Source organism: Pteronotus mesoamericanus, unplaced genomic scaffold (assembly GCF_021234165.1).
Source record: "Pteronotus mesoamericanus isolate MK-2021 breed Mesoamerican mustached bat unplaced genomic scaffold, CSHL_Meso_final contig_221, whole genome shotgun sequence".
Classification (NCBI taxonomy): Eukaryota; Metazoa; Chordata; class Mammalia; order Chiroptera; family Mormoopidae; genus Pteronotus; species Pteronotus mesoamericanus.
The window spans coordinates 13,299,717-13,360,664 of NW_026555092.1; the positions used below are offsets into that span (position 1 = coordinate 13,299,717).

Here is a 60,948-nt window from a genome sequence, read left to right on the forward strand (position 1 = left end):
AACATAAATCACAGAGCACAGAGGATTTTTAGGGCAGTGAAAAAATACTCTGTACGATACTGTAATGTGGATATACGAGATCTGTCCAGAAGGTATCCAGCCATGTACTATGAAAAATAGAGACATTTATTGAAAAAGATATAAGATAAAAAGAAACATTGTACACAGGACAATGATGCCTCAGTCCCCTTCAAAGTAGGTGCCTTGGGACCTCAGACAATTCTCCCAGTCACCATCAGCTGCCCCATCATATTTCCCTGAATCTCATTGACAGTTTGAAACGCCTTCCCTTTCAAAGATGATTTTAGTTTTGGGGAAAGCCAGAAGTCACAGGGCACCCAATCTGGGCTATAGCAGGGCTGAATCACCTGGGTGATTTGGTATTTCACCAAAAACCTCTTCAGGAAATGTGATGTCCGAGCAGGTGCATTGCCATGATGAAGCTGCCCATCACTACTTGCCCGCAGCTGCAGCTTCTGAATCATCTCAATAGTTTCCGCAGAGGAATGTTCAAGCTTAACGCAAAATTTGATGCAGATTCGTTGCTCTACTCACCCAGTCATTTTGAATGTGACAGCCACACAGTACTCATCCAATGGCACCTACTGCCCCACTGACTCGTGCAGTGACGTCGTCATTATTCGCACATGCCCATTCCAGTCCACTCTCCTTGGCTGCCCGGTTACATCAATGTCGCACAAACCAGTCTCGTTATGCTAACAATGGCGGGACTTTTTCCAGACACACCCCATACATCATAATACATTTGTCCAAACTCTTAGAATGCACAACACCAAGAGTGAACCCCAAGGTATAATCATGGACCCTGGGCGATAATGATGTGTCCATGTAAGTTCGTTAGTTGCCATGAATGTGCCACTCTGATGGGGACGTTGGTGATGGGGATGTGAACCTGAAACTGTCCTGAAAAATAAAGTCTTCCCATTGCCCCCTCAGAGCTAATAAAGAAATGCTTAAATTTAAAAAGAAAAGTCACGTCTGTCAATTCTCTGCTCAGAATCCTGCAGAGTAAAAGCCAAGGTCCTCATGACGGTCCCCAAGGCCACATTCCTCCCCTGCTACCCACCCCCTCATTCACTCTGACCTCAAACATATCCAACACAGCCCTGCCATAGGGCTGACCTATCTCTCTGGAACTCTCCATATACAGCTCACCTCCTTCAAGGCTTTCCTCAGTGTCTTCCCAGGGATAATACCCTCCCTCAGGATCCCGCTGCACACTCCCAAGCCCTTTCCCCATTTTACTTTTTCATTCTTCCATTGTGCTCAACACCTTTTAACATGCTTTATAGTCTACTTTTTTACTGTGGTCATTGTTTATTGTCTAGCCCCCAGAAAGGCTGAGATTATTGTCTGTTTTTTCCTGGTATTTTCGTAGAACCTAGCTCAATGCCTGGCACTTAGTACACACTCAGTAAAGATTTGTCTAATTAAATGAGAAACTGTAATCTTAGCCAAGACATATTGTTTCCTCTGGGAGATTGAGTGGCGCCCAAGGAGGGACCTGAACCAACAGAGGCATCAGCATAACAATGGACAAGCAATGTTCCTCAGACTGTACAGAGCTAGCCTTCAACAGCGACACCATGTGGCAGGGAGGAGCAGTAGCAGTCCTGGATTTCTTGTTTCTTCTAGGAGTGATCCTGGAAGCTGACTGACCTCGATTAGAAGCCATCAGCCACAGAGATTCCTGCCATTTGAAACACTAGGGAGAGAGTCTCAATCGGACTTTCTTTTAATAATTAGTGCCCTCAGCAATTATTTAAAAATTAAAAGTTTTCACTTAGCATCCATTAAGAAGACTATTACTTAAAACACTACCAACAACAAAATGAGTGTGGGTGAGGATGTGGAGAAATTGGAACCCTTGTGCACTGCTGGTGGGAATGTAAAATGGTGCAGATGCTGTGGACAATAGTGTAGCGGTTCCCAAAAAAATTAAACATAATTATTGTGCCATACGCTCCAACAAGTCCACTTCATATACCCAAAAGAATTAAACACAGGGGTTTAAATAGATATTTGTGCACCAATGTTTATAGCAGCATTATTCACAATAGCCAAAAGATGAAGGTAACCTAAGTTTCCCCGATAGATGAATGGATAAACAAAATGCAGCATATATGTACACTAAGGTATTATTCAGTCTTAGAACAAAATCCAAACACATAATACAAACTGAATAAATCTTGAGGACATTATATAGTAAGTGAAATAAGCCAGTCACAAAAGAAAAATACTGTAAGGTTCCACTTGTATGAGGTACCTAGAGTCACAGACACAGAAAGTAGATGGTAGTCGCCGGGAAGTGGGGGGGGGGAGGGGATAACGGGGAGTCGGTGATCGGTAAGTACAGAATCTCAGTTAGAGGATGAAGAAGTTTTAGAGATAGATGATGGAGATGGTTGCACACCTATGTGAATGTACTTAACACCACTGAACTGTGCACTTCAAAATTATTGAAATAGAAATTTTTATGTTATGTATATTTTCCACAATGAAAAAAATTAATTAAAGCAGAAAGAAAAACTTCCAGAAAATAAAAAGGTTGGTGTGCCTCTGAGTCCAAGGAGAGGTGTTTGAAAGCACGGTACAGGGGTGGGCACAGGGCTCTTTTCCCACCCGCAGGGAGCCCACCAAGCCACTGGCACAGACTGACCCTGCCCCGCTTCACCGTGTTGGGATTCAAGGTTGGCTCATATTTCTTTTTTGGGGTCCATCTATAATGACTCTGAGGCCGTAAAACTCAAACTAATCAAAGCACATCCCCCTGTGAGGCTCCTTTCCCCTCATCCTGTTCAAAACTGGGAAATCAGCAAAAAGATAACTGTGAGTCTTCTTCAGGTCCCATAAACCAGCCAACAAGCCCACCTGGAGTCAGCTGACTCTCTAGGACATGGGGTTTGTTTGACATTCTAATTGCTATTGATTAGAGCCCCTGCTCTGTAAAGTTAGAGGCTCACTTGTAGAAAACTGATAAGGTACAAGTGATTTCTATCCCGTAGAGAAAATAACCCCAAAGGTTATGGTTTCATTGCCCTATAGGATATTGGCCAATTTTGTATCTAATTTAGTAACCTTATTCCATCATTATTTTTCATATGAGCTTCTCATATCTCTCTTTGAAATACCTTTGTTTAAGGATCTTCTCATTGAGCTAAGTAATGTTTTGATTGTGTTCACTATGTATTGCATGACAATTATGTTTTTAACGTTTTGAGAATCATAGTTGAGGATCTGGGGAACTTAGAAAGGTGTTTATGTGTTCCACATACGGTCCTGGGGGGCTGCTTGTCACCCCATTGTCCTGCTGCTCCTTCTCCTGCTCGCTCACTCTCTCTCTCCCTCCCTCTCTCCTCCCCACCCCCACCACACACACACCCCTGAAAATCCCTAATCTCTTCTGTTCCTACTCCAGCCAGTAAAACCAGGTCACGTCTACAGCAAACTGCTTAAATGCTATCATCACAAAACACAATATTTACCGTCTCAGTTTGCCTCCTGCACTTAGATTTCTTCTTCCAGGCCACTCTTCAGAAACAGGTGGTGTTTGCCTTATTTGATCAAAGACCCATCCTGGTGATTTTCTTTAAAAGAGTGGGGAGGGGGTCTAATTCAAGGTCATGTGTGTCTCCACTTCTAGAAACCAACATGGTTTCCAGAAATCAACTCTCCCCAAGTGAGCATCCCCATTAAGTTTTTAAAAAAACATAACACTCTCCTCTCCAAATAACCTACAACAATATTTTAAAACTAATTATTGTTGTTATAGAAAAAGCCTTTTTTTCTTATTTTTATTATTCTGTTTCTAGCATCTTATTAAACTCTATTATTTGCCATAATTAATTATTTTGAGTTAATTTTATTGGGTTTTCTAATGATAAAATTATGTCTTTGGCAAATGATGATAATTTTCCCATAGCTAAATTTTGTAATTATGTTTTCTGTCTTATCACATCGGCTGTAATATGCATTCTTTGCTATGATTAAATGTGTTGGGCTTTTGAACAGCTATTGAGAAAAATGCATTGGTGAACAAAGAGGCTAGGGACTGAATAAGCAGCTAAAAAAAATCATAGTTTGAGTGTGGGGTGATGGGACGCGGCCTGGATCAATATCATACCTTCAAAAGAGAGAGTTTCGATGCTGAATCAGCAAACACGAATCCAGGTCTCACACCTGTAGACCAGTGGTACACCTGAGCCCCATTCTACCTCCTGTACCACAGTGATTGTTTCGGGGATGGGCACTTGGTCCAGATTTATGCCAAAAGGCCCTGATAGTTCCCCATCCATGGGACCCAACTGGTCCAATCAGAAGGGAAGTTCAGAGATTTTGTTGGATGGTTGACCCAAGGGAAACCCCTCTCCCTCCCAGGATTTGGAGGAAGAAGGAGGAAGCTCCTGGCACCAACGTGGGGAAGCTGGCCTGAGCACCCAGGAAATCAAACTCTGCATCAAACGTATGTTGAAGTTCATGCTACCTTTGGCCTTTCAGGCACATAAACTCCACATTCCTTTTGCTGTGCGTCTTTCATTACTTACTGTTAAAGAGTCCCAACTGATACACCAGGAAATTGACAATATTTTTAATAGCTACTCTAACTCTCTTACAGTGTATTCATCTGAAAAGAGGTGTGAGGGAAAAGAGTAATTAGAATTCTCAGTTTGTAAACATTTCCTAAAATGTGAATTCGAGAGAGAAATTTGCAGATATTTTAATTGTCTACTCCATCTCCATATTTTCACACTTGATCTACCTACTCTTCAAACATATTAACATTTCTATAAACACATTCCCAGTTTACAATGCAACTTCACACATCTTGACTCATTTGGTTCCCGCGACAAACAGAGAGGTGGATGATGAAGAGCAGTGTCCCACTTTGCGCCGCACTCTGCGGTGTGCAAGGCTCTCTCTCTTACCTTATTTCTTGTGATACTCACGTGCCTAGTTCCTGCAAGTTCTGGCTGCTGGGAACCGATGTACTTGTAGTTGGTTCTCTTGGCCCACAGAGAACTGTTTCACTTTTCCGTGTCTTCACTGGCATCACTCAGTCAATACTGTCCTTCCCACCTTGTTCACCAGGTGAACTCCTATTCATACTTAAAAACCCATTTCAGACAGGGCAAATTGTGTCTCTCTCTACAGGAAGATGGGTAGGTGGTGTTTTCTCAAGAAGTTGCCCTGGCTGATGTGGCTCAGTGGATTGAGTGCCAGACTGCAAAGCGAGGGGCTGCTGGTTCAATTCCCAGTCAGGGCACATGCCTGGGTTGCAGGCCAACAAGTGTGTTGCCTTTGCCAGATTTGCCAAGGTCAGCCAGCTGGTTGCTGAGGTAGAATGGATGTTCTGGGCAACTGCTTTGTGGTTTGGAGTAAACTGCATGCATCACCAAAGGAAAGACACCAGTCACTCTACCAGCCCCCGGCCATAAAAATCCACTTTCAGCTACATCAGATTTATTCTTTGTTGTATGGAGGGAGAAGGGTCAATGTCAGCCTTGGGCCATTTTTACTGCTTTTGTGCTACTGGTCCTCAGGCCAACCAGTGCTTAGGTCTTCAGACAGGTCTCAAAGAGGCTTACAGACAAACCTCAGACTCCGCAGGTTAGTTTCAATGAGACCCTCACCTAGATCCTCAGACAGATGTCAGCCGGGCCCTTTAAGGTCATGATCAGAGCACAGACCTGCATCAGGAAGCTCCTTCCCACCAGCGTCTGCGGCCATACCACCCTGCATGCGCCCGATCTCTTCTGACCCCAGAAAAAACCTCTTCCTCTGACCTCAATGCTTCTTCAAAGACATCTTCCCATCCACACCCCTGCAGGAGGTCTGTCTCGGGCCAGCAGAACTGTCTAGGCGTGCGTTTGTGGGTGCAAAGGCCTTACTGCGGAGGACTAAGGGTGCTGGAGTGACCATGGCAACCGGCTGGATTTCCTGACTCAGAGCAGGTGGGACACTCAGCCTTCCCCGGCTGATTGTTCCTCTGGGGATTCTGGTAACCGAAGTGGCCCTCTCCATGGAATCAGGAGTCAGAGGGCAGAAAGGAGGGGGAGAAAGCTGCTCCAGTGGAGGACAGAAAGAGTCTGTGAGGGGAGGAGGGAGGTGACAGGAGCAGAAAAGGTGGCCCAGGCCCTTTCTCTGAAACTGTTTTCCTGGGAGCCACCCGTGGGCTGTGGCACCATGGTCCAATGTTTACAGGATCCAGTTGTAACTGGGAAGTAGCATGAAATCTACTTCTGTGTCCTCGGCACAATCAGGCCCATACCTGGCCATCATCTGGTGTTGCCACACTCCGGAGTCCAGGATCCAGGATCCCAGGAAGCCAAAGTACATATTCCCTTGTTTGTACTTAACCCCGACCACCGCCTGCCACCTGCATGCACAGAGCAGACGTGCACACAGGCCCCTGGGCATGAGGTCCTGGGGGCAGCGGCAGGGGCGAGGTCTGCACAGACACGCGTGCAAGTGCTCAGCCTCCAGTGCACACGGGCACTGGGCAGCCACCACCCTCCACGGCTGCCTCTTGTGCTCACTTCCCCCAGCTCCCTGCTCCCCGTGCTCCTGTGGTTTAATTTTGCTGAACACCCAGTCCCAACCCCATGTTAATTGGTTTTACTCCAGCCTTTTGTACCTCCCATTAAATGAGGAAATGCCACCCATAAAAATTTAATTTTAAAAGCTGACTTGTTTGTTTTATATTGAAATTTCCCAGGCAGCTCCAGCAGAGAAAACAGACACATTTTCGTTTCATTAAAGCAACTTAGTGAAGTTTTTTTTTAAAAAGCTGAGAAATTAGATTTAAAAACAGAGCAAGAAGCATTTAAAGAAAATGGATGAAAATGAGCTACCGCAGAGGGCGGCAGAGATCGCCCGCTGCTCCACCGCTGCCCGCCTGCGCCTCCTGCAGTGGGACATCCGAGCAGAAGGGGGCATCAGTGGACCCTCTAGGCTGACGCCCGGAAAAGGCTGGACCACAGACTCTCTTTGAAAATTGGCCCACTGGGCATCCTAGAAGGAGGAGGCTAAAGGGACTTCACCCCAGGGCCAGCAGCATCCTCTTCCTCAAGGACAACCTGCACGATGGTTACACCCAATGGTTGATCCTGGATCAACCACTTACCAGCTGTGTGATGGAGGGCAAGTGGCCTCAGTTTTCTCATCTGTAAAATGGGAATAATGACGTTACTTCATTTAGAGGGCAGTTGGGAGGATTAAGTAGGATATACCTTGAAAACACTTCAAACAGAGCCTGGTATTCAGTAAACACTTAGTAAATGTTAGCTTTTGCTATCTGCTCCTGCTGCTACCCTTCCACTCTATGCTCCTCAGCCCTCAGCTGCTTGCAGCTGGCTCCCTCCCTCGCCTACACATTTCCTCACCACTGAAAGGCCTTTCTAATGATGTCCCTAAGCTAAAGACAGCTGAGAGAGGTCAGGAGAAGATCTGAGCAGAAGCTTGGAACCCCCGTTCTACAGCACAATTCTCATGGCCCAAACCAGTTCATTAAGATTATATAACCCTTCCAAGGAAAGCCAGATTCCCTGGGTTCAAATCCCAGCTCCACCATTTACCTGCTGTGTATTCTCAGGCAAGAGTCTTCTGGGCCTCAGTCTCTCCAATAATAAAATGGGAACAATAACTGATCAGCCACATGTTGTCATGAAGATCCAATCAAACAAGCTCTGTAGAGTGCCCAGCACAGCTGAATTCGCAGTGAATGGCCGCTGTGCTGCATCATGTCTGGGGAACTGAGACAGTGGAGGTGGAGAAGGGGTGGGACAGGTGGTTCCATAATAGAGTGACCTCACCTCCCACTTCCTGGTTGTTGCCGTGGGGAAATTATTAATGGTGCTTCCTTCCATTCTCCAAAGTGTTCTACTCTGGATGACTAACATTAGGGGCACCCTACTTCACATCCCCCGCCCCAGTGAGCGGCCTCAGAGCCTGCCCCAGGGTTTTGGGAAAGGGTCCTGACCCTGGGCCTGTTTTCTAACACTAATCAATGCTAACCTGGGAGTCTAAACTCACTGGTGGCTCAGGGTGATGAAGCTCATAGCCTCACGCATCAGGATAAAGGGACAAGGATGGGGGAGAGGCCTGGGGAAAAGTCAAGGGTGCTGGGGATGGCATCTGGGATTCCTGTCACCGGCTCTGTGGCTCAGAGAAATTTACACAACTCCTGATCCTTAACTTCCTCTTCTCTCCAGAAGGGAATTAGTAACAGTACTATGTTACCAAAGATTGCAAAGATCAAATTGAACCAGTGGATGGAAGTGAAAGTGGTTGTAAACTGTCAAGCGCTGCTCACAGTCTGATGAGTTTCCTTAGGAGGTCGATGACATCTGCTTCAGCCCCCAGAGCGGCATTTCCAGCTCCTGTTCCTGGAAGTGACCAGAGATGGGGGCATGAAGAGTCACAAAGAGGCACAAAGCAGGAAGGGGTAGGGCTGTCTGCTCAGTTCCTTCGCACTTTGAGGTCCTATAACTCATCGCCTGTGTCCTGCAGGCACTGACCCACTTCCCAACCCCTGCCCAGGGCCCTCCGGCCCCCCTCAGAGACCATTCCTCCACGCAGGAGCAGCTGCGGTCCAGGCTTCGCCCCTCTTCAGGATGGAAGGTGAGCAAGCTGCCTCGTGGGCTGCTTCTCAGAAAAACTCAGGGAAGACATTTAGGGGCTGAAAATCAGCACCTTTTCTCTTCTAGGCAAAATTCTTTCCCGGTGGTTCCAAAATTGTACTCCAGGACTAAAAGACAGTTCTGAGAGTGGACCCAAGTGGGTGGGGCTCCGGGTTGTGTCTCCCTACCTCTTCTCTCCCTCTCTCTCTCTTTCTCCTCTTCTCTCTCCTTCTCTATTTCCCTTTTTCCTTTCTCTCTACATCTGTCTCCTCTCCACTCTCCCACTCTCTTCCTCTCTTTCTCTCACTTCTCCTCTGTCTCCACCTCTCTCTCTCCAGCCAGAGCAGCTCTATTTTATAGATTCCTTCCAAGATTTTGCTTGCACACAATTTTTGCATCTTTAAAAAAAAATTTTCAAAAACACTGTTCTGCAGTTCCTCTTCTCTTTCCTCCTCCCCTCCTAAATCCCTTAGGTGCAGCGGAGGAAGGGAGGCAGCTGCGTGGGGCTGGGGGAACCCGGGAGGGCCTGAGCGAGGAGTCAGAGCCAGGGATGGGCCCAGTGGGGGGAATCGAGGCCTGGCTGGGCGAGGAGAGCGTCTGTCACAAGGGACAGCCTGGCCTGCAGTGTCAAAGTACAAATGGGACAAAGAGGTGTCCACACATGGGACAGCTGGTGTGGGTGTCAGAGCCCAATCAGGGCAAGCAGGGCAGCCACCTGGGGGGATGGGCCCAGCGCAGGAAATTAGAGGCCCAACTGCGTGAGGAGGGTTCAGCTGAGAGAGGGAGTCGGGGCCTAAGAGCGAGGAAGGTGTCTAAATGCAGGGAGAGGGTGACCCTGCCTGGGCTGTCACAACCCGAGAGGGGGCGGTGCAGAAAGAGGGGCCACTGCCCAGATTATCCGTGAATCGAGCCTCAGGCCCTGCCTCCTTCTCCACCTGCTGAAATCCTTCCAAAAGCCAAAGACCCGGAGCACCTTCCCAAGTCAACTGACATCAAATATTCACCGAGCACCGGAGGTGTGCTGGGCAGCATGCTTGGCGCTGGGGGCGGGGTGGGGGGCAGGAATGGAGCACAACAGGCAGCCCAGCTGCGAGGATGGACATGGAGCCACCGTTCTAGGATGTGAGTGATGAGAGCATGTCGGGGGGCAGGGGAGGAACAGCATGACCCGTGGTGGGAGGAAGGGGGTGCACAGAGAGGACACCAGCTGAGGAGTGAAGAAGGAAGGTGAGTTTGCCAAGTGGAGCAGGAGGAGGGTGGCAATGACTCTGGACCCTGCTTCTCCCCCACTCGTCCTCACCCACCCAGGTTCATCCCAGCCCCAAAGGCCAGAGCCACCAAGAACCTCACAAGAGGCCTTTCCATCCTGGGACCCCAGGGACTATGACCTCGTCCTGGCAGGGCGTTTCAGGGGGCTGTCTCGCTCCTTTGTCCAGACCCCACTTCAGGCGAGGACTCACCAGGATGGGAAGGTCTCCCTTCTACTTTCCTTTTTGAGGTCCCACATCCATCTTAATTGAGAAATACTGCCTCGTGTTTAACTCGAATTCCCCTTGCTTTCTCTATTCTTAGGAGAAATGACTAGCCCTAGCCGCGTTGCTCAGTTGGTTGGAGCATCGTCCCGAAAGGGTATGGGTTTGATTCCGGGTCAGGGCGCGTGCCTGGGTTGCGGGTTTGGTCCCTGCCCAGGGTGTGTTCGCGAGGCAAGTGATCCCTCTCTCTCTCTCTCTCGCTCTCTGCCCTTCTTCTCTCTCTAAAATCAATGAATATATCCTCGGGTGAGATTAATTTTTAAAAAAGAAAAATTATTTTTCAAAAGAGAAGAGAAATGGCTGAGACCCTTCGCCAGTCCCGCTGAGACACTGATCAAATATGTCCCGGGAGAACGCGGGGGTGGGGGTGGGGCGCGACAGTGACCAGGTCAGTGAGTTGGTGGCTGCACCAAAACCCAGCCTCGAGCAGAGGCTCTCTCCCCTCTCCCCTCTCCCTTGTCATTTTTTTCTCTGAAACCCTAATCTACCATCCTTCCTTCGAGGCCCCCGCTGCCCTTCGCGCGCTCACGTGGAAGCCCCGCTCAAGCGCCCCACCAGCGCGGCGGCCCTCAGTCTGTCTTACCCACCCCCCACCCCAGGGTGCCCTGTTAGCGTCGGAAACCTGCATGGGCCCCACTCTAGGTAGTCCCTTCCATTTGGGCTCAGGATGACCCAGCGCAGCCTGTAAAAAGGACTGCCTGGACTCCAAGTGACCTGATTTTTACACTTCAAACGGCCCCAGAAGTTGAGATCAGGACCACTCCCACCCCACCCCCACAGAGTACTTCCTTTTGTTCAGAAAAGTGCCAATAATGTACCCGGTGCCTGCCTCCCTGCGGTTACCAGGAGGGGGCGCCATAGGCCAGCCCACGGGTCGTGAGATCTGAGGCCCCGAGGAGCCAGGTAGGGTCTGGAGGGCCCTGGCAGCCGTGGGGTGCGGGGCAGCTGGGGGCGCTGCCGGTCGCAGGCCACACAACCCCCGCCAGCCCCGACACGGGAAAAGGAGTGGCATCGCGTTCTGCCTAGTCATCGCCTGCGAAGACTAGCGTCACCTCTGATGTCAGGGCTTCAAGGGGCTTCTTTCCAGCTCCGGCCTCCAGGAAGGGGCGTAGCGGGGCCAGAGGTTACACAACTTCCCCAAGATCAGGATGGAGGAGAGAAGCAGGCCTGAGGGGTTCAAATCCGGGTGCGTGGGCGCCTGACGCGGGGGCCCAGCGCCTGCCAGCACGGTCCGCAGGTGGCCGGGCCCCAGGTCCCGCCCTTCACAAACCACAGTGAGAGCACCACCGGCCCTAGCCTAGCTTCCCTTTTTCTCCCCTCTAACGTCGTAAGAGCTCCTTGGCAGCTTTACAATTTTTAAAAAAAGAGCCTCCTGAAACCACAAATGTTTTTTAATGAATTCGGGTCCCCAATTCTTAGAGTGGGGTCGGGAGGCGGAAGATGACGGTCACCCTTTCACTGCAAACGTTTACAGGTAAGGGCGCAGGCCCTTCACCGACCTCCAGAGCCCGCGCTGGCCTGGCGGCAACAGGAGGCTCACCGCGTCGTCGGGGAGTCGGGAACGACCTCCTTTTGAAAACTCACCACCGGTTCTTACCGTCTTAGTGTTTTGAGTTCCGTCCATTATAAGAAACCTCCTTTTGAGGATGGGCATATTCAAATCCACATGTTGTCCCCTCAGAACAGACAGCTCTATCCAAATTCTCTTTATGGAAAAGGAGCTTCTTATCTATTGAAGGAATAACATCTCTTGGTAAGTGGAATGTTTTATCCCCAAGCCAAGAACCTGCTGCTCTGAATTTATTAAAAATGGTTTAATAGCTTGTCTCTCTTCCATTTCAGATGCAGCAAGAATAGCAGTGACAAGATGGAATGTCACTTGCTGATGGATTCAATAGATTGAGTATGGCTTCACCAAGGAAAGAATGTTGGATTAAAAAAAAATAATTTAAGGGAAAGAGGTGGGGGGGAGGCAGAGACAAATGTATTTAAAAAGTAAATAAATTAAAAAAAAATTAAAAAACAATTTATTTAGATAGGTTTCTTTTAATTCAAGGCAGATATTCTAATGGCACAAGTGTAAGATGAAATACAGATTGTCAAAAAAAAACCACTTCCCAAATCACATACCTCATCTTGCTAATTCAAATAGGCTTGAATAACAACTTTTCAGAAAGAAGGATGCATTAAATGCACACAGTGATTGTAAGAAAGTCCCAATTTCAGTAATACTCATTTTTAAAGTATACTTTTTAAAAAATATTTTATTTATTTTTAGAGAGAGGAGAAAGGAGGGAGAAAGACAGGGAGACAAACATCAATGTATGGCTGCCTGTTGTGTGCCCCCAATTGGGGACCTGGCCCACAACCCAGGCATGTCCCCTGACTGGGAATCGAACCAGTGGCCTTTCAGTTTGCAGGCCGGCACTCAGTCCACTGAGCCACTCAAGCCAGGGTTAAAGTATACTTTTAAACAGAGGAAATATGGATACATATTTGTTGACTATAATATGTGTACACATACCCAACAAGGATTTTTATCAGTCTAACATTTGTTGCTGAAACTGAGAGCCTGAAGCAGGAAGACTTTTCCTTGTGGGCCGGTTCTGGCAGTCAGAGCTGGTGCTCAGCCTCTTGTGATCCCCACGGTCCCACTCTGGCCCTTGGAGCCAGGCAGGGTTTGTGCTGCTGCTCCCACCTCTGCCCCTCTGAGGATGCCGTCTCCAAGGTCAGGATCCACAAGTCCTCACTATCCTTTGTCCTCCACAAGTTGGGCTCTGGTCTCTCCCTGTCCCCTCAAAAGTATGGCAACCAGAATTGAACACAACCCTCTAGTTATCACCTCCCTCTTCCTCAAGCTTATATCTCTATAGATACAGCCCGAGGTCACATTAGTTTAGGGCTAAAAATATGGTACAATATTTTTATACCGTAAGATATTGAGGGCAAGTGAGTGACCCAAGGAGGCAGAGCCACAGGTAGTGAAGTCAGGATTTACACTCTTAACCCCCTCAAGTGAACCCGAAGTGTTCAAGGGGCTTTCCCAGGGGAATGCTTGTTTTTAAATGCAGTACTAGCCTCTCTTTCTACGTATATATTTTAACCAATTAATAAATACTAATTTATTTATTTTTTAAAAGGAACTGTTTGAGAAACTCTAAGTGCTCATCAAATGGGGGCTCACAATTAGTCCTTCCGTCGCTCCGCTGAACACTGCCAGCCCCTGGGGTAGCTTTGCCAACAAAACAGTTTTCTATTGTTTTATTATAATAACAAGTTTACACACACAATGGATCGCTGGCTAAACACACAAATTCTAAAAAAAAAATTGATGATGAAATACAAGTTAATAGGAAACAATTTTTAATGAAAATGTTTCTGCAGAGTCCCTGTATCTGCATATGGCTTACCCCTGGTTGCAGTCTCACACATATTTGATAAATGCTGTTGAAGCACCATGTAGCCACCAAAATGACTAAATTGGGTCCCTACTTTACACCTATGCCAAAATTTATTCCAATAGACACACAAAAAATTATACATAAAAATGAAACCACAAATGTGCCAGAAAACGATGGGAGAATTTGTGTCAGAATTTTAGAGTAGAGAAGGCTTTATAAGTAGCACCAAAAAAAAAAAAAAAAAAAAAAACCCAAGCCATAAAGAGAATGATCTGTTTGTCTACATAAAATTGAAATTTTTTTCCTGAGTAAAAAAGAAAAGAAATTCATATGCAAAGTCAAAAAACAATTGACTAACAGGAAAAGAAACATATCATCTTTAAAGACCTACAAATTTCAAATCAATAAGGCTAAAACACCAATAATTCAATAGGAAAAAAAATTGGCAAAAAATGTAAACAACTAGTCACAAAAAAACCAATATAAATAAATCAGTCTTAAATATATGAGAAAAGTGAAATACCAGAAAAATGAGATGGCATTTTTCATCCTCTAGAATGGCAAGGATCAAAATATCTGATGTGTTGGGAAGGATATGGCAACATAGGCTATTTTCAGCATTGCTGGCGGGAAGGTACTGGTATGATTTCTTTGAAGAACAACTTCGCAACATTTTTCTAAAATACTAAATGCTCATATACTCTTTGTTGTGAGTTGAACTGTGTCATCGCCCATTCTCAAAATTCATATGTTGAAGTCCTAACCCTCAATACCCTGGAATGTAACCTTATTTGGAAATAGAGTCATTGCAGATGTATTTGGTTAAGATAAGGTCATACTGGAGTACAGTGGGCCCTAATCCAATATGACTGGTGTCCTTATAAAAAGGGAAAATTAGGACACACACCCACACACAGAGGGAGAACACCATGTGAACATCAAGGCAGAGATGGGGTGATGCGCCAAGGTACACCAAACATTGCCAGCAAACCGCCAGACTCTATGGGAAAAGCCCGGAATAGATTCTCCCTCACATCTTGCAGAAGGAAACAACCCTGCCCACACCTTGATCCTGGACATCGAGCCTCCAGAATGTAAAATAATAAATTTCTGCTGCTTAACCACCCAGTTTGTGGTATTGTGTTATGGCAGCTCTAGCAAACTAAGACACCCTTTGATCCAGCTAGATGAGTTATCCTACTACTCATGTATTTGCACAATTGCACAGTGGTGAGGAGTCCAGGGTCTACGCAGCAGTATTGTTTGAAATAGCTAAAGATCAGAAACGGCCTAAATGTCTATCAGTCAAAAATGGCCTAAATAAACCTCACGATGGAACAATTTTCAGTGGAATATTTTTCAATAATGAGGCCATGTAACATGCATACTGATTGGAATTGTCTTAAAGGTTTACTATGAATCGAGAAAAGCAAGGTGCAGTTGGTTGTATGGGGCGGGGGGGTTGTATACAGGTTGGTTTGTATAAAAATAAAAAGAAACAAAGCAGCATATATATGTGCGAATATTGGTTGTAACAGTGTGGATTCTATCCAGAAGGATACATAAGAAACTGCTAACTTCAGTTTTTCCTGGAGAGCAGAGTCATTTTAAGGACCATGGAAAGAAGATTATGGTTCTACTATAAACACACCTGTAGTTTTTTAATATGTTACATCGTTTATGTATCACCTGTTCAAAAAAAAATCTTATGTAGAACACCAAGATGTCTCTAGTACTTCAAAACTCAATACTAGAAAGAGAAAATATAGCCATTTTAGCTTTTCATCTTTTGGAAATAACAGCTATTCATACTTGAAATGGGTTATTTGAAGAGATGATATCTTCTCTCTTATCTCCTCGTTTAGAAACAAAGTACAAAATTTGCTTTCAAAATAACTAGGTAAATCACAAAAATAAAGCAGAAGATGCAAAAATTCTAAACTCCCACGTACTGAAAGCAATTATATCTATTTTCTAATTCATAGCATGTAGTTAAATTTCAATCTATAAAGATAATTTCAGCATACATTCAGTCCCCAAACCAAGCCTGATGAAATATTTTAAATTTATTTGTCTATAAATCTTGATTTTTTCCTCACAAAAGTATTTAAATTCTATTAACAGTAGGCATCATTTATAAAATGAGTCAAAAGTAGCCTTTAAAAATAATAAATCTTTTTAAATATAAACTTTTAATACAATCTTTGGAATCAGACTGATCTAAAATAAATTTTCTCACTCTGGCTGGTGCGGCTCAGTGGATTGAGTGCCAGCCTGCAAACTGAAACGTTGCTGGTTCAATTCCTGGTCAGGGCACATGTCTGGGTTGCAGGCCAGGTCCCCAGTTGGGGGCATACGAGAGGCAACTGATCGATGATTTTCTCACATATTGATGTTTCTCTCCCTCTTTCTCCCTCCCTTCCCCTCTCTCTAAGAGTAAATAAATAAAATCTTTAAAATAAATTTTCTCAATCTTCTTTAGCTTGCAAAAATGATATTATTTATTCAAAAAAGGGCTTGTAAGGTCTTTGATTGCTGTGAAAACAACATGAGTGTCCAAACATGTTGAGAAATGCAACCTGGGCTCAGCGCGTATGGTTGGCTGTGCAAGCTGTGAACCGCACAACTCCAGGGGGCACCATTCAGATCATAACCCAAACTGCGCAGCGCACCACCTGTACAGTTGTCCATACCCACCCCGTGGCTACTGAAAACGTTGAGGAACCATGGAAGGCTTTGGGCAGTGGAGGGGAGGTGTCAGAACCAAGGTCACATGGATTCTGAAGCCAGAATCTCATGCATATAGCCTCTCCTGACTCTAGGCTGGCCTCCCTGTTGTAAGCTCTGGCAACAGAAAGATCCTCAGTGCCTTGGTTTTCCTAAGGTCAGGGAAAGGGCCCATCTGCCAGGGCCCACAGTCACTTTCTTGGCCCATACAACTCAAGTCCTCTCTAATCACTGGGCAGCTGCAAAGGAAGGCCAGGAGAAAGAACCTCACCACACTCTAAATCTTTACTCCTCACCTAATGGAGGCGGAAGGGGCTGGCACAAGGGGCGAGATAGGGAGGGCTGAACTTAAGTGGCATTCAGGACATTTGGCCTCCAGAACCAGCTCTACTACTGCCTTCTTGTGTGACTTTTGGCAAATCTTTAAGGCTCTCTGGGCTCTGCCTTCTTATTTTCAAAATGAAGAGGATTATTGTCATTCTTTCTCTGTCTCTTGGAAAAAAACACTTAAGAAAGAAAAGCATGTAGTGATTTCACAAGGAATGCATAGACATTCAAGCATGTCAATTAGTATTGTTAAACATCAAGAGTTAATGGACAGAGTAAGAAGGCCCTACTGAGCCGTTATAAAACCTGGAGGAAATCTCATGACCTTCCTGGGCCTTCGTTTTACCACCTGCCAAATGGTAAAACTTGAACTAGATCAGCGATCTGCTGACCTTTCATCACTAAGGTCACTAATAGTTTCATCACTATTTTATTATTTCCAAACCATCCCCACAAACCTCATATTTTGTAAGAATGTATCCCCATGCTGTATTTAGGTAATTATTATATATTTAATAACTATTAATTATTGTTACCCTTATAAAGGATATTTTTGGTTGTGAGTGACAGGATTTATGGGTTTACAATACACAGCCAAAAAATCTAAAATTGGGCATAGCTTCAGGCAAGGCTTGACCCAGTAGCTCTTTCCAAGGCCCTCTGTCTTTCAGTCTCTTGGCTCTGCCTCCTATGCTGTGCCACAAGGTAGCTTCCAGAAGCTCCTGGCACTACTTGCTTTTCTCATTTGTGATTGGCAAGAAACAGTGAGCTTGCCCAGTTAGCTCAAAGAAAAGGCCTAGAATTGAGACTCAGGTTGGCCTGCTTGGGGTCATGTGCCTTTTTCCAACCAACAATTACAGCTGAGAAGATAGGATAGTCTCCTTTGCTTAAGCCAGGCCCCACTCTTAGAATGAGGTCATGTCTGATCACAAGGCTGGGAAATTCCCAGGACTATTAGGAAAGGGGAATTGGGCAGACAGTGCTATAGAAACAACGGGCTTGTGTCCTGTGGCGTGCTTACCAGCCAGTGACATCTGCCACAGCCTGTTTGAACTTCTGACCAGCATGTGAGCTGCATGTTAGTGACCTCCAGGATCTTGTGAGCTGGTCACAATGACAACCCCGTCTGTGGGTGGCCGCATTGCCCACAAGAGCTGACATCAGCCAAGCAGGCAGCAAGCTCCTGACTCTGGTTAGACCTGGCCTAGTCCATCCGTGTCCAGCTTTTAGCTCTCCACTCCCGTCTGACTCCGCACAGATGGCTCATTTGGAAACTGCAGGTAAGTCTTGAGCTCCCAAGTTCTTAGGCCTATGACTACCCTTTTCAATTACGAGGACACATCCATGAACTGGACTTGGAAAAGGGGATGCAACAGAGGCATCCATAGCAAAATATACCTGGAACTACTCAGGCTCACTCATGCTGTGACTTACTAAGCATCTGTGCCAGACCCTGTCCTGGGGATGCATCTTCAAGGGGTCAGTCAGGTAAGGAGGCGGTGGTGCCCTGGACCGTTACAGTGCCGTTTGAGAACACAGTGAGGGGGCAGAAACGGAGGCCCTGGGACAGGGGCAGTCCCCTCCCCTTCCCAGACCAGAGGGCAAGAATGTCCACCCCAGCACGCTAAGCAGCAGGGACCACCTCAGACCTGCCCCATAGTCTCTTGGCTCTAGGGAAGGCCAGGGCCCTCTCTGACAGCTTCCTAAATCACCAAACCCGTGCCCCTAGTACAGATTAGGAAGTGTTCAACCTCCAGACTGGAACCCACCCCTCCGCACACTCCCAGGGCTTTGCAGAATTCCCTCTGACTCCTTCACCGCAGTGGCTCCAGAGTCGGAGCCGGGGAGGGGGCAGGCAGCCTCATCCCTTTGCCTTCCTTAAGATCCCATCTCTTCCTGAATGTTCCAAACCTGGCGGGATTCACTGGCTAAGGGAGTCACAGTGAGCCCAAGGGAAGACTTCCCTGCAACCGCGCTCTCCAACAGACACCTGAGAGCAGACCATTCCCTCTAGCTCTGGTCGCCTTCATCAGGTCCAAAAGTCAGTCACCAGCACTTCTGAGCACCTGTGTGCATCTGATCCCCATGTCTGCAGCAAGCAGGGCCAGGAATGCCTGGGATGGAGAAAGCGTGACTGGTCCTATTCTCAGCTTTGCCTAAATTAACTTGCCACACGACCAAGGCAAGTCCCTTTCCCTCTTTCAGTCTCTCTGGCAATAAAACACAGGTTTCAGGCTAATCAATCTCTTTGGGGCTTCCCCACCCTTATGGTGAAAAATGTGAGCATTCAAGGTCCAGAAAAAAGGGAGCAGGGAACTGAAGGAGAAGCGGACACAGGAGAGCCAGCTGGGCAGGGCTCCAAAGACAAAAAGTCCCCAAGTGTAGACTTTAGACACTACCTCCAAACAGTTATACTTAGTTATTTCCATATACCAATAGAAATGAACAGCTCTGACTGGTGTAGCTCAGTGGATTGAGCACTAGCCTGCAAACCAAAGGGTCCCAGGTACAATTCCTAGTCAGGGCACATGCCTGGGTTGCAGGCCTGGTCCCCAAGTAGGAGGCACACAACTGACAACCACACATTGATGTTTCTCTCCCTCTCTCCCTCCCTTCCCCTCTGTCTAAAAATAAAATAAAGAAAATCTTTTTAAAAAAAAAAAAAGAAATGAATAAAGACATCTGGCCTTATTACCAAAACATACAACCTGTAAGGCCCATGAAATTACATTTTTAAATAAACTTTTTAATTTTGGAATTAATTGTAGATTTACAAAGAGGCTGCAAAGATAGTACAGACAGTTCTCAATTTCAGTTTCCCCTAATGTTATCTCACACCACAGTGCTACGTTGCCAAAACTAAAAATAAAAACAACACTGGAACAGCCCTGCTAACTAAAGTCCAGACTTTAAGGTCCTTATCTGAACTGATCCAGCTTTTCTGTCCATGCTCTTTCTGGTCCAGGATCCAACGCAGGAATCCATATTGCATCCACTCTGCTTGTCCCCTAGTGTCCTCGGGCCTATGACTGTTTCTGTCTTTCCAAGCTTCTCATGCCCCTTTCAGTTTTGAGAGTCTTGGTCCAGTATTTTGTAGAATATCCTTCAACTGGGGTTTGTCTGATGTTTTTCTCCGGGGCTGTGGGTTTGGGAGACGAACACCACAGGAGTGAAGTATCCTTCCCCTCACACAGCACTGGGGATGCAGGATATCCACTTGACTTACCACTGGCGCTGTTAACCTTGATCATTTGGTCGAGGTGGCGCCTGTCAGATTTCCCCACCGTAAAGTGATTACTAGGCACTAGCTGAGGAGATAATTAAGCTGGGGGGGAGGGAGGAGAATCTACATATACTATTTGGGAGATCTGTCTCTTCTCCACAGCTTGTTCTTTAGTCAATCATTTATTTCTACCAGATATGGACTTTAGGCTTCGGGTTATGATCTAACACTGCAATTTATTGTATTGCTCTAAATGCTGCAGCTTTGGCCATTGGGAGCTTTTGGCTCCTGGGACCCTGTGACACACCCCCGTCTTTTTTGTCTTTTTGCGTTTTGAGCACTTCTACCTCTGGCACCACAGGATCCTTCAGGCTCACCTTTTCCCTGCCCCCGCTCTAGGATCTGCCATTTCTCCAAAGAAGTAATATATTTTTAAAACAAATCCTCCAACTACCTTGATAATAGTCCAAATAGAGTGCACTGTATTGGAATACGTGATGAAAAGTGTTCATGTGTTCAATGACTGTTTAAAACATACTTCGATTTTTGTATCTCTATCGTGAAAAGTCTTTTTTAAATACACCAGAAATCTCACTCAGGCTTTGTTGAATTTAACCTCTGCAGCTGCTCTGCTAAAGGCTGGGGGCAGCCTGCCTACCCTTCCTACAGAGGTGACCTAAGTCCTGCATCCCCCAGAGTCTCAGCTGCCCAGTGGAGGTACCAAAGGGCAAGGGAACTCATTCCTGGGACCTTTCCCTTTCTGGCCTGCCCTCCCCTCCCCCCTCCTTCCACCCACGGGGTGATCAGCCTTGGAGCTGTGCAGACCTCATTCAGGCTGTCCAGGTACAGGCAAGTGTCAGCAGAGCACGGAAGTTCCAGGAAGGAAGTTGACAAGCCCAGGTACCGCATCCTGCATGCAAGAGGTAGAGGGGTGTGTGGCTGGGCACCATGAGGTCCAGAGGGCTCCTGGATCCTGGGGTCAAGGTTTGCAAAATCCAGCTGTAAGTGGAGCAGGGGTTTCCCGGAGCAGCCCTGGGTTCGGCAGAAAAGAGTGGACTTCTCAGGAAACAGTAGCCGTTATGAGCCGGAAGAGAGCTAGACTTCGTTCACTCTGGGAGGGCATGGAGCTGTGTGACTCATCGCCCAGTCCTGTCAGCTCCCACTGGCCCCGCGCTGGGCTGCACCGAGCCTGGGAGCATGGGTGGAGTCCCAGCCCAGGCCTGGCCCCAGAGGAGAACCCGATCATGCAATCGCAATCCAGCAGGTAGGAACGAGGGGGAGCAAAGAGGAAGCAACGCAGCTTCTAAGGAGTCCCCGCAGGCCTCACAGAGGAGGTGACATCATCAACAAGATGAATGGAATTGGCCAGGCAGCAGTGGGGAGCGGGGAGGGGAGGACACTCCTGGGCTGGGGAAGAAGCAGATGCAAAGGCACGGAAGTGTCTGCAAGGTGCTGGCACCGTGCCGTTGCAGGTGAGTAAAAATGCGAGGCATTATGGCGGTGGCATGCTTGACCTGTCATGATGATTATTAACCTGAACTCATTACTTACTATTTTTCCTATCTTAAATGTAGTTACTGCAATGAATAAATGCCTGGCGTGGCTACGCTTTCCTCAACTCTAAAAGGGGCTGTTGGAAAGGTGCGGGGTGCAGCACAAGGGGCGCTCAGTGGGAGTGGCTGTGAGCACGTGACAAGGTTGCCCTGAGGGGTTCGGAGAAGGGAAGCAAAAAGCTTCAGGACCGAACTAGAGATGCATGCCCCCTCCTCCTTGGGGTGGTCTGTGGCCTCCGGGATCCAGCAGGTGTCAAGGTAGAGATAGGTGCCTTGAGGAGAGCTGTGCGATTTTCCAACTCCAGCAGCTCCGGGAGCCTGGGCAAGTGACTTCATCTTTCTAAATCTGAGTCAGTTTCCTCAACTCTGTGACTACATTAAGATAGGTACAAGAATATCCAAAGCACACTCTTTGTACTAGCAAAAGAAAGAAATCGTATAAACAACATCTGATAATGTAAGAATGGATAAATAACCAGTGGTATATTCTAAAATGGAATGTTATTCAAGAAAGAAATTGTATAAACAACATCTGATAATGTGAGAATGGATAAATAACCAGTGGTATATTCTAAAATGGAATGTTATTCAATAGCGAAATAAATAAACTATAGGTACATGGCCAATAAAAATGGATTTTAAAAAAACAATGCGGGGTGAAAAAGTCACATAATCATATAGAATGATTCCATTTGTGCACAGTAAAAAAAAAAAAAGCAAAACTAAACAATGTTATTTGGGGATGCATACAAAGGCGATAAAACTTTAAAAATCAAAGAAATGATTTGCATAATTAGAACAACATCCGGGAAAGTGGCTGTTCCGGATGAGGGGGGGTGGTCGCAACGGAGGCACACGGAGGGCCTCAGAGGCACTGGCACAGGTCTGTTTTTTTAGGTTAGGTGATAGCTACCTGGATATTTTATTATTATTATCCATTAAGTTGCACATGTATAGAGTATACAGTGTCTTTTTACAACAAACAATTTTTAGTTACAACACTAATAACGTGTAACCTTACAGGATACATGCCTATGATAAGGCAGAGAAAAATGTAATTAAAGTATTGGCACAGGCAGGAAGCACTCAGTATTGAGTACTTTGGCTTCCTGGAACTCAGTTTCCCCATCAGCAAAGTGAGCTGGTGGCGCTGCCAAGGATTGGTCTTCTACCTGGTGGGTTCCGTGTTCCCTTTGTTCACACGCGCACACACGCAAAGACAGGTTCCAGGCCTCACTCTTCCACCACAAGTCTCCCCTCTGCCCTAGGTCACTGGTGGTTTCAAAAGTGGCAAAAGTGGCACCTGATGCCCTGGAAATAAAGCTCCTCAATCCCGTTCCCAGTCTTTCCAGCTGGGACAATTAAGCCTTTTCCGAACTTAGGGTAAAATGGGCATAATAACCGCTGTCTTGCTCAGCTAGGTCCATAGGTAGATACTGTAAAAGGCTGTGCTCAACGTGGGATCATGACTGGCTGACCTGGGAACCTAAAAGCACACTGTTGGCGGACTGGGTGGCCCCAATGAGTTTCGTAGATGTGTAAGAGAATTCTGTGAACATTCACATAGTGACCAGTGTAAATGCACCTCCACTCCCTGGTTTTCCACCTCCATCATTGGGCATCTGCTCGTTGTACCTGCCTTCCTCTTCTGGTAAGTCCTTATTTCAGAAAAGGTGTGCCTGGCCCTGAGTGTGGCCCCACCCCTGCGGACCTGCTCCAGTCACGGAGTGCAGACTGAGTGTTTCTGTCTGGATCTGAAAAGTGTCTGTCTGGGTGAATCCGTCTTTATAACTAGGAACCTACCTCCAATGATGCGTGGCCCAAACTCTGTACCTGATTCACTAGGTGAGTGCCTGACTGTACCTTCATCAGGTGGAGGCCGTACTTGTCAAGCGTGCATGTGCATGGCTGTACCTGTCCTTGCATCTCTGCATGCACCTCGGTCAGTGGTGCCTGACTCGGTGCGCCTGCCTACTCCAGCCAGTCCTTACCTCCCGCAAGGGGACCGTGTCCTCCCACCCTCTGGATTTCCTCGCCGCCGGGGCCGGGAGGCCCACGAACTGGGCTGTGTTCCGGCGACCCCAGCTCGAGCTCCAGGACCCGCCTGCCGCAGCGGCGGAGCCGGGGGCGGGGGAGGGGCGGGACCGACGACGGGGCGGGGCGGGGCGGAGCAGGAAGGGGCGGTGGCCGAGTAGCTCTTCTCCTACGGGGCTTCCGCGTCTCAGTCCTCAACGCCACCTGCCCGCCCACCGCCCGGTATAAAAGCGCCGCCGGCCTTGCCCCCTGGGACTCGGCCCCATGGAGAGGGCGCCGGCCGCCTTTCGGCGCACGCCGGGGTGAGTTGCGCTCGATGCGGGGTAGGGCTGCGGGCAAGCGAGGGGTGGGGGTGGGCTCCGCTGAACTAACCGGAGGAGGAGGGAGGGAGGGTTGGTTCCCTCGGGCCTCGCCGGTTCCAGGGACCCCCTCCAACTTAGCCCAAGGTGGGGGAAACTAGGGGAAGGGAGATCAAGCTCCCGAAGGGGAGCCTAGAGAGCTCGGGGCCGGGACAACCTCTGCGTCACCGAGCCCTTGGCCAACCAGAGTTTCTCAGCAACTTTTCTCGCCCGTGGGTCTTCCTGGAAAGTTCTCCTCCCCCGGCGCAGGAGTTCGGTCACGGTCTCTGCGTCTCCTGGGCCTGACTCGGAGCAGGGGGCAGGCGGGGCGTGGGGGGGGGGGGGGCCGAAGGCCTCAGCGGGGAAGCCCCCGGCCTCCCTTCCAACCCAGGGTTTCCATCTGAGCGTGCCGCCCCGCAGCTGTCGGGGCGCGGCAGGTCTTCTAGGGCCTCCCAGGACATCTGGGTCCCCTGGTTTGGTGCGGGGCTGTGCTTGAGGTAGGAGGTGGAGTCAGACTGCCTAAGTTCAAATCCTTGCGACACCACCCAACAGCTGGATGACCTTAAGTAAGCTCTTAATCTTTGCGGCTCAGTTTCATCCTTGGGAATGATGATCCCTAACTGGGAGAGCTTTTGTGAGGACTAACAGAGGTAACCTCTGAAGATGGATTTGCATAGTGCCACCAGTGTTGCCTCATCCTTTTGGGTGCGGCAGGGCAGGAGAGGGATGGAAGGGAGCCATTCCCCATCCCTAACCCTTGTGGTTTTCCTACAAGGAGCTATGACAGGTGCCTTCCACCAGTCTGATCTGTGAGTGGCCAGTGGAGAGAGGCCCACCCAGCAAGCCGGCCCCCCGCCATGAGTCTGTGGAAACTTGAAGACAGCCACAGCTGCTCAGTTACCACCAGGCCAGCCCAGGTGCCCCCCACTGAGGAGGCATCAGCCGCGGAGCTGCAGATGAAGGTGGACTTTTTCCGAAAGCTGGGCTACTCATCCGATGAGATCCACAGCGTCCTGCAGAAGCTGGGGGTCCATGCAGACACCAACACGGTGCTGGGTGAGCTGGTGAAACATGGGTCAGCCACTGAGCGGGAGCACCAGGCCTCACCAGACCCCTGCCCTCAGCCTCCTCTGGTCCCCCGGGGTGGGGGCACTCCCAAGGCTCCTGCCCTGGAGCCCCCACCCCTAGAGGAGAACAAGGACAGCAGTGACCTGAGGCCCGTGGTCATCGATGGGAGCAACGTGGCCATGAGGTACGTGTTACTTTTTTGGCCAAGACGTGGCCGGGAATGGTGACTCTGTGTCTGCACCTCTTGTAGAGGGGCCTCAGGAAGAGTTTGGCCTCTTCTCACGTACTAGTGTAGAGGAAGCGAAAGCCCTTTACTGAGGCCCTACTGTGTGCCAGGAGGCTCCCATAATCCTTGTGGCTTCTTGGAAGTAGGTTTCCTAGGGATGCTTTAGGAGTGAGAACAGGGACTCTAAGGCTTGCCTGGGGTCACACTACTGGGAGGTAGTAGAGCAAAGATTCAAACTTGGGTCCTCTGTCCCCAGAGCTCACCTTGTGCTCTTTGTGTCTTCCCAAGAGCCAACACTGTCTGTCTCAGTTCCTCCCCTGTGACATGAGGCAGTGCAGTGGAAGGGATCACACAGAGCAGCAGCTCAAACATTAGAAGGGCCTGGAATCATTTACCCTCGGTGAGCCCTCTGTCCTTACCTGTAAGAGAGGTCTAGCCCAGCCCCCTAGGTGGCAGCTGTAAGAAGTCAGTGCAGTACCTGGAGAGAGTAACTACTCAGGGAACAGCAATAGTTGATGATACTACAATTATTCAGGGTCTGGGACTCATGAGGCCTTGTTGTCTCAAACCTGGGCTCCCATGGAAGCAGGCCCAGCTCCTGAGGCCTTTGACCAAGGGTGACTTTGAGGATCTGGCTCTACATGGGACGGTGGGGGCGGGGGAGAGGGGCGGGTATGGGCCTGTGACCTGATGCTTTAACTTCAGGTGAGCTGTGACTTGCGTCCATTCTGATTCAGCTGGAGCCACCTGGGCTGGACTGGGCTCCCTGGGGCGGAGTCAGGGCTCAACCTCAGGATCCCTTCCCCCCATGCAGGCTTTAACAAGGAGTAGGGGCGGACGGGGCCAGGGGCTTTCTTCCAATCCCTCCAATGAGGGCTGGTGAGTCAGCGCTGGCAGACAGATTGTTCACAAGGGAGAGAGTTCTGTGGGTGTGGACAGGGAGACCCCAGATGCAGGGTGGGGCACAGGGCAGGGCTCTCCCAGGTGAGCTGCCTGAGGCCTTGATGCCCTCGGCCCCTCAACCCCTCCCGCTTCCAGCCCAGCTTAGCCATCTTAGGTCAGTCTTCCCATCTCTGAAATGGGCTGAGCCTGAGTGGAAGGCTGGGTGAAACTGCCTCCCCTATACCAGCGGCAGCTGGTCACAGTATGTGCTTTGAAGGTTAGGGGTCCCTTCTCAGCCTCCAGCAGTTCGTGGCTGGGATTGATCTGTGACTCCTTTCTCTGGGGGCGTGGGCCAGAGTGCTGAGTCCTGGGTAGCCATGTGCTGTGTGTGTTTGTGTCCCAGCAGAAGAAGGAGGGGCCTGGGAGGGAGGAGGGGCAGATTGTGGAGGGGGTGGGCCAAAGGAGTTGGCAGGAGAGGCAGAGCCGCTGGGGGTTTCTGAGCTGAGGCTGTATCTGGAGGGGAATTCCAGCCTCAAACTTCCTGTCTCAGCTGTTTCTGGGTTCCTGCCCTGCCGCCCCCTCCCCCACGAAGGCAGGCGGGCCAACCCCCACCGTATGCAAATCGTGGGGAAATTCACCTCTGTTTCCTTCTAAGGGAATTTTTCTTTAGCTGGGCCCAGCCCTGGCAGATCTTTTCACCTGGGTAGTCTGGCCCTGCCCTCTGTCCTAGGGTGGGAGCCGCAGAGCTGGTGTCTCCTACACGTCTTACCAGTGTCTACTTAGCCAGGCGGAGGGGCCCTGACCTTCTAGGCAAACAGGACCGCGGTGGGGTGGGAGGATATTTGGTTTTCCTTTGCCAGCAGAGCTTCCTCCATTGCAGCGAGAGGGACTGAAGTTCGCTGAGGGGAGCACTCCCGGCCTGGGAGGGCAGTACTAATGCTCTGCTTCTGCCAAGAGAAGGCTCTGACTATCCGCACAGGGAATATTCTGAAGGCTGGGGCTGCCGAGAGCACACTTGTCCCCGGCCAAGGTGTGGGGTGCCCAAAGGCAGTACGCTGTCCTGGAAGCCCTGGCATTGCCTGTAGTCCCAGGGCTTGAAGATGCTGGCCTAGGATGGGGCATATGCATGTACACACGTGCACATAGGAGGTAGGTAGGTGGATGCATGTGCAGACCATGCAGCTGAGAGAGGAAGCCAAGACAAAGACAGTTACACCCTCACGGTCTTGGGCAGACAGCGGAAGACCCAGGGGAAGGAGGAATGGGATGGGGGAAGCAGAACACCAGGTACTGCCTTCCCGGGCCTGGAGTGGCGCCTCAGAGCTAACGCTAGTCCCTCTCACTGCAGTGGGCCTGATGAGGACAGACGAAGGACCTGACCCGTCCTGCAAGGTCGGGGTCAGGGAAGGCCTCTCAGAGGTGGTGACACATCACATGGGACCTGATAGAGGAGCTGAAGTTTGCCAGATGCGTCGTTTTTCCTGTCCCCAGCCTGCCTCTGTCTCTTAACACTTGGTCCAAACTCAAGTCTGGGAGCTTTTTTTCTCCTCAATAAGTTCAGGTCTTCTGGTTGGGGACGGGAAGGCAACCCAGTGGCCCCAGACATGGGTTCAAGATCTGTCTCTTATCACTAGCCTGGGGATCTTAGATGAGCCTTGGCGCTTTGGTTCCCTTCACCGCAGCCAGGAGCAAGGAGGTGGGTGGTGCATCTGGCCCCTCATAGGAGCCGGGTACCCACTAATCCCCGCTCCATCCCCCCCGCGGCCCCCCTCCCACCCCCCGCCCGCCGCAGGGCTGGTCCCTCTCTGAGCATTAACACCCATCGTTGTTAGGAGCACAGGCTCTGGGACCGCATCTCTGTTCCACAACTGCTGCTCTATGATGCTGGCCACTAGTTGCCCTTTGTGGACCATCATTTTCTCATCTGAATAAAGGGGAAGGGAGCCTTTAATGACAGCACCCTTCCTCAGAGGCTGGCTGGTGATTCAGCATTAAGCACGTAGATCAGGGCCTGGCTCAAAGCGCTCAGTAAACGTTAACTTTTATCATGAGCAGGCTGGCGGATGCCCCCGGCAGCGAGGCCCCACCTGGCGGGGATGAGCACTGCCTTCGGGCTGGACTTTGGCTCCCCTGCAGTTTACAGAGACTTCAGACCCGGGAGTCCCAGCTTCACACCAGGCAGCTCCTGTGCCCCCCAGCTGCTCTGCTTCCTTCTCTGCCTTCTCTTGGGGCTCCAGCTATCAACACCCCCCACCCTCCCAAGAGCCACCCACAGGATGTGGTCGGCCATGGACTTGCCTCTTTTGTGCAACGTTTATTCTGTTTTATTTGCCAAATAGGAGTGCCTGAGTTGTTCGCGGAGGGATTAGTGAGGGGCAGCAGTGTTGGGAGGGATCCCCAGCTGACCTCCTCCAAGACCCCCATCCTGGTCCCAAGCCCTTCCACCACACCCAGTGTTATCTGGGACTGCCCCCCCCGCCCCCCGCCCCCGCCCCCGGAATCCCGTGAGACTCTCCACTTCTCTGGACTGAATTTGGCCTCATGAAAACAGAAAATTTGGCCCACTGATAGGGGCCCTTCTTAAGAAGAGCTCGGGTGTCCGGGCCCATTTTTCAGGTAGAAAAACGGAGTCAGAGAAACCCAGCAGCACCTCAGGGCTTCCTTCTGGATGGAGCGAGGTCTGGTCATGAGAACACAGCAGGGGCATATGTCCCGTGTCCCAGCTCTTCAGACCCTGGTCCAGACGGTCTTTCTGCCCTCGGGTCACGCCGTTCAGAGAGAGAGGTGAAGAGAAGACAGGCAATCTAGGCATTTTGGGGAATTGGCAGTCTTGGGAGGAAAAGCAATATCCTTTCACTTTCACACTGAAAGGCTCCTCGGCAGTCTCCTACGTCTGTCTGTCTGTCTGTCTGTCTGTCTGTCGCAGCCCGCCTGCCCGGGAGGTTGGGATGTGGCTCCTTCCCCTTTGCCCTCCACAGTCCCAGCCCCTGGGGTGAGTGCAGGACTGAACTTTAATCCAACTTTAATCCAGAACAATCTGGTTTCTCTTCTGTTATCCGGGCGGGTGCCTCCCCTACCCCCACCCCCGGACAAGGGAGGGGTGGTGACTCAGTCTGCACGTATACATCTGTGTCCCCTTGGTCCCAGCACCCCCGGGTGGGGCAGGAACCAGAAGTCTCCAGCGCCTTTCCCCCACCCCCAGGTGTGTTGCAAGCAGCCTGACCCTCCCCCACGTGGGGAGCAAGTGCTGCCAGATTCCAGGGCGTTTCCTCATAGTTGGGAGATGGAACCTCCGGGAAAGTCCTGGGTCTGGTCATCCCAGGCGCTGTGGGAACCAGCAGGGAATGGAGGCCTCGGGCCCCCAACCTGAGGGTGGTGGGCTGAGCCAGGGCAGGGGCAGCAGTGTGACCTGCCTCCCTCCTCCCCAGGCCTAGAGGATAGAGGGTGAGCCACCCTCGTGGGCTGACCCCCACCCCCCTCTCCCCTGCAGCCATGGGAACAAGGCGGTCTTCTCCTGCCGGGGCATCCTGCTGGCTGTGAACTGGTTTCTGGAGCGGGGCCACACAGACATCACAGTATTTGTCCCGTCCTGGAGAAAGGAGCAGCCTCGGCCCGACATGCCCACCACAGGTGAGTGGCGCCAGGAGCCCCGGTTCTCCCCAGGGCAGACCCTTTGGATATGACCAATGACTTCTAAGCCTCAAGCTGGGACCAGCATTTCTTTTCCCGGCCTGTGCTATCCTCAGCAGCCCTGCTCTGGGTGGCGGTCATTGGAGGTCGCCTTGTCCAGCCTCTACCTCTGACTGCTGGGCACCTCCCTCAGCTAATGGTGGGACGCTCTCCACATCCCCAGTGGCACAGGGACAGCACTGTGTGGAGGGTGAGCCCGCGGGCTCTGGGATCCTGTCTCTGTCCCTTCCGGGCACGATGCTCTGAGCCTCTTGCTCCTAATCTGAGACAGGGTGGGGGTTGACAACCTCACAGGGGTGTGAGGATCACATACATGGTAAGTGCTCAAAACAGTACCTGGCACGTAGTGAATGCTTGATAAATGCTGGCTGTTAACCACTGTTCTTGTAACGGAAGCCCCCCACCTTTGGGAGTAAAAACTGAGTTTATTTCCCTAAAAGCCTTGAGATCTAGGGAAAGGCAGGCTGGGGCCGCCTGCTCTAGGGAAAGTGTCCCTTTCTGGATGGGCTCTTGTAGCTTTGTCCTGGCTACAGAGGAGGCTGAGCTGGGACACATTTCCTGCCCCAGCTCAAGCTGGGGCCCCTTCCCGGACCCTTATGGGACTGGCTGGGTGAGCACCAAAGCCAGACCCCCCTGTATCAGGAACAGCCCTGTTGTCCAGAAGCAGAAAAGGACAAGGCCCAGTTCTGTGCTTGGGACCCTGTGCTGAGCTGACCTAGCGGCCTCTTCTCAGGTGTTTCTGATTTTTAGGCATAGACTGTGTGCAAGGTCCAGGTGCATGGCTGAGGTGTGGCAGTGGCCGCAGCAGAGCCACTTCCTGCCCTGGAGCCAGGAGCCCTTGCACCGGTCCGCAGGAGGTTAGGGAGCCTAGTGGGCCTGGCTTGGGTCCAGGCTGGGCCCTGACTTGCACCCCTGCTGCCCCCCAGAGCAGCACATCCTGCTGGAATTGGAGAAGAAGAAGATCCTGGTGTTCACGCCGTCGCGGCGCGTGGGCGGCAAGCGGGTGGTGTGCTACGATGACCGCTTCATCGTGAAGCTGGCCTACGAGTCTGACGGGGTGGTGGTCTCCAACGACACATACCGGGACCTCCAGAGCGAGCGACAGGAGTGGAAGCGCTTTATCGAGGAGCGGCTGCTCATGTATTCCTTCGCCAACGACAAGTGCGTTCTGTCCCTGGCCCGGGAGGGGGGCGTGGCCTTGGCTCCAGGCAGCTTTAAGAGGGACAGGAGCATGGCCCCAAATCAGAAGGGCCAGGCTGGGCCAGGCTGTGGCAGGGAGGGGGTTTTTGATTTAGGGGACAGAGCAGTGGCAATTGTGACAGGGTGTGGTCAGTGATTCTAAGACAGCATTCCAGGGTCCCAGCACTGGATCTCTGAGCAGTGGACGCAGCCTTCGGTCAGATTTTTTTTTTTTTATCCTCACTCAGACATGCTTATTGATTTTAGAGAGAGGGGAAGGGGAAGGGAGAGAGGGAGAAAAACAACATGAGAGAGAAACATCCATCAGTTGCTGGTCATGTAGACATCCTGACCAGGGACCAGATCTGCAACCCAGGCACGTGCCCTGACCAGGAATCAAACCCGTGATCTTCCAGTTTACAGAAAGATTCTCCAATCAGCTGAGCCACAGTGCCCAGGGCTAGATTTCAATTTTCAGGTTGCCAGCCTCTCCACGGCCTCAGAGAGCTCCTGGCATGAGGGCTGCCCAAGGCTGTCCCGCTGGACGGGCACCAATTTTAGGAGCCAGCCTCCTATCCTTTTGAGTGAGGCTTGCTGTCCAGCCCCCTCTGGCACTTGGAAGTCCTCCTCACATCTCCCACCTACTCTGCAGGTTCATGCTCCCTGAAGACCCCTTGGGCCGCCATGGGCCAAGCCTGGACAACTTCCTGCGTAAGAAGCCGCTGACAGCTGAGCACAGGAAGCAGCCCTGTCCCTATGGTAAGAGACCCAGCTTCACCCTTCACAGCCCTCCTTACTCCTTCCCCTTCCTCTCACCTAAGGTGGACTGCACCGAAGTTCTCCCTCTTAGGAACCACCCAACCCTGCCTTCCCTATGCCTCCCCTGGTCCTAGAGCTCCCCTGCTCAGAGTTCCCTTTCCTCCTCTCCAGGGAGGAAGTGCACCTACGGGATCAAGTGCCGGTTCTTCCACCCCGAGCGGCCAAGCCGCCCCCAGCGCTCTGTGGCTGATGAGCTCCGTGCCAATGCCCTCCTCTCGCCCCCTAGGGCCCCGGGCAAGGACAAAAGTGGCCAGCGGCCTTCACCACCATCTCAGTCTGGCTCTCTGCCCACTGAGCATGAGCAGTGCACCCTGGAAAGGAAAAAGCTGGGAACCCAGGCACCCCCGGGGCCCCACCGAGAGGGTCTGGCCCAGACCTTTCCCCCAGCGACCACAGGCAGGAGCCTGCCACCCAGTGGGGGCAGTGGGGGCAGTGGGGGCAGTGGCGGCGGCAGCTTTGGGCCCACAGACTGGTTCCCACAGACCCCAGATTCTCTCCCGTACTCCTCTCAGGGCTGCCTGGACTCAGGCATTGGCTCCCTGGAGAGCCAGATGTCAGAACTGTGGGGGGTTCGAGGAGTGGGCTCTGGTGAGCCAGGCCCACCCCGTGGCCCTTATGCTGGCTACAGCCCCTACGGGGCTGAGCTCCCAGGCACTCCAGCCTTCTCTGCCTTTGGACGGGCCGTGGGTGGCCACTTCAGTGTCCCTAACGACTATGCACCCCCGCCAGCTGCCTTTCCGCCTCGAGAGTACTGGTCTGAGCCATACCAGCTGCCCCCACCCACCCCGGCCCTGCAGGAGCCGCAGGTACCGGGACCAGGGGCCGACCGGGGCCCGTGGGGTGGGGCCAGCAGCCTGGCCAAGGAGCGAGCCAGTGTGTACACCAAGCTGTGCGGCGTCTTCCCCCCACACCTGGTGGAAGCCGTCATGAGGCGCTTCCCACAGCTCCTGGATCCCCAGCAGCTGGCTGCTGAGATCCTCTCCTACAAGTCCCAGCACCTCAGCGAGTAGGCAGTCCTGGCCGCCCTCCAAGCTCTGTCATGCCGGTCTGTGGGCCATCCAGCAGCCCATTCCCAGCCCCAAGGCTGGCCCTGGAGACTGGACAGAGGGAGGGTTAAAGTAGGGAAGGGAACCCGCAAACCAAAGATACTGTAGGATTGGTTCTGATCCACTCGGCACCTCTAGCTGTCTGCCCGAGTGGGTCAGGAACGATCACCCTGTTGATACACATTGTATCTCTAGTTTAAGGAGACGCTGCCGGTAACGGCTGTCGGTCCGTGGCTGAAGCCCAAACCTTCCTTTCTCTCAGAGGGCGGGGAAGGAGGCTGGGGGAGCAGAGGCCTGGGCTGGGGGCCCTGTGCACCGTCCCCCATCTCCACCCCATCCCTGGGATGCCAGCCTTGGCTGGCTAGTTGGGCACCGTGTGCCTGCCCTCCGAGGGCCCCTCCTCTAAGCCAATGAGGCCTCATCCATGCTCTTGGGCATAAGGCTTCATGTTAGTAAGCAAGATGCTTCTTAAAAACCCACCTTCTGCCCATTTAGTTCACCTGTCCCGTGGCCCCTGCTGGGGATCAAGAACCCTCTGCCCCTACCCTCTCTGCCTCCCCTTTCCTCTGCACTTGGAGTCATCTCACCAAAGGTTGAGACATGTGTAATGTTAATATTTTACGTGGGAAGTCCTTGCTTCCCTTAACCTGTCGATAAAGGACAATGTGAGCCCCTTTACGTGGTGATGGTCTTTGTTGTGCTTGAGTGGGCCTGTAGGGGACGGCCGGTCAGAGGTGTGCGGCGGACCTGCGAGCCCCGCCGGGCGTGCTCAGTCCCTCTGGGGCCGAGGCAGCCCTGCCGGGGCCCTGGGCCAGGCCTGGGGAGGAGGCCTTGGACGTGGGCAGCAGGAGGGGGCGGCGCAAAGCAGAAGTGGAAAAGAGCTCCTGAGACTGGGGGTGGGAGCGGGGGGAGGCGGTTCCCCTTGGCCGCCCTGCGACCAGAACTCAGGATGGGAAGCCATGTGGCTGAGAAGATGGCTTCCAGGGGAGCTGGATGCAGGGAGCCCAGGGAGCCCTCAGGGTCTGGCCCCATCCTCCCAGGCGCTGCTCCAGTCGCAGAGCAGAGCGGGCAGCGTGGGGACACCAGCAGCCAGGAGAGACGATGCCAGGGTGGCCTCCCGGCAGCCTAGTGGAGGTCCTGGCCCCAAACTCAAGAGCTGACTCTGCCACCGATTATGTCACCTGAGACAAGTGATTACTCCTCGCTGGGTCTCGGTTTCCTCATCTGTGAAGTGGGGATTATAATGGTACCTACCTCACAGGGTTGTTGTAAGGAGTACAGGAGATCATGCGTGTTGGGTGCACAACCCAGTGCCTGGCACATAGGAAGTGCTCATTGAAGTGCTCATTGAAGGGGCACATAGTGATGCCCTGGGTGGGCTGTGTTCACGTCCATCCACCATCTCATCTGCCCCCAGAAGGAAAGGGGCCAGGCAGGAATGAATACCCCTCTCCCTCTCCCTCTCCCTCTCTGTCTCTCTCTCTCTCCACATGAAGAAATGAGGTATAAATAGTAAATATTTTAAGTGAAAAGCTAGTCTGTCAGATGATCCCCAAACACCCTCAGCAGGGGAAAATGGAAAAAATACAGTTTTAATAATTATATCTTTGAACATCTCACCTAATTTGTACTTACTGTTTGTGAAGCCTTTATAGCATATATATATATACATATAGTTTGTTTGTTTTTTTAAGAAACTTTTGCCACAGAACAGATGTGCAGCATGTTACAGAAAATGCCACACTGGCGACCTGCAAACTAGGCCCCCACCCCATTCCTCACCCTGAACCTTCTTTGACACCTGCGCTTGAGGCAGGAATCCACACACAGTCCACAACATGCTCATTAAGATGCCTATGCCTGCTGCTTCCGGCCTCCTCGGGAAGTTTATCTGCACAAAGAAATGTCATTGCCATATAATTTTTTTTCCCTATCAAGAAGTGTACTCGAGTTAAAAGGCTATTTATGGGCCTTTGTTTGTTTTTATGAGACAGGAAGATAAAATACCGGACGATCCTGTTCATTATCAGCCACTGGCAGTGCTAAGTGACTTGCCCAAGGTTCCCCAGGGAGGGATGGCGGGGAGGGGGCAGGGCCTCAAATTGGGGGTCCCTGACAGGGATGGAGGCACTGTCCTCTGCCTCACACCTCACAACCCTCTTACCTTTATGACACTCACATAGGAATCCCTCCAGCATGACAGTGATGTGACCACCCCACCCACCTGCTCAGCAACGGGCACTCAGCGTCCCACCCACTAAGCCTCCTCTGTCTGCACCCCACAGTGGAGCATGAAGGCAGTGAGTTCTCAGGAGTAGTCAGGAAGCAGAATAGGGTGTCTTCACCCCTCTTCCCTTCCCACCAGCTAGACTTGAGAGCCCCTACGTGGTCCTTGACTAGGGCTGAACTCTTGGTCATGCACTGCTTCTGCTTCAGGATGTGTATATGTGGAGCAGGGGGGCGGGGGGGCAGTGGAGGCAGATTGTACAGGAGTGGGCAGGAGGTGGCAGGCCCAGGCTGGCTGTGGCTAATGTCTAGAGGCCGTGTCTGTCCCTGCCGGCTTGTTGACAGGCACCAACAAGGGCAGCAGAGCCCATGTGGCAGGTGCCAGCTGGGGCTGGGCTCTGGGGAGGATTGAGTCAGTTCGGTGCCCTGCTGGCCTGAGCTTGCATCCTGTGCTTTCCCGGCAGCCCCGGCCTGGCTGGGCTGGCCCTTCCAGGGTTTGTAGCCTCCCCTCCAGGCCTCTTTCTCAATCTGACTTCCGGGCAGAGCCTCTCAGAGGCTGCCAGGCGAATGCCCAGATGTCTCTCCCATGACGTTCTCCCCACCATGTCTTGCCCCACCCCCTGAAGCACCTTTATGAATGGGGCCTCAGTGTCCCTACCTGTCAAAGGGACACATAGATCCCTGCATCTCTCTGGATGTGACAAGATGATAGCTCAGTTTGGTGAGCAGCAGCATGAGAGGAAGAAAGCCTGGGTTCAAGTCCCCCTCACTGGCTGTGTGGTCTGAGCAACTCAACTCCCCTCCCCTCTGGGAGCTCCCTGGCCTGACTCACAAGACAGCTGTGAAGTTCTCATAGGCTCCTATGAAGAAGGGGGTGGCAAGGCCTGGCTGTGATCCTGGGACAGAAGCTCAGGTACTCAGGCGCTGGAGGGTATCAAAGTCAGGTAGCTGCCCTGCATGATTTCCTCCTCCTTTTCCTGGTTCCAGGAGCTGAGGAGCTGATGGGGAAACCAGGGAGTATGCAAATCCCTGCTCTGTTGGGAAATGATCCTGGGGAGCTCGCAGAGGATGGCCTCCTGCCAGCCCTTCCCTGAACCCTGACAGCCCCAAACACCCCACCCTAGGGCCGTCACCAGCAGGGCCCTGAGCCCGAGTCTTCTCGCAAGTTCCGTCTCCCACACAGGTTAACCCCGCATGGGGGGCAGGAGGACGGCAGAGACCTCGGCCTTCCTGGCAGAAAATGAACTGGCCCTTGACTGGATGAAAATTCCCTGCCCTGAATGTCCCCACCCACTCTGTCTCCCTGTCACCTCACCAGCCTGAAAAAAAACCCAGCTGTCCCTAAAGATCTGGGGACCTAAACTAGGAGGGGGATAGCTCTGGAGCTCCAGGGGAGCACCTCTCCCGGAGCCCCCCAAGGGCTGCTAACACCCCAAACATGACTGGTCTCCCGCAGGGTGGGGGAGGGAGTGGGAAGAGGCCACCACGCACCAATGCAGCTGCCACTTCCTCCCTCTTCCCACCAGCGAAGTCTTGTGACCGCCCCCCCCCCACCCGGGTCTCCTGGAAAAGCCAGAGCTGGTCTCCCTTACACAGAAGGGCAAGACCCCTGCCTGAAGGAGGTGCTGGGCGGTGTCTGTCCAAGGCAGAGTGAGTAGGCAGGAGAAGCTGGGATTCAATGTGTCCCCAATCTGGGGCGGGGAGGGGGTGCCCTCAGCCTGAGCCCGGTGCCCAGCTGGTCCCCAGGGGCTTATACCCCCACAAAAGGTGAGCCAAGGATTAGCAGTTTTGCCCCAGGGCCTCTCAAATCTCCAGCTCTTTTTTTCCCTAGGACACAGGAGAGTGGGTGGAGTAGAGGGTGGTGAGTAAGAGCCTCTTCTGAGGACCTCTTAATTCATGGGAAGGGTGTGGGAGATTTGGCTGAGAGAGACAGGAAGTAGGGCCCTACAATTTAGAAAACCCAAGCCATCCCAGGCCGTGGTATGTAAATCCTTCCAGCAAGTTCCTGGAGGGGGAGTAGGCACCAGGCTGTCACCCTGGGGTGTGGCCTCTTGAAGCCCATCTCAATGCAGCTGCTGCAATTTTAAACTGCTCACTCATTTAAGAGATGACTACAAACCTTGGTGGGAGAAAACATCAGGCAACCCCACCCCCACCCCTGCTGAGCTGGGCAGGTTGCTGGGAGGGCAAGTCAATGGGAAAGGGGCCGAAGGCTCTGATTCTGGCAGCTCTCCAGAGAAGAGCCGCGCAAAAGCCAGGGCCACTGGCGGTGCTCTGCCTGCCACCTGTCGGCGCCTCCTGGTATGACTGCCTGTGGAGCAGGAGGCCGGTTTAGCGGCCTAAGCTATCAGCACTGGCCTCAACACCTGGGTGAAGGGCCTCAAGACACGATCTTCAGTCTTCAGCAGGGGATTTTTTTTTTTTTTTTTTACTTTTTTAAAAGATTTTATTTGTTTAGAGGCAAAGGGAGGAAGAGAGGGAGAGAAACATTGATATGTGAAAAATACATCGACTAGTTGCCTATTACATGTCCCCAGCCGGGCACCTAGCCCACAACCCAGGCATGTGCCCAGACCAGGAATCGAACTGGTGACCTTTTGGTTTACAGGCCAGCACTCAATCCACTGATTGCAGGGAAGGGCAAGCAGGGAATTTTTAATGGCATCTGCAGCTCCGCTCTGGAAAGCAACACTAGAGGTCACAGTCAATACCTCCTACAAAGTTTAAAGTTCCAGAATATCCCAGTTGTTTGGGTAACAAATTCCCCAAGTCAAATTCTCAGGAACTGGAGGAATAAGAAAGAAAAAAAGTAAAAGGAGGAAAAAAGAATACAAGTATTCATTCTATTTAAATGATCTGGAAGGTGAGGTGGCAATAAGATCCCTGTGTTCTAACATATCCTTTGGCTCAGCAATCTCCCTGCTGAGAATTTACCCTACAGCTATTTTTCTTGCAAAAAAGATGGGAAACAACATTCATGCCCAAATAGAGGACCAGTTAAATAAATGTTTGTATACTATACACAGTGCAATATTAAATAGTCAATAGAAATGAGGCAGCTGCACAGAGAGAACATTTTCTAAGCTATGTCACCTATATGGAAAAGCGAGGGTGTAACAGCGTGTGCTGTATGCTAACATTTTTGTAAGAGAAACGTACATATTGCTCATATATATGGGTACAAAGTTCCTGTTAGGATACACAGGAAACTGTGTCTGGGAAGGACAGTGGGTAGCTGAGCGACAGGTAGACTTACTTTCCATTGACCACACTTCAGTACTATTTGAATGTCATTTGCATGGATTACTCATTCAAATTAAATATTTTAAAGCCACCTTGTGGTACACAACTAAGTCATGGGCTTAGGGTGGAGATCTGAAGAGGATTGTATTGGGCAGGGTCTCCAGTTTATCCTTGTACGTGAACAGTAAAAACTTAAGAGCATACACGCTTCCGCTGTGCAGAGGTGTCCAACCCACAGCCCACAGTGGCTGTGAATGCGGCCCAACACAAAATCATAGATTTACTTAAAACATTGAGTTTTGGGTTTTTTTTTTGTGATTACATATCACCATGTATTTAATGTGCGGCCCAAGACAACTCTTCTTCCAGTGTGGCGCAGAGACACCAAAAGTTTGAACACCCCTGGATGTTGTTAATGTGTGACAAGTACCAGTTTTGAAGATCAAAATGGTTGAATATCAGCAATTGCTTGTGGGTCAACCTAACATTTATTTATAAATAAATTGCCTACCTATACTAATGAACTAAGATTTGAGTCTATTTTATAACACAAAGAAAAAATAAATATAAATCAAAGGCTGATATGTTCTCCCACCCCGCCCCCACCCCGGCCACACCCTACCCTGGGGGACCACAGCCCTTCCGCGTGAGGGTCAGAATCACCTCCACCACAGCTCATCACAGCTGTGAGAACGTTTATTCTACAGAAGCAGTTTTTCAAAGGGAACACTTTCAAATCATGAAGCCTGAGGCTTGTAAAATTTGGACATGCTAGCATTAATTTAGATCAACAAGGGGATGGGTCTCAATCCCTTCTTCTCATTATCTTTGTTTTCTGTGCACATCACCTTCTCAGGCACCAGATACTCCACCAGCCTGGGAGAAGCAAATGTGTGCAAAGCCACATGATCCGCTCTCCACACAGTGGGCCTTCAGGCATGAATTTTTAGTGTGGTGATGCTTTAGTTCCTTAAGTCACTCTGAAGACCCCCACGGTATGAATAGCAGCTTTCAAAGTCCACCCTCTCAACCCACACTGGTCCTCTCTAACTTCGCGATGTTTCCCTTCAGTCCCTCCCCTGTCCCCACACAGCTTCTAACTTTTTATTTTGTGTATTGTTCCTGCAAAGTTGCTGTGGACAACTTGTAGGGCCTGAGGACATTTGGTTTTGAGTTTGAATAAGCTACTTCCTCAGCTCCCTCGCAGGAGGGTGCTTGAGGCTCCCCGGAAAGCTTGGTGTAGTCACTGTCCTACGAAGGGACACAAGACACAACGTAAAATGTAACTACAAAGCACCTGGCTTTTGAATACGTCTTATAACTACTAAAAGGAGCGAAGGACAACCTATTCCCATCTTAAAGATGAGAAGGCTAAAGAACAGAAAACCAAATTTACCCAGAAGGCAGAAATCAGCTAGCGTGACTGCCCTCGGCCCTCCTGTTCCTTTTTGTTTTTTAAACCAATCCATTTCCTGTCCAGAAAACTGAAGCCCAGTGCTATTCCAAACCCTAGTAACCTGAAGGCAGGCCCAGAAGGAAGCACCTTCTTGGCAGTCCCGGCAGTCACTCCAGTTCGGGGAGCAGCTAAGATGGGACAACAGAGGCCACCCAGCAGACCACCTCTACCAAATGTGATCAGCAGGTACTAGGAAGGCATCAGCCACCTCAGTGAGTCCCTCTGTGTTAGCGCCTTTGTTCTTTTGAGCAATGACTTGATCAAAGTCTTTACTTTAAAGTCAAGCAAACTTAGAGTATTTTGCCACGTATAACACACACCTTTTTGCCCAAACTTTTGAGGGAAAAATAAGGGTGCACGTTATACATGAGTACTAATTCTGTGTATATATATATGAATGTTTTTAATTTTTATTTATGCTTATACATTTAAAGTATAACTCCTTTAAAATTCCTTTATAATACAAAAAAAATCTTTATAATATAAAAACAAGTATGTAAATATAAATAAATAATTGAATTTTTAAAATTAAAATGGAAGATTTTTTTTTCCCGGAAAGTTTGGGCAAAAAAAGTGGATGCGTGTTATCCATGAGAGCACATTAATACACAGCAAAATACGGTAGTTTCTGAGGTTACAAGTGTCACAAGCATGGTATACAGGTATCCCTTGGTTGCCTTTTTCTAAGCCACACTAATGTCAGGAACCTAGGTGATCTCTCAGAACTTGAAGATCTCCAGTTCACCCGGCCAATTTACCGGAAAACTGGGAGGTTCCCCTCATCGGTGGTAAAACTTCATGGAGAAAATAAGTATAAAGCAAGCAGCCTGACTCGATGATCATATACACAGGGGTGTATTCATACACATATATACGCCTTTAAGTGATACATCTTTCGAAGAGCAGTCCTACTGAATCTCCAGCAAACGCCGAACCATGAGAAAAGTTTTCAGGCTTGTCCTGCGCTTTCCTCAGAGCTAAGGGGACCTGAGGCACCCCACCCACTCCCAGAAAGCAGACACGCCGACAAAGGATACAAAAGGCTTCTGGTTTCTATTGTTTTTAGTTTTTCATTTTTTAAAGGAACAACCTAAACATTAGAAACTATTTCCTTAAAAATCCTGACATTAGAGTTCTGCTACCAAAGACACCTAAATAGCCACAGAGTCCAAAAAAAAAAAAAAAAAAGAAAAAGGTTTATTTGAGAACAAGAGTAAAAGCTTTTGCACAGACAACGTAGAATTGTTTTGATAATCAACGCCACCCACATTCAGCTCTACCAATATTATCACAAATTGAACATATTTTTTTCTAACAAAGATATAGGCATAAGGACTATGACTAAATAGAGTCAAAGGAAAGGTGAGGCCCCCAGATCTTGTCCCTTAGACTGATTCACAACACAGGATTTAAATCACACTATCCAGTCTCCTAAAGCAATAATTCTTAACTTGGCTTCCTATCAGAATCCCAGGGATTCTTTGAAAGGAAATCCCTGTAACTAGGCTATACCCTTGCCCAGAGTTTCTGGGGGTGGGGCCCAGGCATCACTAGTTTTTTAAGCTTCCCAGGTGATTCCAACATGCAGCCGAGGCAGAGCGCCACTGCTCCAGAGGCCGGTAACAATTATCCGCAAGTTCCTTGGCCCATAACCTCACACCCCGGTGAGAACGGGGAGCCATGAGCGCTGCTAGCTCTCATTGATCCTGTATTTCACTCCGTTCAAGAACTCCGTATGTTATCAGCTTTGGGTGCAATTTTGAGCCTCTCCATGTGCCTTAGTGATTTTTAAAGCACTATTTAATCAGGCAAATACCAGCAAAGAGAGAAAAGATGGGAAAAAAAATTTCCGTAAGGCATGATACGAATAAATAAGTGAAAAAAAAAACAACCCTCAGGTTTAAAAGTAAAGCATGAGAAGTCACACCCTGTGATATTTTATTTATACAAAAGAATAAAAATATTTTAAAAGGACTGATTAAAACTTACGTTCTTCAGCTTTTCCTATTCCTTCAACATGAAAACTGCTTCCAATTCAGAAAGATTTAAGGTAGGTAATTATTAAATAAACACTCTGTACCTTTCCCCTGCGCAAAACCAAAGAGCCAAGTTCCCCATTTTATTTATGGTAAACGAGATTACTTTCAGTTTAAGAACATTGGCAACTCTGCAAAACAGATCATTAGATATGTCAGCAGGAAGGTATGAGCTGTACAAAGTCATTATAAAAAGTCCCAAAAGAAAATAAGATGGTAAAAACAACAATAGAAAAATGATAAAACACAAACAGAATAAGAAAACGCCCAGTATTTACAGCCTCCCTCTGAAATGTGATCATTGCTCAACTTTCAGCATAAAAAACAAAAGCAGAGACCATTTCTCTATGGGTGTCACAGATGAAGCTGATGCCGGCCAGTTTGAGGGGGAGATACTCGTTCCAAGAAGGGAGAGATTCAGTTAGCAACTTGCTGGGATTATAACCGTGTCACGGTCTTCCTGCAGTTCTGTTACTAAAAATGACACAAGGTAAATGATCCAATGTGGTCTTATGGAAATGACTTGTTTGTCACCACATTTCAGAACAAACTACTCAGAGTCACAGGCACTGGGTCTGGGAAAGCAGAGGTGGATGGCCACGTACTCAGGCAAGGGATGTCTGTCTTTGTGAAGGTTGGAGGAGGGAAGCAGGGCTCGACAACCTGGAAGCTTCTGCACTAAGAGTCTTCTAATAGTCCTAAAGAGAGAAAAACAAAGTCCCAGTTTATTCTCAGCAGAACATTGGTTTGAACCTTTAAAAAAAAAAATCTCATAAACAACTCTGTTAGGGGATTATTCTGTAGCCAAAGATTCTATGTCAAATGTAGTATACAATACTTCACATCTGAAAATGACCTGTCCTCTGAGTCCACAAAGGGACTGAAACACCAATTCTGCCCTAATTATTAGATATCCTGAACTCACCAGTCAGAAACAAAAGGCTAATATTAACAATTCATTATTTAATCAAAGTGAAGTTTTCTTCAGTAAAAATGTGCAATTCCTTTCTCTCGCTAATATAAAAAAAAAATAAGTACCACCTAAAAGTTAATGTGTATACAGATGGACATCCCAGATTTTAAAATCTGAGTTGTGATCCCAGAGTAGGGACACTCAAGTTCCGAAGTCATTTTTCTAATCATTTTTCCATCATCTACAAAATTACCAGCCCCTTTGAAATGGTCTGGCTGATACTTACAGCTCGTGGTTTTTTGTTTAACTTCAGATCAATCCTGTATGAGGAAAACAAAAATATTTGCATTTTAACTTACAGAAAAGGAATCCAAGAATCAGCTACTGAATAGGGCACAAGCTATAACAAAGACTACTCAGTTAACCACATTCTTCATTAGTCTATGTCATATTTAGTTGTTTATCCAAATATTATTAAGCAAATATTTAAAAACATGAGCAGATACTCTTGCCACAAGGTAAACTTAGACGACTCAAAAAGAAATAAAGAGCAGTTATGAAAGCCATACAATTTTTTAAAATTATTCCAAAATTACACAATAAAGAGACTGAATTAAGAGGGCATGCTCTATGTTAATGTGTTAGCTCTGTAACTATATCACTGATAATCACTGAGACACATAGTGATTATGAATAGGAAAGAGACTAGGAGTTTGTATTTCTGAACATGAAACACAAAATAAATTAAACAAATTTCAATTTTTAAATCTTTCCAAAGCAAAATATCAAGATCTTAAACTATTAAAACCTTCTTATGAAGCAAAGCCAGAAAATCAATTTAAATATGAATTAAAGTAAAAGTTATCTATTTTGAAAGCAATTAAAATGCATAAAAGTGAAGTTTACTTAATTTTGCTGAAGTTATTAAATAAAATGTTACCTCCATCACGTTTTTCTGTTTTTAAAAAAAACTTCCCAGCCTAACCTAATATACATACCTACAATTAAACAGATAAACTATGGGTTAGAAAGGTCTCAAAAAGGCATATTGGTCTCTACACACTAAACAACACAGCACAAATACTAATTCAAATCAAACTTACTCAAAGTCATAATCAAACATGCCAGACGGGCTGAGGGGCAGCATTTGAAAGGAAGAAAGCAATAGAAATTAATATACTAATTGAATAAATTAGTCAATTAGCCACCCTAGCAAGATTTGTAGAAACAAAATAAGCTTTAAGAATCCTAAGCCATAAAGTTTCAAACATCAAAGCACCAAAGATTTTGTGGTTGGGAGATTCCCTTCCCTCAATGGTTTTCATATCAGAAGAACAGACTATGAAAGGAAAAGTTATTTCATTAGAAAACTAGATACCTGCAGGCCTTCTATTAGCTGCCAGATTCAGAGTTAGAACTTGGAAAATATTTAATTGTAATGACAGATATAATTAGAGCATTAGAAGAAATAAGAGAAAGAAGGGTTTAGTCATACAGTGAAAGGTGCTTTGAAGACAGTACTAACAACTCAGCAAAATATACTTGAACTAAAACAAAAGATAAAAACATCATACATTTAAAAAAACATTTTGCAACTTTTAACTCAAGTTTTATGTCCTAAACAAGTTATGTCTTCTCAACGTGGTCTTCCTTTGCTACAGCATTCATTCTAGAAGCCAAGAGTCCAATGAATGCACTTCAGTGGCAGGTGAGTCTTATTCCAGAAACTGCAGGGCCTGAACTGGTGGCAGCGGCTCACTGTTCGTGCTAGAGCCACAGTTACAGAACGCCCGAGTCGGCAGCGCCCCTGTGAAAGCACAGGAGAGCCGACACCCACCAGCGCCCCAGCCTCAGGGATCCAGAGGGCAGCCATCTGAGGAGAGCGCCCTTTGGGGCCGTCACTGCTCACAGGCTACGGTCTGGGCAGACCTCCAAGTCAAATATTAACCCAGAGCGCGACACCAGCTCCTTGTGGGCTCCAACCTTTTGGATTATAGATAGGTGGTAAAACAATATGCAAATGGCTGTCGTTTCCTCCTGGCCAATGTTTGCAATAGTGAAGAGGGAAGAAAGCTGAACATCACCATCCCTTATGCAACAGCTTCACCCAAGAAAACTATAAAAATTTAACTTTCAGCCTCACTTCACTTTGTTCACAAAGTAGACTGTACTACCTAATGAAAACTTTGTTAACAACCTAGAACTCTAGAGTTTGGCATAGTAATAAAAACCTAAAAGAGCAGCTGTAAGTTACTTCAACTTTTTCTTTAAACATACTGAAACTTATTCAGATAGCATGTAAAATATAAAAATTCTGAACAGTGTGATCATTTAGGAATGCTAAAATTTATTTGATAGATTTTCATATTTCTGAAAAGGACAAATTCAAAAGTTATTTCTTTATGCTAAAGTCCCATATTTATTTCCACTTTGCTTTACCCACCACTAAACAATGCCTGGCACATAGTAGGTACTCAAGACATCTGTGGAAATAATTTACTATTGACTTTATCTGACTATATGGGGTGTGGCACATTAGAGGAGAAACAAATACTACACTGGGTGCAAACTCACAAACGTGTACCAAGTGTGCCACCCCCAGCCCCACTCTGTCAGACTCACTACGACATTAGTCGGGGGGCGAGGCATTTGGGCCAGTTACACTTCCTGACAAAAGCCTGCAGAACTCTGAGAACCTTAACTGGCCACCGAGCTGCCAGACAGGCACACTCAACCTTTTCCCTAGAAAGAAGGTAAGTCAGCTCTTCTCTGCTCCCTTGGGGCAGGCCGGTGCCTAAGCCCATGGGAGAAGCCCAGCCAGATTAAACCAGGGAAGTGGTCAAAGGGTCCTGCTTTCCAAACAGAAAACATCATTTGTAAAATCAATAATTAACATCAAAGATCTTTATAAATCCTAGTATTTTTAGAGAAGGAATTAGCTTCTCAGGCCAGGAGAAAAAACAGTAGAAGGAAGCACAGTTCCTATAGAAACCTACTAGGAACCCACGAGAAGTTAAATGCAATGCCTAATTCCATTTTATCATCAGCTGGTCCTATCACATAGGGGAGTGATGTATTACCTGAAATATATAGCTATCTAGAGAGTGTCCATTGGTATCAATAACTGAAAAAAAAGTCCCGGAAACTTTAATGGAATCCCCGCCCCCACTCTAGACACTGAAATAGGAAAAGCATCATTACTATTATAAAATGACACTGGAGTACATTTAATAAAAGCAACACAGAGCAAGACATTTAATTATCTTAACAATTTTAAAAATTATTTTTAAGAAGTTATGGTTCCCTGCTACTATTTGTGATAAGCTAGCATCATTCCTATCACAGTGATCAAACATGTAGCCTTACAAAAAAGAAAAGATATGTAATGTTTGCCATTTCTTATTGCACTTATGAGATTGGCATGGTGATCTGTGGTTTGCAGAAAAATGCTAAGCCAGCAGTCCTCAGCCACTATTTGGAGGAAATGCTATTTCTGTAGTCTAAAACCACCACCATCATCAACAAGAAAACTCCTACAGAATGAAAGAATCAGCTGATTCCAAGGAGGCTTAAACCAGTAGAGTGAATTCTATTTTATTCCCATGTGCCATATCCACAGAGCTAACAATTTAATACCTTGGGTGTATGAAGGAAAATCCTACCAGTTTGTAAAGCAGCCCAATGCAGAAGCAAACTGGAGGACGGGGAAGCCCACCCATCCCTTGCAGACCTTCTTACATGTCCTCAGCATGCAGGCTCCTGAGAGGAGCCGGGGAAAAGCCCACCTACGCACGCCTGGTTTCCATGCCTCCCAGGATGCCTAAGGCCAGGCCGAGACTGCTCGCTCTAGAGACTCTGCATCATCCTCTCTGAAGGCAGCTGTGTCATTTCCAATTATCTGAGTTAAGAGGCCCCGCATTATCATACAAACCCCAAGCGGAGTGAATGCTAAAATCCTCTCTGGGTGACACCTGACCTCTCTGTCCACTGATGTCATTCCTATCTCATTACGCACTGCAAAAAAACACAGTGGACAAACGTTATCTAGGAAGGCACTCTCATAGCTTACAGACTTCATATTGTTCCTCTGATATCTGAAATCAGCACATTGCAGAGACAATAAACACAGAGATATCACATGCAATCAAAGAAAACTTGCACTTAAAAAGGAAATAATGCATCGGATCAGTTCTCTCCATTTCCGAGGAAACACGTGTGGGCAGGGACTGGGATTAGGAGCAAAGGACTTTAACCCACTTTGCAGCTTCCCAACATGGACTACTGACATTTTTCAAATATTATCACACAGACTCCATTTCTATTTCCCCTTTTCCACTTCTAAAAGGATTCCAAATTCACTGCATTAAACAAATTTTTGGTGAAATGAAACCCTCCTACGCCAGAAGCAGTGGGAAGGCAGTCCTCCTGCGTGGTTATGCTTGTGCCCACCAGCTCCTCAACGAGTGTGTTTCATCTGCACAAACAGAACTCTTTCCCAACAGCAACAGAAAGACTAACCCAATCTTGAAGAGCTTTTATTCTAGGAAAGTCCCTTCATAGCAATGGTCATAGAAACTCTGGGCAGGTGTGGGTAGGCTGGGGGTGGGGCACATGGGGTATGGGAGGTGGCCGCTACCACTGACCTGTGCCGGTTTTTATTCTTTCGTTTTTTATGGCTGCTGTGGTGACTCCCTGAGGAAGTGGAAGAAGCAGCCTTCTGAGGTTTCACTCCCTGCACAGATCCATCCAGGTCCTCCGGGTCCTCCTGGTTGGGCTCATTTTCCTGATTGTGGAAGTCTGGAGAAGTATCACTTTCCGTCCCACTTCCTGGTTCCCCTGAAGGGAATAAACACAAACCCCCAGAAGCACCATCAGTACTCCTCAGGCAATCTGTCAGTCGGGAAAGATTTTTTTTTGAGCACTAATATATATATTTAAAGAAACCAGCTTCCCCCGCAGCAGCCATTGAGGAGCAACAGCGATGGCTCTCCACTACCCTGTGTCCATAGGCCTCACCAAGGGCCACAAGGTGGCAAAGAGCATGAGCAAGTCGAGGCACAGCCACTGCCTAGGCGTCGCACCAAGCACACCAAGGTTGTGTGGGACATGACCCGAGAGGTGTATGGCTTTGCCTCCTATGAAGGTCACGCCATGGAGCTGCTCAAGGTCTCTAAGGACAAGAGGGCCCTAAAATTTATTAGGAAAAGGTAGGGACATACATCCGTGCCAAGAGGAGGAGAGAGGGGCTGAGCAATGTCCTTGCAGCCATGAGGAAGGCAGCAGCCAAGAAGGACTGAGACCCATCCCCTCTGTGAATAAAACCTGCTCAGGAAAAAACAAAACAAAACTATATTCCCTATCCTCATTGATCATAACATCTAAATGACAAAAAGATACATAGAATCAAAGTATAGGAGTTACCAGAGTTTCTGACATATATACTGAAAACAGTGTAACCAGAGGCAATAGATCAAAGGACAGCTGGGAAATGAGACCACACAACCAGGATAACCTCACTGCATAAAGGTTATTTGGCCCCAACCAGCTAGCTCAGTAGGTTAGAGCACTGTCCTGACATGCCAAGGTTGTGGGTCCAATCCCTGGTCAGGGCACACATAAGAAGCACCAATGAGCCCTGGCAGGTGTGGCTCAGGTGGTTGAAGCACCATCCCGTAAATAAAAAGATCATTGTTTCGAGTCCCAATCATGGCACACGCCTAGGTTGTGGGTTCGATCCCACATCAGGGCACATACTACAGGCAATCGATCAATGACATCGATGTTTCTCTCCCTCTCTTTCTCTCTCCCATTCCCTCTAAAAATAAACAAATAAAATCTTTAAAAAAGAAAAAGAATTACATATATTTTGGTAAATGTATACTTTTTTTCCTGAAAGGAATTCCTTGAAACTCTTACTAGCTAGGTAAGGACAGGCAAAGACTTTCACTTAACTGTTGAAGGATCCTAAGTATACATATACATTATCTGCTTCTAAAATTTGTGAAAAGGGGTTATGTAGACACTAGGACCAGGGGCTAGTTTTCTTCTTTTTATGTCTTTGTATTATAAAATGCTGGGGAGAGATTTATAATTGAGTAGCACATGGACACGAGAAGTAAAAGAAAGAGATGGTCCCCCAAAATCAGAAGAGAAACAGACCCGGGTCGCAGAAATCATGAAACCCTATTTTTGAACACTTCATGAAAGCAACAGAAGAGGGAGCTCTAGAACTATGAAGCTAGAAAAAGTATATTAACTAATTTGGCCTACTTCAGGGAAATGGATTTCATATAAAAATTAGCAGAAGGACTTTAAAACTTACCACATAGAACCACAGTAACCAAGACCATGTGGAACTGGCATAAGAACAGACATAGAGAACCAGAGAAGAGAATTCAGAGGCCAGATATAAGAGGTCTGTCCAGAAAAGGTCCAGCCTTTAATAATCTAACGAGAACAGTTTGCATGACATTGATGTAACCTGGCAGCCAAGGAGAGTGGACTGGAATGAGTATGCATGAACAACGATAATTTCATTGTACTACTCAGTGGGGGGGGTAGACACTTGAATGAGCACATGTACTGTGTGGCCGTCGCATTCAAAATGACTTGAGTGAGTAAAGCAACAAATCTGTATCAAATTTCGCATTAAGCTTGAACATTCCTCCGCAAAAACTATTCAGAAGGCCACAGATATGGGCAACTGGTGGTTGGCAGCTTCGTCATGACAACATGCCTGCTCATGCATCACGTCTCATGCAGGACTTTTTTGGCAAAACATCAAATCACCCAGGTGACTCAGTCCCCCTACAACTTTTGGCTTTTCCCAAAACAAAAATCACCTTTGAAAGGGAAGAGATTTCAGACCATCGATGAGATTCAGGAAAATACAACAGGGCAGCTGATGGCAATTGGGAGAACTGTGAGAGGTCCCAAGGTGCCTTCTTTGAAGGGGACTGAGGTATAATTGTCCTATGTACAATGTTTCTTGTATCTTGTATCTTCTTCAATAAATGTCTCTATTTTTCATATTACATGGCTGGATACCTTCTGGAAAGACCTCGTAAACCTTTAACATTCATGACCAATTGATTTTCAACAAAGGTATATTGACTAATCTGGCCCTTCTGAATTTGAAGGGGCAATTCAATTAAAACACACCGATGAGCAAAACAAATTATTTATTCCTTGTGGGCCAGATGCCATGGAAGCACTGAGTAAATGGATGAGTTGATCATATTCTGTAAGCTAAAACAGTGTAAATCAAATCAAAGTCTTATGAATGGTGACGGTGACATGCCAGGTAGTAGCCAATGTCCCAAAGTACTGATACGGATATCAAGTATCGTGACAGAGAAGAGAGAGTGAATTATTCAGGGAAAAAGCTTCATTTTTTTCCCTTTTAAAATAAATATGGAACACTTCATGAATTTGTGTGTCATCCTAGTGCGGGGCCACATTATTCTTCTCTGTATCGTTCCAATTTTAGTATATGTGCTGCCAGAGCGAGCACAAAAAGCTTTGTTGAAGGGGTGGAATTTAAACTGGACCTTGAAAAATGAAAAGCCAAAATAAATACCAAAAATAGCACAAGCAAAAGTGTAGAGGTGAGAAAACATAAGATATTTGAACACAAGGTATGGGACAAATGAATCAAACATCATTTAAACAGAGAACTTGAGAAATGAGAGGTGAAATGGAATGACAGGTTAAGAGAACTCGTAAGTGTCACGTTCAGTAGAGGACTTTATCTAGGTAGGCAGTATAAAGTGATGGTTACGAGAACGGACTTGTGGCTTAACCTTCCTACGCCTGCTTCCCCATTTGTAAGGAAGGAATTCTTTCTTTCCTGTGTTGGGTATCTCCTATGGGTGAGTCATCAAGCTAAATACCGGGGCTACCACAATGTTCCTTATTTTCAAGCCTTCAGTCCTAGCTTTAAGGACTAAATGAGAAAATGAAAGTAATGTGTTTGCTTAGTGTCTGGAACACAGTAATTGTTCAAATCTCAATATTCTTGAGATCTACAAGCACGCAAGTTATATTCTAAACAAACTGTAAAGACTGTTTGCGGTAAAACAGTTGTTAGCAGGACATAACATGGCCAAGCCATCAAGAATCTCTGAAAAGAGACATGACATCCAACAATGAATATTTATGGAGTTCTCTGTACAAATCTGTGTCTTAGGGTTATTAGGCTAGAAGTGGTTTATAAGACGGACTGGAGCCCTGGAGACTAGATTAAACACTGTTAAAATACAAAGCGATACCACAAAGTAGGAACAATTTTCTTCCGCGGCTCAGGGACGCAGAAGAGGAGGGATGGCAAAAGGGGTGGGTGACAACATGTCAAAGTGCAGCCGCAAGTCAGCCAACCAGATGGTGCTGCCACCGTGGAAAGACACGAACGTTTGCTTCTCACTGCCATAAAGGCGAACGACTCGTGTGTAGAGCAAAGAACATCCGATTTTGATTAAGTTTAATAAATCTACAAATGAGACACTCTACTTATGAAAAGAAAGGAGTAGCTATTAAATAAGTCAGGGCGATAACTTCGGACGAGCACTGAAAGCCGGAAGGAGGAAAGGAAGACCCCCCAGAACAGCGCCCCACGCAGGCGCGCGCTGCCCGCCGCCGGGATGCGGGTGCGGAGGGGCCGCCTCAGGGTGGTCCAGCCAAACAAACAGGGGGACTGCGCTGATCTTGAAAGGAAACTGGATAAAATCTGCCTGTTTTGTTTTTCTCTTATTAAAAAAAAAAAATACGATGCTTTACTAATCTGTATAAAATTCCCCTTCGGGGACCACGGTAACCCACTTTATTGTTCTAGTTTGGGTACACCTGAAGCCAAAGGAAGCGGAACGGAATGCATTTCTGGGGAAAATTTTCAAAATAGTTTGAAAATCAAATGCCTAACGTTCACAAGTCTAAAATCCATGAGCTCCAAGAAGGTGCAAGCCAGAATTCTAAGAGAAAAGAATGTTCCCTTCATTGCCACCAAAGATCAAAAACAGAAATCATTCCACAAGATTTGTTATTCAGAAATTCTGAGAGACTGGTGAGATTCTGTTACAAAGGAAATACAAAGGAAAAGATACGAAAGGCAAAGTGGACCATTTCTCTCATGCAATTAAAGTTCAGTTTGCATCCCCTGGGTCATTCAGGGACACTCGAGCCTTGAAATTGGCTTAAAGAGGTCCGTGCACCTTGCAGAAGCAGACTTTAAAGTCTTCTCCGGAAGACAGCACAGCACCTTCATCCGAGCCTTCAAGTTATTCTACGAATACTTTTAATAATAAGGAGCAGTACTCAAAGATAATCAAGCACACAGGAAGATTAGATTTCATGAGTAAAGGCCAGGAGAAATAACAAACAAAAACAGATCATTAAGCACTTCAGAAATTGAAATTACGGACTATGGAAATAACTATGCTTACTACACTTTTTTTTAAGACTTTTAAAATGTATTTTTAGAGAGAGGGGAAGGGAGGGAGAAAGAGGGAGAAAAACACTTTCATCAACCAATTGATGTATAAGATATACATCAATTGGTTGCCTCTCACACACCCCCAACTTGGGACCCTGCCCACAACCCAGGCAGGTGCCCTGACCGGGAATCGAACCAGCAGTCCTTCCGTTCACAGGCCGGCACTCAGTCCACTGAGCCACGCTAGCCAAGGCTATGCTTACTACACTTAAAGAAGTAAAAGACAAGTTTGAAAACTGCAGAGAAAGCTATTAAAACCCTACATAGTAGATTTTATCTTTATTTATTTTATCCTCACCTGAAGACACGCTTATTGATTTTTAGAGAGAGGGAAAGAGAAGGCGAGAAGGGAAGAAACATCGATTGGTTGCCTCTCCTACACGCCCTGACCGGGAACCAAACCCCCAACCTAGGCATGTGCCCTGACCGGGAATCGAATCTGCCACCTTTCGGTTTACAGGATGATGCTCCAACAAACTGAGCCACAGCAGCCAAGGCTACATAGCAGATTTTTAAAATAATTAAGTAGAATTTATAGAAATAAAATCGCAATAACAAAAGAATAAAAAGCAAGGGAAGATGAAACAACAAATTTGATTTAATTGAAAAGAGAATTAGGAACTGATACGTCAGGAAAAAAATTACTATTGATAATGCAGCACAAAGACAAAAAGATATTGGGTTGGCCAAAAAGTCCATTTAGTTTTTTCTGTTAAATAAAAGACACATTTTTATTTTCACCGATAACTTTATTGATTTGGATATTTTGAGTATGTTGGCTATCTCCCACATGGCAGATCATTGATAGTTCTCAATTGATGTCTTGATTTAATGGCTATGAATTTCAACTGGTCTACCTGACCGTGGGGCATTGTCTAGCGAGAAATCTCTAGCATGAAACTTCGCAAACCACTTTTGATATGTTCTATCAGTCACAGTATCTTCTCTCCATATACCTTTTTTGTGAGTTTCAGTTGCATTTTCATCTTTCTTGAAATAATAGAGCATAATATGCTGAAAATGTTGTGTATTTTCTTCCATCTTCAATATTAAAATGGCTACACAAAAATTCACCAATACTGATAGTTTTACAAAATTGTTTTTTAGTTTATGGAGATAGGAACAGAAGAAGAAAGAGAAGGAGAGAGACATCGATGTGTGAGAGATATATTGACGAGTTGCCTCTTGCACATGCTCCAACCCAACCGGGGACCTAACTACAACCCAGGGCTGTGCCCAGACCGGGAACTGAAACGGTGACCTTTCCATCCACAGACCAGTGCTCAATCCACTGAGACACACCAGCCAGGGCTGATTTTTTCTTTTTAATTACACACTGATATGACAGCTGTCACAACACAATTTAACAAAATTGTTTTGAATGAAGTTAAAGACAACTAAGTGCTACTAGAGTCACCTTATGGGAAAAAAAAAAAAAAACCCACGAACTTTTTGGCCAACCCAATAGAAGATACAGAAGAGATAATAAAACAAATATAGTGTCTGAAAAGATAACAGCTGGGAATTTTCCAGAACTGATTAAAAATACCAAAGCACAGTTTAAACAAGTCCAGTGAAATCCAAATCAGGTAAATAAAAAATAATTATACTTAGACAGACAGCAGTTAACTGCAGAATATCAAGACAAAAGTCATATCTTATAAATAGCAGTGGGAAGTGGTTATGATAAAAATGGTGAGATAAAATGCAACAAAATTACTTTTCTTTTTAAAAAGATTTTATTTATTTATTTTTAGAGAGGGGGAAGGGAGGGAGAAAGAGAGGGAGAGTAACATCCATGTGCAAGAGATACATCAATAGGTTGCCTCTCGCACGCCCCCTAGCGGGAACCTGGCCAGCAACCCAGGCATTTGTCCTGACTGGGAATCAAACCAGCTACCTTTCAGCTTGCAGGCTGGCACTCAATCCACTGAGCCACACCAGCCAGGGAGCAATAGAATTACTTTAAAGGGACTCTGATCATTTGAACTAATGAACTTCAGTATTTATATAATTCTCCATACTCTGCTTTATTCCAAAAAGAATTCAAGGCAGCTTGCCAAGGTTTACATAATGAAATCCAATAAAATAAATTTAAAGTGAGATAAGGCAAAGAGGAATAGACGAGGAAAATAAGCTGGATACAGTACTAAGATTCAGTCCCACAATGCATGCTATAAGCTCCTATTTGCTTTCTAGAGGGGCACCACAAATTTGGGTTTAAGCATTTTAGCACCCATAAAAAGAGGGAAACAGTTCATTACAAGATTTTCAGTACAAAACAACTAGTCCCTCAGGAAAACAACTATTCCTAAAGGAGATAATAATTAGAATGACAAGCCCTGACCTCTTGGCTCAATTGGTTGGAGTGTCATCCTGTAAACTGAAAGGCTGCAAGTTCGATTTGCAGCCAGGACACCTGCCTAGGCTGCAGGTTTGGCCCCAGTCAGTGAGCATAGAAGAGGCAACCAATGTTTCTCTCCCTCTCCCTCTTTGCCCCTCTCTCTAAAAATAAATAAATAAAATATTTTTTTAAAAAAAGAATGATAATAATCAACATTGCAACATCCTCTTATAATACAAAGAGACACATTTTACAAGACCAAATGTAACTTTACAGGGAAGACCAAAGAACACTAATAGGCTGTACTGCAGAGATGAGGCTCAATCCACGAGGAAGATCCTAGAGTAATGGATGGTCTGCACATGCTTCACAAATCTTGAATACATAAGTACTTATCTCAGTCAAGCCCCTGAAAAGAAGTATCTAGGCCTAGCTACTCTGTGTGAGTAATTAGGTACAGAGCCATATACTAAACTACCTACTAAATCAAGGGCAATATCCTCTATTGGGATAATAGACTCTTGTAAAAACTGAGGAGTCGGACACCTTTCCATCTTAGTTCACAAGCGTGAGATCAACCATTTTCTTTAACCAGTCTTATTAATCTACAAAGCAGATAAAATGGCTCCGCATTCTACAAGTGGCATTAACTGAGAAGAAACAAGATTTAACTGATAGTCACAGCAAAAGAAAAATCAAAAGGACTTGGTACTACTTTGTTTGCCAAAGGATTAGGTTGGCAAAAAAAAGTAGTAAAAATGCCTACAAAGTTTTGAATGATGGAGAAGTACTATAGCAGAAAAATTGGGTAGACGTGTTTTGAAGGAAATAGATGGCTCAGTTTTAGACAAAATGTTTGGGCTTGAGTATCTGAATGGAAATGTACAGAAGACATTTTCTAGAAAATGTATCACTAAAGCTCAGGAAAGGGGTTAAGAATAGAGCTAAAAATTTAGAAATCTGTACACAGAGATAATAATTGAAGTCACTGAGTAGTTCTAATTACCAAACTACCAAAATTCCTTTTCCTCAAACCACTGCCCCAAAGCAAACAAAAAACTAGGTCGCACAACAAGATATACTATCTCAAAGAACTACACGGCCATAATACAAAAAGCAGTTCATATTTCAAAGGGACCCACTGCACAGAAGAACATTCAATATAGCTACATAGAGTCTGACTCAAAAAGTGTACAAGCCTATATCCTATCACTAGAAATTAGAACAGAATTACACTGCATGGCTCACAGAAAATGACACAATTTCGTTACAAAGTAATACTATCTACTTTCCACTTTATATTTAAGAGCACACAGGTACATTCTGTTTGCAGGATCAGAATTTCCTAAAAATTATTAAGTGGGGTACATGGGGATTTTATTAGATAGGTCTGACATTTTTCATAATAAGTTTTTTTTTAACTTAAAAAAAATTCCCTAAGCCTTATCAGGAGTGAAGACATATCTTTCTGACTTTGAAAGCTTACATCAACCTTCTTGTGATAGAAGATGCAGGAAGGAAGGACTTCTAGAAAGAAGACGCAAGAGTGTAAGAGATGCGGTCTTCAGATACATGGTTGGAAAGGAGTTAAAGATAAAAACTATGGTAGCTTCAAAATAAACTGATGAAAAAGTAAAACAATAAACTTACTCTTTTCGATGAGCTGGTCCTGAACTCCTGCCAATGCACTTACTGCCTAAAAGAGAAAACCACTAGTTACTAGAAAAATTATCACAGACCTTAGGAGAGCTCTCACAGACAGAAGGGAAAGAAAAAAGTCATAAAGATTGAACAGAGGTCTTCCTCAAAAATGGGCTACATAAAGATCCCCCCACCTCACTTACAGCTGCTGAAGTAACTGAGGATTTACTGAAGAGACGCTCAGCTTCCTTAAACTTCCGGTTCCTTCGATCGTTTTTGCTATTGGAGTTTCTAAAACACACACAAGGATTCATTATAAGCACCAGGCTCTGTCTATGGCTCAAACTGGAGATGTCCCAGGGACTATGTAAGGAACTCTTTGTTTTTATCACCTCCAGACCAGTTAGATGGACCAAAACAACCTTTATGCTGAATGCCTATGTAAACAGCAATGTCTTCCAATGTATGTCTTCCAATGTATGGAATGTGCTCCGCTGTGGTACATGAGACTACTTTGTTGGTTCATAATCATTTTCATTTTAATATGCGTATATTTTAACGATTTTTTAAAAAAACAACTAGCATAGGCTAGGGATATGAAGTGTCTGTTAAATAAACTTAAATTTTAAAAATTTAAAGAAAAAACCAGGGCTTCTTAGAAAAATGGTCTGGGACAAGAAAAGAGAAAGGTGACAGAAAGGGGAACAATGTGCTCAGACCAATAGGATTATGTTAAAAGGACAAAGGAATTGTCTTAAGGAGGCTCCCTCTGGCCAAGTTTGGGATAAACTGAGCATCAAAAAGAATGATGGGTGTGTCAGCTTTGTGAAAAGCCACTGAGCTGTATATTTATGATTTCTGCACTTTTCTGTCTATATGTCAATAAATTAACTTATACTGAAAATAAGTCTCTATCATAAAAAAAGTGGCAGTGCTAGGTTTAAACACTAATTATTTTTTAAAAATCCATAAGTCTATAGTAATACTAATAAGACTAATACTATACTACACTAATACTGTAGTAATACTAATGAAAGAGATGAAAGGGAAGAAATAAAAAGGGAAAGCTCTTCTTTCAGAATACCAGTAATAAATGTAAAAAAAAAAAAAAGTAAAATTGAAATCACCATTTTGCAACCTCCAGTATAATAACTTATTCAGATAGGAATCAATAATGTATACTAAAACTACTGTATAACAATGGGGGGAGGAAAGCAGTATATTTCTGCTGTCTAAAAGTATAAACTCCAAACTTACATGTTAAATTAAAAGAAAAGAAATAAACTTTACAATGGAGAAATCACATGGTCAAACTTAGCAGCACCCATAACGGGACAATCTGAAATTATGTGCCTCCTGATAAAAATATCAATAAACAAGAGGTACGCGAATCATTAATGCAACATTTCTATCAAAAATGTTTAAAGGATCTTTCATGAGGTCACAATAAAAAAAACTTAGAATTGGGACATTCTACAAGACAATGTCATAAACAACAATTTCACCACCAAAAAGGGTGGGAGACTCTTCTAAATTAAGAAACTAAAGAGATAGCATAGCTAATGCAATGACAGCTCTGACTAGATTAAAATAAGGTAGCAAAGCATGTTGGGACAATTAGAGAAATTTTAATAAAGGCTGTGTATTAGATAATACCATTAATGTTGTGCTAATTTTCTTGGCATAATTGTGGCTAGGTAATAAAAATGTTCTTATTCTTAGGGGATAATTGCTGGCATACTTAGGGGCAGTGTGTCATGATATCTCCTTCTAACTTTAACAGGGGTAGCAAGAAAAACCCCAACAAAGTACAGGGAGATAGAGGAGATATAACCACAAATGGGTAGCATAATAGAGATCTTTGTGGCAATAGAATAGTTCTGTATCTGGATTGCAGTGGTGGTTATAGGAATCTATACACATGATAAAAATGGCAGAAGTACATATATACATTATACTAATGTCAATTTCCTGGTTTTGATATTATAGTATAGTTACATAAAACCAACTGGGGAAACTGAGAGAAGGGTTATGGGACCTCTGTACTATCATTGCAATAGAATGTAACTTCCTATGTATCTAAAGTTATTTCAAAATTTAAAAAAACTTAATGTAGCTATAGGTGTGTGTGTTTATATATATATGTTATATATTATTATATATGTTATATAATATAGTATAGAGAAAGAGAAAAGAGAGAAAGGGGAAACAATTGTGGCAACAAGTTAACAATTGATGAATTCCAGTGGAGGGTATCGGGTGCTCATATACTATTCATTCAATTTTTCTATATATTTAAAAAATTTCAAGAGGTTTAGAAAGTTTTCAGTAATATTATTATGAAATAAATTGTGGCCCTAGCTGGTGTGGCTCAATGGACTGAGCACTGGCCTGCAAATCAAAAGGTCCCGGGCTCAATTCCTGGCCAGGGCACATGCAGGTCCAGTTCCCAGCTGGGGGCGTTTAAGAGGCAACCAATCGCAGGTCAATGTTTCTCTCCCTCTCTCTCCCCCTTCTCTAAAAATAAATAAATAAAATCTTTAACATAAATAAATAAATTGTGGTATAGTTGGCACTAGGTATGGCTAATACTGTGAGGGTGGAACTCATGACTGATTAAAATGTGGAAAATGCTAATAGACCGCTGTTGTGTAAGGTATTATATGCTGTATTTTCATTTAAACCTCACACACCCTGTGCCATAGGAGGTAGAGACTTTATTCCACGGATGTAGGACGTGTTTAGGATTGATTACTCAGTGAAGCTGAGGCTGAGCCAGGGTCCAAGCTCAAGCCCAAACCTCTTTTTATACTACCACTTATTATACCGCCTCCCTGCAGAGATGCTACCAGAAACTTATACAGTCCAAAAAACAAGTATTGGTTGGTCGAGATACAAACACCACAGGCTTCTGGCACTCACTTTTGGTTGGTGAGATACCTATCCCAGCCACGAATAATATTGCCATACATCTGAGTGTCTTCCAGGTAGCTTCCTTCAAAAGCATAGATCTGTCTTTCCAAGTTTGCCAGAGTTTCCTGAGATATGAAAAACAAGGAAATGGATAATGGTGATAATGCCTTTTAAAACGCAAGCATCAGGTCTGACCAAACTGAAATCTTGCTATTAGACTTACAAACTCAAGCACAAATACACTTAACCACCATTGTGGAGAGATGCATGATATGGTAAGGGGCAAGCAGATTGAGACAGTCTAGAATTGCCCTGTTGAATGTCTTTGAGAACACAATGGAACAGAGAGCCTGTCCTCTGAAAAATGCATACATATACAAAATTTCGTATCTATTTCAGAGAGTTCATGGAAACCCAAATATGAAGAACCCTGGTTCATGCAGACTCCACTCCCACGCATAAGAGGTAGGGTGAGCAGCCTTCCAGGGCCCGCCAATACGCTGCCCGGCGCTCGGAAAGGCCGCCTGCACTGGACAGACAGTTGCTATGGAAACCTGGTAGGGCTTCAGGTGAGATGGGCTCCTAGGTGCCCAACCAAGACGCGGAAGGCGAAGAGGGCTTAGCCACCAGGGTGCATGAGATGCTGGGTGCATGTCACAATTCCTAATTCCCTAGACGGAGTGCGCTCCCCTCGCCTGTCATCTTCTAGACGTTCCCAAACACATCGCATCCCTGCCCATCAGAAATCCCATTCAATGAATCTACTCCTAGTCCCCGAAAGAACACACGCCCCTCCATCCTCCAAAGGCCAGAGTGGATGACTGAATCCCCCTCCCACAGCTGCCTCCTGCCCCACCGCACCGAAGCCCACCGGCACGCCCGAACCAATCTCCTGCAGCCTACCGACACGCCCGCCTTCACCCACCCCCAAAGCTCACCGGCACTCGCCTTTGCAGGGCTCCCACACAGGATCCCCAAAGCCCCAAGCGCCATCCTTTATCCATGCCCCCCACCTATCTAGTCCCCCTCCCCAGCACCCACTCCGGCTCGGCGCCCGGCCCCTGGCTCCGGCTCCCACACAGTCGGGAAGCCAAGGCGCCGGCGGGCCGCAGAATGCGCAGCCCAGCCTCAGGCCGCCAGATTCCCCGCCGCAGCGCAATGCCCGCGAAGTAACGGCCTGGCGCGGCGGAGCTGGGGCCTGGGGGCGAGGGGAGGCGCGGGGCCCCCACCCGGACTCTCCCGGCGCTAGCCCCTTACCGCCAGCTCCTGCTTCCGCTTCACGAGCTCTGCCAGCTCCCGCCGGGTGTCCGGGATCTGCGGCGGCGCAGCCTTGTTATGCATCGCCATGTTGGGCTAAGGCGGGCAGCAGCAGCTCCGGGCAGGGGGCGGTCCCTGCGCGCCGCCGCCCGCCAGGGGGCGCCCGCGCCGCACTGCGCCTGCGCGTGCGGCTACCGGAGACGACGGCCGCGTCGCGCTCTGGACCTCCGGTTCGCGCGCGCCCTGCCTCGGGGAGCCTGGTGGTGGGACTCTCGGCTCTGGGTACTACACGCAGTTCTGCCCCTTGTGGATGGCTGATCTTTACAGGCACCTCAGACTCGAAGTGCCTAGATCAGACTCCTAAGTCCCCTCAGTGAATGACTTACTGTCCACCGAATAGCCCAAGTGAGAAAACTCTCCTTCACCCCTTCCAAAACGAAGTCCCCTAGCCTGGCTACGGAACACCCCGCAAATACACTTGCTTTTGTCTGCCACCTCCCTCGTTCATACAGGCCCTCCCTATTTTGGGCTACATTGTTCCAAAAGACTCCTGTTTACACTCTTAGCTGCATTTAATCCATGATCCACAGTGGTGCCAGGATAATTTGTTTTTGGAAAACAACTGTAGTGTCTTTCCCCTGGTTTTAACCTTTTAATGGCTTCCCATTGTCCTTCATAGAGACAAGTACTAGGTACGGTATGTGTAGTGGTTAGGGACGCAAACTGGAGCCAGAACTACCTTGTTAAA

At 47.3% G+C, this 60,948-nt stretch overlaps 2 protein-coding genes and 1 non-coding gene across 6 annotated transcripts; 1 reads left to right on the plus strand and 2 right to left on the minus strand.

The window, feature by feature from the left end:
• Positions 1–23,631: 23,631 nt before the first annotated feature.
• Positions 23,632–33,353, plus strand: ZC3H12A (zinc finger CCCH-type containing 12A). Its single transcript, XM_054571564.1, has 6 exons — positions 23,632–23,738; positions 24,550–25,026; positions 29,441–29,580; positions 30,567–30,801; positions 31,472–31,578; positions 31,750–33,353. The coding sequence occupies exons 2-6, from the start codon at positions 24,632–24,634 to the stop codon at positions 32,646–32,648; spliced, it is 1,776 nt and encodes a 591-aa protein (XP_054427539.1). The 5' UTR covers positions 23,632–23,738; positions 24,550–24,631; the 3' UTR covers positions 32,649–33,353.
• Positions 33,354–40,735: 7,382 nt separating this feature from the next.
• On the minus strand, positions 40,736–60,335 carry MEAF6 (MYST/Esa1 associated factor 6). 4 transcript variants are annotated; one of them, XM_054571976.1, is made up of 8 exons: positions 60,201–60,335; positions 58,953–59,068; positions 56,234–56,321; positions 56,040–56,085; positions 47,202–47,394; positions 43,662–43,691; positions 42,845–42,878; positions 40,736–42,343 (listed from the first exon to the last, which is right to left on the minus strand). In XM_054571976.1, exons 1-8 carry the CDS (start codon positions 60,288–60,290, stop codon positions 42,335–42,337), a joined length of 606 nt encoding a protein of 201 aa, XP_054427951.1. In that variant the 5' UTR covers positions 60,291–60,335; the 3' UTR covers positions 40,736–42,334. The 4 variants fall into 4 exon arrangements, with proteins under 4 accessions (XP_054427951.1, XP_054427952.1, XP_054427954.1 ...); XM_054571977.1 differs by lacking the exon at positions 43,662–43,691; XM_054571979.1 differs by lacking the exons at positions 40,736–42,343; positions 43,662–43,691 and adding an exon at positions 43,499–43,556 and having other exon boundaries at positions 42,854–42,878.
• LOC129069522 (U6 spliceosomal RNA) lies at positions 49,966–50,071 on the minus strand. The gene has a single exon (XR_008529018.1). It is a non-coding gene; the product is annotated as a U6 spliceosomal RNA (small nuclear RNA).
• Positions 60,336–60,948: the final 613 nt, after the last annotated feature.

Excerpts from the sequence above, each read along its gene's own strand:
- ZC3H12A (XM_054571564.1), top strand. The coding sequence starts at position 24,632 with ATGAGTCTGTGGAAACTTGAAGACAGCCACAGCTGCTCAGTTACCACC. Across the intron at positions 25,027-29,440 it reads GGGAGCAACGTGGCCATGAG|CCATGGGAACAAGGCGGTCT; the intron begins GTACGTGTTACT and ends TCTCCCCTGCAG. Across the intron at positions 31,579-31,749 it reads GAAGCAGCCCTGTCCCTATG|GGAGGAAGTGCACCTACGGG; the intron begins GTAAGAGACCCA and ends CCTCCTCTCCAG.
- MEAF6 (XM_054571975.1), bottom strand. The coding sequence starts at position 60,290 with ATGGCGATGCATAACAAGGCTGCGCCGCCGCAGATCCCGGACACCCGG. Across the intron at positions 59,069-60,200 it reads AGCGGAAGCAGGAGCTGGCG|GAAACTCTGGCAAACTTGGA; the intron begins GTAAGGGGCTAG and ends TTCATATCTCAG. Across the intron at positions 56,322-58,952 it reads AGGTATCTCACCAACCAAAA|AAACTCCAATAGCAAAAACG; the intron begins GTGAGTGCCAGA and ends TGTGTGTTTTAG.